A 60,948-nucleotide genomic window follows, 5' to 3' on the forward strand; every position below is an offset into this window, starting at 1 on the left:
AAATCCTGTGCCAATAAGTAAAATGACATACAAACCACCAAAAATGTAGTTATTCACAAAATGCTGGAGAAAACTCAGCAGGTCAGGCAGCATCTCAGGAGAGAAGGAATGGGTGATGTTTCGGGTCGAGACCCTTCTTCAGACTCGACCCGAAACATCACCCATTCCGTCTCCTGAGATGCTGCCTGACCTGCTGAGTTACTCCAGCATTTTGTGAATAAATACCTTCGATTTGTACCAGCATCTGCAGTTATTTTCTTACACCAAAAATGTAGTTACGCTTACAAATGGTTGAGTATACCCCAATAGTGGCTATTGCACAAATAAACATTGCATTCATTTTCACAAATGTTCCAAGTTTCAGTACATACTTGTTTATACCATATTTCTTTTCAGCAGCTTTGAGTTCTATTTCATCCTGGAATCCTTTGGCAGTCTGGTAAAATTGAATTTGAAAATCTACTGGGAAAGCGACTGGGAGGAACTCATTGCCATCTTCATCAAACCAGTATTTAATCTTCTGAAACTCAAAAGAGATGGTTTTCTGTTGATTCTTGTCCTGCAGAGAGGGAAAAGTGTTTAAGCCACAATGTGAAAACAATGAGACTGATATTTAAATATGAAAAGAGAAATAAAGAGGCCACCATCACACCAAAACCTGATGCTATTCAACAGACACCCACCTAACATCCAACCAGTCACCTACATGACACCCATCAAAATAGTCATCTTACGCGTGTTTGAAATCTCTTAACACAAAAATTTAAATTTCAGATTTCCAAAATATGTTTTCTCAATTCATCTAGTTTGATGGAGCTGCTGCATTTCAGACCTGACTATTTATATTTAAAAATAACTTGTTTCATATTTTTGTTCCACCAGCTTATCTTATTTTTAATACTGAATTCCTCTTACCATTTACTACTTCAATACTATTAACCACTGCTAACCTCTGCCAAACCTTTTCACTGAACCGTACTTGCTGTGGTGAATCTGTGGAGTTCATTGCCACAGATGGTTGTGGAGGACAAGTATTTGTGTATTTTTAAAGCAGAGATTAACAGGTTATTGATCAGCGAGGGTGTCAAAGATTATGGGGATGAGGCAGGAGAATGGGGTTGAGAGGGAAAGAGAGATCAGTCATGATTGAATGGTGGGGTAGATTTGATGGGCTGAATGGCCTAATTATGCTCTTCTGACTTATGAACTTGTTTTTCCGCCATTGATACCATTTTGAATTGCAAACATTAAGATTTAAGATACACTTAAGATTAAATTGCACTGTAAAGAATTATGTAACCTGTAGATTTATGCTCCCCTGTTCTGGTAATTTACAGAAAGAATGCAGAAAGGGGGAGATCAGAGCATCTATCTCTGTGCCATTTTCCCGCATTACTCCCAATTCACCTAAATAGGGTCACCTAAATTCAGATATCTGAATATCTGTCTTGAAAAGATCAACTATTAAGCCTCACCAACCGTAAGGTAGACAGCTCCAAAGATTCACCGGAGTTAAGTAATTTCTTATGTAGTTGTTAGATGGCTCATGCCTTTCATCAAACTTCGTCCACTAGAATCCTCAATTGGGGAAAATCTCTTTCCAGCACCAAACTGGTAATGGGTTGTTGAAGAAGGTTTCAATTTGAAATGAGAACTCCCCTCATTTTTCCAGTCTCGAGAACAATCCCAATTTACCAAATTTTCATTATACTTCCTCTATGCCAAGCATATTATTTCTTGTGTAAGGAGTCCAAAACTGCACATAACACTCGAGGTATTGTCCCTAAAGGCCAAATGCAATAAGGTTTGCAGAGGAGACAAGAGACTGCAGATGCTTGAATCTTGAGCAGAAAAAGTGCACTGGAGGAACTCGGCAGGTCAGGCGGCATTTGCAGAAGGAAATGGACAGGCAACAATTCAGGTCAGGACTCTTCCTTTGAGTCACAACCTGTTGGTCCGTTTCCCTCCTCAGATGCTGCCTGACCACAGAGTTCCTCAGAAACTATTTTGCTCAAGATTTGCCAAGTTCAGTAATCAACTCTCTTGCCACAAAAGGCATTTACACCATTTACCCTCCTAACCACTTCTCATGTCTGCACACTGACCACAAGTGAACTTGTGAAAATCAACATTACCCCAACCTCTCCAACAAATATTCTGCTTTTGTTTTGTGCATCCAATCAACTTCTCATTTTTCCCCACAAACTATTGCATACACCCCTCACTCAGATTGTCTAAATACCTCTGAATTTTCTTTATACCCTCCCCCTAACTCACAATCTGATTTTAATACTTTGAGCAAACTCTGAAATAAGAAATTGGATCTCAGCTAAATTATTGACATAGATTCACAGTAGCTGGGAATTTGAGGATCTCTCACTTTCAAATTTCCATTGAAATTTCCATTAGAATTGCAAGAAACTAAAAAAACCTTTCAGCCACATGCACCATCAGTTGCTTACCTGGTCATGTAGAAGCAGCACCAATTCAGGGGACCCATTGTTAGCGGTAGGAACAACCTTCGCATAAGTGGCCTTGAAAGGGTTTGGTTCCTGTAGCAAATGAAAGAACAGCTAATGGAGTTCTTGAACAGAGTTTTTTTTTGCTTGACATGTGATCTGTTTCTAGCAAACAGACACTTACTGGATTGGCAGCATTTCACGTCGGGGCCCTTAGTTTAGAGATACAGCGCGGAAACAGGCCCTTTGGCCAACCAAGTCCACACCAGCCAGCGATCCCCACACAAGCCAGCGATCCCCACACATTGACACTATCCTATACACACCAGGGACAATTTACACTTACACGGAGCCAATTAACCCACAAACCTGTACGTCTTGAGTGTGGGAGGAAACCGAAGATCTCCGTACAGACAGCACCCGTAGTCGGGATCGAACCCGGGTCTCCAGCGCTACAAGCACTGTAAGGCAGCAACTCTAACACTGCACCACCGTGCGGTTCCTTCTTCAGACTTCTTTCCGACGTGCTGAGTTACTCCAGCAATTTGTGTTTATCTTTGGTATAAACCAGCACCTGCAGTTCCTTATTTATTACACGATACCTACTGTTAGTCATGTCCTTAATTATCTGTTCCTTCAGAATACTAATTATTACTCCAGCACCTTGTGCCCTTTTCTGATATGGTTTTCTTTTCTGGTTCTCAGCCAAGAAAATGTCCCCAGCTGCATCCAGCCTGTTGAGTCGTGTAAGAGTTTAAGGTTCAATGAGATCTCTTATTCGTCTAAACTTAACAGAAGACAGCCCAGGTCTATTTATAAGAAAATAACTGCAGATGCTGGTACAAATCGATGGTATTTATTCACAAAATGCTGGAGTAACTCAGCAGGTCAGGCAGCATCTCAGGAGAGAAGGAATGGGTGACGTTTCGGATCGAGACCCTTCTTCAGACTGATGTCAGGGGGTCGGGACAAAGGAAGGATATAGGTGGAGACAGGAAGATAGAGGGAGATCTGGGAAGAGGGAGGGGAAGAGAGGGACAGAGGAACTATCTAAAGTTGGAGAAGTCGTTAAATAGCCCAGGTCTTCCATGTTAAACCTGCCAACTCGGGAATCATTGTAGTGAATCAATAATGCGCTCACTCTCCTGCAAGGATGTCCTTTCTCAGGCACTGAACACAATACTCAGGTGCTTTCTTACGGTGCTGTACTGTTTTAAGGCCCTGTGTAATTGCAACAAGAACATCAACAATAGCCAATCTCTTAACTTTTAACAAATACTCTTATTTTGTGTGCCAAAGTGAATAACTTAACAGTTTTAAACAATACATTGCATCGGAGCTTTGATTTAGTAAACTCATTTTCTGGCAAAATGCTTTTCACCACCTGCCCTGCCAGCTTCATCAGATCATCCACAATTCCATTCTTGTGCCCTTGCTTATTTTGCTCCTTCTCATTCCTCTTACCAAAATGTAACACTTCACATTTCTCAGCATTAAATGTCATCTGCCAATGATCCAATCATTCTATCAGCCTGAAGAAGTTCAGTCTGAAGAAGGGTCTCGACCCGAAATGTCACCCATTCCTTATCTCCTGAGATGCTGCCTGACCCGCTGAGTTACTCCAGCATTTTGTGAAGTAAATACCTTCGATTTGTACCAGCATCTGCAGTTATTTTCTTACACTATTCTATCAGCCCACATAAATGTCATGGAAGGCCATTGCTAAATCCGTCCCATGCATCTCACCTAACTTCCCGACTTTCAATGCCATTCTCAAAATTCCTCCACAGATGCTTTGAGGGCGTCCTTGTAACATTTCTTTTGACAGCTTTAGCATTGACCAAAGATAGACACAAAATGCTGCAGTAACTCAGCATCTCTGGAGAAAATGGATAGATGACGTTTCGGGTCAGGGCCCTTCTTCTGTGTCTATCATTGGTATAATGGCTCAATGGTTCCTTTATTATCACGTGCACCAAGGTTCAGTGTAATACTTTTTTTTGCATACAGGCCAGTAGAAATTATTGCCATGAGTACAGTAAGTACATAATACATAGAAACAGCCCACCGAGTCCTAATGCAAGAGTCGCCAGGTTTTGGCACCATTTCACAGTCTCAACTGCAGCTGGCATTAAAGGCCGCTGCAGGTGTCGTCTCCAGCCAGTCATCCCGAGAACCATCACGCCTCTCCTTGCCCAGCCATCTTCAACCATCGTGCCCCAGGGAGACTCCCGCAGCTGACCTTTTACATGGTGCCTTTCACCACCTTGGGACAACCGGAAGTATTTTACAGTCAATAAGTACCTTTGCTTTGGAGGCCAATGTATACAGGGGGAGGATTAAAAAGCAGCAGTGATAAAACAAGTGTAGATACAAATATTGGCAGGAACTCCGGTGATTACGGCTGTCTTCAAAGGTAAGATCCCAGGTTCCTTCTTACTGGACCTGGTTCAGTGTCCGGCATCATTGCCAACTATCTCCTCTCTGATTACCGGTCTTCGAAGACAAGCAGGGGCCAGTCTCGGCGGCCCTTTTCCGGTATAAACGTGCATCCGCAGACATTTTAAATAATATATTCCTTTATCCGTCCCACACCGGGGAAATTTACATTATATCACATTCCTTGATTCCCTTAATATTCAGAAGTCTATCAATCTAAGCTTTTCAATGAGCTCCATTGAGAAAAGGAATAGGTGACGTAACAGGTCGGAACCCTCCTTCAGACTGAAAGATAGAGGAGGGGGTGGGGTGGCTGGAGGCAAGAAAAGGCCAGTACAAATCAGGGCCAGCAACAGATTACCTCATAAAGAGTGGAATCCATAGTGGTCCATTTGGCATTAATCGAGTTGGGAATGGAGAACTTATAGAAACATAGAAAATAGGTGCAGGAGTAGGCCATTCGGCCCTTCGAGCCTGCACCGACATTCAATATGATCATGGCTGATCATCCAACTCAGTATCCTGTACCTGCCTTCTCTCCATACCCCCTGATCCCGTTAGCCACAAAGGCCACATCTAACTCCCTATTAAATATAGCCAATGAACTGGCCTCAACTACCTTCTGTGGCAGAGAATTCCACAGATTTACCACTGTGTGAAAAAAAACGTTCTCATCTCGGTCCTAAACGACTTCCCCCTTATCCTTAAACTGTGACCCCTTGTTCTGGACTTCCCCAACATCGGGAACAATCTTCCTGCATCTAGCCTGTCCAACCCCCTAAGAATTTTGTAAGTTTCTATAAGATCCCCCCTCAATCTTCTAAATTTCAGCGAGTACAAGCCGAGTCTATCCAGTCTTTCTTCATATGAAAGTCCTGCCATCCCAGGAATCAATCTGGTGAACCTTCTCTGTACTCCCTCTACGAGGTGGCACGTGTCAGACACACACGCACAATGAGCAGAGCAGCAGAATTGGGCTTAACAACCACATCCTGCTGGTGGCACATTAACATTGGACAAAACACTGACATTTGTGTGTGGTGATTGTCCCTCTTGTTTCTGAGAATTTGAAAGCAGCGTTCCTACGTTTTGAGCAAAACACAGATGAAGGAACTCAGCAGGACAACGCCTATAGATTTGTGGCTCAAAGACGGGAATCGTACCACCGTAGGGGCTACTAACTATTCTGATTCTGGAAGATAGCATCCACATTATCCATGAGTTTAACCAAGACAATATGAACAAACGATACAACAGTACAATACAATATATCTTTATTGTCATTGTACAGGGGTACAACGAGATTGGGAATGCGCCTCCCATACGATGCAATTAATTAGCTAATCTTTAGACAGTCCAGAGAAACAAAATTAGAAACAGTTAAAACAATATAAAGTGCAATTGTCACTGTGCGACGTGACCATTCGAAGGAGAGTTCATGGGGTGGGGGGGCACTCAGCCGGACAGGTTCAACGAAGCTATAGCCCTGGGGATGAAGCTGGTCCTAAGTCTGGAGGTGCTGGCGTAGAAGGCCTTGTAACGTCTTCTGGATGGTAGAAGTTCGAACAGACTATTGCAAGGGTGAGAGGAGTCTTTATGAATGCTGGTGGCTTTCCTGAGGCATTGTGTATTGTAGATGCCCTCCAAGGCTGGAAGCTGCGCCCCGATAATCTTGAGCTCTGCAGACTACCCGCTGAAGAGCTCTCCTCTCTGCCTCCGTGCAGCTGAGATACCACACAGAGATGCCATGCGTTAGGATGCTCTCTATGGTGCAGCGGTAGAAGGTCGTCAGCAGCTGTTGGGGCAGACCAGTCTTTATCAGTGTTCTTAGGAAAAACAGTCGTTGCTGTGCCTTCTTGACCAGCGCAGCAGTGTTAGTGGACCATGTGAGGTCCTCCGAAATGTGTGTGCCCAGAAACCTGAAGCTGGACACTCTCTCCACACTGTCCCCGTTGATAAAGATCGGAGCGTGTTCCCCATTATGTGACCTCCTGAAGTTGATGATCAGCTCCTTGGTCTTAGAGGTGTTTAAGGACAGGTGTTTAGGAACACATGCTGAATGAATATATGCAGTTAAAGCACTTTCAGTAGGTAGTATGACTGTGTCCAGCTCTCAGCTGTTTCCATGTTTTTCGATATATTTGATACAAATGGCAGTTTTCCAGCCATAAAGATTGTGTGACCACGGCATTGTACACAGAGTTTGATTGAAGTCCAGAAATCACAACTATTGAAAGCATGGCGATTTAACTTCCCACAGCTAGAACTTGCAAACCCGATCCGCATATCTTCTTGGAAACCTGCTCTTTATTGTCCGAAGAAGGGTCACGATGCGAAACGTCGCCCATTCACTCTCTCCAGAGATGCTGCCTGTTCCAGCATCTTGTGTCTATCTTCATTGATTCCTGCCAGTGATACCCACGGCATAGCAAAGTGATGGGAAACTTTTCAATCTTGCCATCCGGTGTGATACTCAAACTTGAGGATATCCAACATTTAAACTGAGTACACCAATATCTGGGTCACAGTAACACAGGCAAACCATCCCAAACATCTTTCCCAATGCAAATATTACTGAAACAAAGATGATGTATCAACTAGGTCCAAACAGCCCTACACAGGTACTAGAATAGAGGGTACTTTGTTCACTGCACATCTTGAAAGCAAGCTTTTACATGGTCTCATAGAAACTCTCAATTGTGAAATAGTGAGTTATTTTTTTCGGAAATTGGAATATATTTGGAAGATTAAATAATGGGGAAAAAAACAGCATATAAACATAGCACAAAAAGTAAGGAAATTTGTGTTTGGTAGATTATTTCTTTGTTGTAACAATGCTTCTTGGCAATAAATCTTATACCGTTGGAAAGCCTGTTTATTTCCCTTTTAAATGGTGCCACATTTGTAAGGAACATGCATTTGTGGGATGAGCAGCAGAGCTGAGTATATGGGATGCGCCCATGAAAATTTTTGCCAAATCTTCTCTGCCAATGCCAAACAGCTTATTCTGCTGTTGCTATTGACTCTTGTTTTGAGCTTCTGGTACCCCCAGCTGCTGACAAGAATGGGATGCCATCCCACAACAGTGTGTGACCAGGCTGGTGACCAGCATGAGGAGGAGGTGCCAGGCTGTTGTGGCTGTGTATGGTTCTTCCACACGCTACTGTGGCTCCTGTTTATTAAATGAATAAATTGTTAAATTGCCAATATGTCTTGTTTCTTCAGACCAATCATCCAATCCACCAAACAACACCGAACAAGAGTGAACAGCAGAATAAGCTGTTGGCATTGGCAGAGAAGATTTGGCAAATTTTTCATGGGCGCAACCCATATACTCAGCTCTGCTGCTCATCCCACAAATGCATGTTCCTTACAAATGTGGCACCATTTAAAAGGGAAATAAACAGGCTTTCCAACGGTATAAGATTTATTGCCAAGAAGCATTGTTACAACAAAGAAATAATCTACCAAACACAAATTTCCTTACTTTTTGTGCTATGTTTATTATGTATTATCTAAACCCTCACCTAAAGCAGTGCGACTATTAATATAGTCTGCTCTAAATTAGCAGCAAGGATGATATCGTTAAAGTTTTTATTCTATGTATAACAGCACTACATATTTCCTCATCTGTACTTCCATGCACCTAATGTTCATTTTCCTGTAGTGTAAGAAAATAACTGCAGATGCTGGTACAAATCAAAGGTATTTATTTCACAAAATGCTGGAGTAACTCAGCAGGTCAGGCAGCATCTCAGGAGAGAAGGAATGGGTGACGTTTCGGGTCGAGACCCTTCTTCAGACTGATGTCAGGGGGGCGGGACAAAGGAAGGATATAGGTGGAGACAGGAAGATAGAGGAAGAACTGGGAAGGGGAAGAGAGGGACAAAGGAACTATCTAAAGTTGGAGAAGTCAATGTTCATACCACTGGGCTGCAAGCTGCCCAAGCGAAATATGAGGTGCTGTTCCTCCAATTTCCGGTGGGCCTCACTATGGCACTGGAGGAGGCCCATGACAGAAAGGTCAGACTGGGAATGGGAGGGGGAGTTGAAGTGCTCAGCCACAGGGAGATCAGGTTGGTTAAGGCGGACTGAGCGAAGGTGTTGAGCGAAATGATCGCCGAGCCTGCGTTTGGTTTCGCCGATGTAAAGAAGTTGACATCTAGAACAGCGGAATACAATAGATGAGGTTGGAGGAGGTGCAGGTGAACCTCTGTCTCACCTGGAAAGACTGTTTGGGTCCTTGGATGGAGTTGAGGGGGGAGGTAATGGGACAGGTGTTGCATCTCCTCCTTATTCCTGTACCTCAGTGTACCATAGTGTTAAAAGTATTATAGCTGCACTGCACATTCCCTAAGTGTCTGAAGGAACTGCAGATGCTGGTTTACATAGAAGATAAACACAAAATGCTGGAGCAACTCAGCAGGTCAGGCAGCAACTCTAGAGAAAATGAATAGATGGTGTTTCGGTCCCTTCGTCAGACCGAGAGTCAGGGCAGGGCAAACTAGAGGTATGATAAAGTTCAGAACGATTCAGAGCCTGCACCGATGAACAAGGAAAGGTGGAGCCCACAATGGCCCATTGTTGGATGTGCAAATAGTGAATATGGCAGTACGACTAGGGTGGGGAAGGGGCGGATAGAGAGGGAATGCAGGCATTACTTGAAATTGGAGAAATAAACATTCATACCGCTGGATTGCAAGCTCAACATTCACACCGCTGGGTTGAAAGCTATTTCCCTTTCCCAGGTATACCTCCTCTGCACACATGTTCTTCATGCAGAGGGATCTGTTGGTCTATAGCTCGATTCACAGAAGGCAAACGTGCAGGTCATAATCAGCAATTATGTTGTTTATTTAAAGGAATTGAATACAAAGGGCGGTTATGCTTCAATATCCAAAAGGCATTGACAAAACCACATCAGGAAACAAAATGATCCATCACTTCTGCATCTGGTATCGAAGCATTCGTACCCATGTTCTTTTGCCATTGAACAGTCAAGAACCAGGATTTCCTCAAGTCAGTTGAAATATTTATATTTTAAAAGAATATGCTTTGAGAGTATCCTTGAATATTTCTCTCCAATTATCACTTAAAGGTTGAAACAGTGGGCCTGTTTCAGGAGTCTGAAGCAAACAAACCATGTGAACCCACAGTTGTAACTCCTCCATCCTTTTGTCTTACTCCTACCATTTAATTATATCTCTGGCATTTGGCCATCAGCCTATAAAAAAACCCCACCTCACCTGTATTCACCTATTACCTGCCCCTCCTCTCTTCCAGTTTTCTTTCTTCCCCCCCCCCCCCCCCTTACAATCAGTCTGAAGGTCCCACCCAAACCGTCACCGATCCATGTACTTCAGGGTGAAGAAGGGTCTCAACCCGAAACGTCACCCATTCCTTCTCTCCCGAGATGCTGCCTGACCTGCTGAGTTACTCCAGCATTTTGTGAATAAATACCTTCGATTTGTACCAGCATCTGCAGTTATTTTCTTACACTATGTACTTCAGGGATGTTGCCTGACCTGCTGAGTTACTTCAGCATGGTGTTTTTTTGTAAACCAACATTGAGCGTTCCTTGTTACTACTCAATGCTAGGAATATTGGCCAGGATGTTGGCTCACTTTCAGTGCCTGTTGATTTTTGCAGGCTAGTGGTACTCCCTGTCCAAAACTGTTACAACTGTTCGTTTCGTTGGGTTGCTGCTGTCTAAATTACCTAAATTAGTGCATCGTATGGGAGGCGCATTCCCAATCTCGTTGTAACCCTGGGTACAATGACAATAAAGATATATTGTATTGTATTGTATTGTATTGTACTGAGGTATCTAAAAAAGCAAGACCATGTACATTATGTAAGGCGAGGGGGGTTAATATGAAATAGTCTATTTCATTGCCACAGAAGGCTGTGGAGACCTATGGATATTTTTTAAGGCGGAAATTGACAGATTCTTGATTAAGTATGGGTGTCAGCGGTTATGGGGAGAAGGCAGGAGAATGGGGTTGAGAGGGAAAGATAGGTTGAATGGCAGAGTAGATTTGATGGGCCAATTTTGCTCCGAGAACATTTGAACATCTAGATCCCTTTGAAGCCACAGGAACCGCCGATGCTGGAACACCCCTTTCAATATCAATATCGTACAATCGCTCAATATATTTACAAATAGTTTGTACTACTGTAATGTCCAAAGTGGATGATCTCTTGTTTTTGCACATTATACTCCATCCACCATGCTTTCATTCATTCACTCAGCTTGTTTACATCCTTTTGAATCCACTTTACATCCTCCTCTCTGCTTACAATCCCATATTGTTCAGTAACAAAGAAGTTGGACATTTTACATTTTGTCCCTTCAACCTTATTATTCAGAAATCATATTTGGAATAAGCTGAGAAGACGTCAAACATGTGGTGTCGCAAACACCAATCATGTTCCAATGAACAAAGCCTGCAAAATTGACCCTTCTCAGCTTATTTCAACTCTGCCTTCTGAATAGTAACTAATTCTCCATCTATACCGACATGGTATCCCCAAATTTGTGCACTGTAACCTTGACCAATCCCCTTTTTAAGACCTTATCAAAAGGCACGGTGGCGCAGCGGTAGAGTTGCTGCCTTACAGCGAATGCAGCGCCGGAGACTCAGGTTCGATCCTGACTACGGGCGCCGTCTTTACGGAGTTTGTATGTTCTCCCCATGACCTGATTGGGTTTTCTCCGAGATCTTCGGTTTCCTCCCACACTCCAAAGACGTGCAGGTATGTAGGTTAATTAACTGGGTAAATGTAAAAATTGTCCCTAGTGTGTGTAGGATAGTGTTAATATGCGGGGATCGCTGGGCGGCGCGGACTCGGTGGGCCGAAGGGCCTGTTTCCGCGCTCTATATCTAAAAAAAATCTGTAAAAATCCAAGTACAGCACATCAGCTGGATTTTCCTTATCTATTCTATAACCACATCGGAAGAACTCCAGTTGATTAGGCAAACGTGACTTTCTTTCCATAAATTCATGCTGATTTTTCTCAATCTTACAATTCCTTTCAAAACCTTCTGATACTACATACTTCTTGATTCATACATACTACTACATTTTTCCCTACTATTGAGGTTGGGCTACTTGGTCAACACTTCCCCTTTTCTCTCATCCCCTTAAAATAGTTAAACATTTCTACCAAGCCACAAAATATTCCAGAATGTAAAATAATTTTGAAGATGAGAACCAAAGTATTGACTATTTTGAGCACATTGTGGGCACCAAATGTACAATGGAAGCAGATCACTGCTTCACTTGGAGAATAGTTTGGGCCCAGATCAGGATGAAAGTGAAAACAGGTGTAGCATCTTCTATTGTTGCGTCATAATGTACAAAGTAAGGGTGGTTATAGCTGGAATTATGAATCACAACAAGCAGGAAGTCCACAGACATAAAATGCTGGGGTAATTCAGCAGGTCGAAACCCTTCTTCTGGGGGAATGGAGATAGGAAAAGGGTCAACACAAAGCGCTGTAGTAACTCAGCAGGTCAGGCAGCATCTCTGGAGAAAAAGGGTGGGCAAAGTTTCGGGTCCGATCCTTTCTTCAGACTGAAAGGGGACTTGGGGGGACAGGAGGTAGGAAAAGCAGATAAGGAAGTACTGCCCCCTTGGGAGTATTAAAAACAAAGTTGGGGACATGGGTATTGTGGTGGTGACATCACATTGGAGGTGTCAATATGGAGGAAGATTGAATCTGGAGGTTTATGGATGTCTCTTTACCCAGGGTAGGGAATCGCAAGCTCTCCAAACTCATGATAGAGGGTAATAGTTTTTTTAAAGATATCAAAGGAATCAACAGATGTAAAGTTAGTACTGGAAAGTGCTGCCGAGCAAAAAGATGAACCCTGAACTAAATGAAGTCTCTTGCCCAGAGTAAGTGAACAGAGGACATAGGTTTACGGTGAAGGGAAAAGGGAATCTGAGGGGTGACTTTTTCCACACAAAGGGTGGTGAGTGTATGGAACAAGCTACCAGAGGTGGTAGTTGAGGCAGGGACCATACTAACGTTTAAGAATCAGTTAGACAGGTATATGGATAGGACAGGTTGAGGGACATGGGCCAAATGCTGGCAGGTGGACAAATTGGGCCAAATTGAAGGGCAAGGGATTTCCAGTTTAAATAAACACTTCAAGGGCATTGTCAAAATGTCTTTAAGAAAGAATGCAATAACCTCTTCAACCCCAAACCTGTGATGGCTAAAAATAGTGAAGCATCTACCCAGGAAAACACTATGTTGGGAGCAAGAAGGGTACACAAGCAAACAAAAGAACAGCCCAGCATTCCAAACATGCCACCTCCTCCCTCCTGAAATGCCAGCTGTGGTAGAGTCTGCAGATCTCATCCATCTCAAAACTCAGAGCTGCAATGGGAGTTAACAACTCCAGGGACTGTAAATGAAGATTATACCAGGCACAGGAAACTAAGTGCACCTGCACCACACTTTTCCTATCTTTGTACCAGGCACACCCAGAAAGCTGGAGTGACTCAGCAGGTCAGATAGCATCGCTGGAGAAAAGGAATCAATGACGTTTCGGGTCGAGACCCTTCAGACTCGGGTCTGAAGGGTCTCGACCCGAAACGTCACCAATTCCTTTTCTCCAGAGATACTGACAAACCCACTGAATTACTCCAGCTTTTTGTGTATCTTCAGTTTAAAGCAGCATCTACACTTCCTGCCTACACCCACAAAGTACCGCCTTAACCCTGCACTTCGCACTATTTATAGTTTATATTCCTAATCCTTGTACCCAGGTACACCAGCAGAAGGCTTCTTGCCCTGAATCCAGATATACCTGCACTTTCCCTTCCTACACCCATTCCTTCTTTGTAACTTAAAACATATAAATGTTCCCAATTCTCATTAAGGGCAACCTGAAACCTTAATTTCACTCCTCTCCACAGATTCCACTAGACCTTGAGTATCTGCAGTATCTTTCGATTTTACACCTGCGGAACTCCTCCAGTCCCTGGTGTGCACACACATAACAGTACAACCAGAGTCCCTGTGTCTGAAGGGTCTCGACCCGGAACGTCACCCGTTCCTTCTCTCCAGAGATGTTGCCTGACCCGCTGAGTTACTCCAGCATTTTGTGTCTATCTTTGATTTAAACCAGCATCTGCAGTTCTTTCCTACACACCTAGTCCCTGTACCCTGGAACACAAACACACTATACAGCCTCAGTCCCTGTATCCTGCAGACACACACTGTACAGCATCAGTCCCGATATCATGTAAAACACACAGAACAGCCCCAGTATCCTGCACACACACTGTACAGCACCAGTCCCCATAGCCTGGCACACACTCTAGAGTCCAAGTCTCTACAGCCTGGCATAGCCAACTGACCAGCCCCAATCCCTGTACCCTGGTGCACACACTGGGCACCCACAATCCCTGTGCCGTGGGATTGCCACACCAGACTCAACCAGTCACTGTACACAAAGAACTGCAGATGGTGGAATCTTGCATAGAACAAACTAGAGTAACTCAGCGTGTCAGGCATTATATCGAGGACATTTCATGTTGGGACCCTTATTCGGACACCAGACTCCCCAACTTATCCATGTCCTTGAGAGATGTTGCCTGACACACTGAGTTACTGCAGCACTTTGGGTTCTACATCTGTACTTTAGCATATCCACACTGCTCACTCCCCAGTCTCTCTACCCTGATACACCCACACTGCACAGCCCCAGTTCCTGAACCGTTACACACACACATTGTACACCTCTTCTCTGTACCCAAGCAAACTTGCAACGCACACATCCCTCCCAGAGTATAATCCTATCTCAATACTCCAACATGCCTCCATGCCTATCCAGCTGGGGGTAGCTCGGTATAGTTACAACGCCAGACTGAAGGGTCTCTACCCAAAATGTCACCCATTCCTTCTCTCCAGAGATGCTGTCTGACCCGCCGAGTTACTCCAGCATTTTGTGTCTTTCATCTGTGTAAACCAGCATCTGCAGTTCCGTTCCACACAGTTACAACATCCTCACCGTAGGTATCACAAAATGTTGGAGTAACTCAGCAGGTCAGGCAGTATCTAGGAGAGAGGGAACGGGTGACGTTTCAGGTCGAGACCCTTCTTCAAACTGAAAGGTCTCGACCCGAAACGTCACCCATTCCCTCTCTCCTAGATGCTGCCTGACCTGCTGAGTTACTCCAGCATTTCGTGATACCTTCGATTTGTACCAGCATCGGCAGTTATTTTTTGCTTGGGTACAGAGAAGAGGTGTGCAATGTGTGTGTGTAACGGTTCAGAAACTGGGGCTGTGCAGTGTGGGTGTATCAGGGTAGAGGGTCAGGGGAGTGAGCAGTGTGGATATGCTAGGGTACAGATGTAGAACCCAAAGTGTTGCAGTAACTCAGTGTGTCAGGCAACATCTCTCGAGGACATGGATACACATCCTCACCGTAAACCTGCATCGAGTAGTATGTGGTCTTAATTCCCTGGAATATTCGCTTGGAACCATGTCTGTACTGGACATGTCCATCACTGTACACCACCCATGCCAGTAGCTGGGTTTTCCTACAGTGGACATTCCCCTTCCTTGAGCAATACATTTGTGTTTGGCTGAAGATAGACACAAAATGCTGGAGTAACTCAGCAGAACAGGTAGCATCTCTGGAGAGAAGGAATGGGTGACTTTTCGGGTCGAGACCCTTCTTCAAACCCAAAATGTCACCCATTCCTTCTCTCCAGAGATGCTGCCTGTCATGCTGGGTTACTCCAGTATTTTGTGTCTATCTTCTGTACTGGACATGTCAATCACTGAACGTTACCCTCAACAGCCAGCTGGGTTTACCTTCAGTGGATAGCAATAATACATTTGTGTAGGGAGGAACTACAGATGCTGGTTTACACCGAAGATAGACACAAAATGCTGGAGTAACTCAGCATGACAGGCAGCATCCCTTCGGGTTGAGACCCTTCTTCTGACAGTCTAGCAGTCTGTCTATAATAATACATTTGTGTAGGAAGAAGGGTCTCGACCCGAAACGTCACCCATTCCTTCTCTCCTGAGATGCTGCCTGACCTGCTGAGTTATTCCAGCATTTTGTGAAATAAATACCTTCGATTTGTACCAGCATCTGCAGTTATTTTCTTACACTACTTTGTGTAGGAAGAAACGGCAGATGCTTCTTTAAACCGAAGATAATCACAAAATGCTGGAGTAACTCAGCATGACAGGCAGCATCCCTTTGGGTTGAGACCCTTCTTCTGACAGTCTAGCAGTCTGTCTATAATAATACATTTGTGTGGGAAGAAACGGCAGATGCTTGTTTAAACCAAAGATAAACACAAAAACAGCGGGTAGTCCATAGAGCTCAGAGGACCATCGGAACACAGCTACCAGCCTTGGAGGGCATCTGCAACACACGATGCCTCAGAAAAGCCACCAGCATCCACAAAGACTCTTCACACCTCTGCAACAGTCTGTTCGAACTTCTACCATCGGGCAGACGATACAAGGCCTTCTACGCCCGCACCTCCAGACTCAGGAACAGCTTCATCCCCAGGGCCATAGCTGCTATGAACCGGTCCTGCTGATGGTCACATCGCACAGTGAACCGGCACAGATCTACTTGCACTTTATTCTGTTTTAAAACTGTTCCAATTTGTTTCATTGGGTCGTTTAAATTAATACTGACTAGCTAATTCATTTATTGCATCGTATGGGAGGTGCATTCCCAATCTCGTTGTACCCCAGTACAATGACAATAAAGATATATTGTATTGTATTGTATTGTAAAAGCTGGAGTAACTTAGCGGGACAGACAGCATCTCAGCCTGGAGAGAAGGAATGGGTGACATTTCTGGTCTCCTTTTCTCCAGAGGTGCTGTCTGACCCGCTGTTGAGCTACTCCAGCTGTTTTGTGTTCATATAATTTCAGTCTGAAGGGTCTCGACCCGAAACATCACCCATTCCTTCTCTCCTGAGATGTTGCCTGACCTGCTGAGTTATTCCAGCATTTTGTGAATAAATACCTTCGATTTGTACCAGTATCTGCAGTTATTTTCTTATACTATATAATTTCATATGTTCATATGTTTTACATAGAAACATAGAAAATAGGTGCAGGAGTAGGCCATTCGGCCCTTTGAGCCTGCACCACCATTCAATATGATCATGGCTGATCATCCAACTCAGTATCCCGTACCTGCCTTCTCTCCATACCCCCTGATCCCTTTAGCCACAAGGGCCACATCTAACTCCCTCTTAAATATAGCCAATGAACTGGCCTCAACTACATTCTGTGGCAGAGAATTCCACAGATTCACCACTCCCTGTGTGAAAAAAAACTTTCTCATCTCGGTCCTAAAAGACTTCCCCCTTATCCTTAAATTGTGGCCCCTTGTTCTGGACTCCCCCAACATTGGGAACATGTTTCCTGCCTCTAACGTGTCCAACCCTTTAATAATCTTATACGTTTCGATAAGATCTCCTCTCATCCTTCTAAATTCCAGTGTATACAAGCCTAGCCTCTCTCTCTCTCTGTGTCTGTCTCTTCTCTCCCGCTCTCTCCCGCTCTCTGTCTGTCTCTGTCTGTCTCTCTCTCTGTCTCTCTCTCTGTCTCTCTCTCTGTCTCTCTCTCTGTCTCTCTCTGTCTGTCTCTCTGTCTGTCTCTCTCTCTGTCTCTCTCTCTGTCTCTCTCACTCTCTCTCTCCCTGTCTCTGTATCTCTCTGTGCCTCTCTCTGTGTCTGACAGTGAAATACCGTTCCTTCAACATACGACAGTCCCGCCATTCCGGGGATTAACCAAAGATAAACACAAAAAGCTGGAGTAGATCAGTGGGACAGACAGCATCTCAGCCTGGAGAGAAGGAATGGGTGACACTTCGGGTCTCCTTTCCTCCAGAGATGCTGTTGAGCTACTCCAGACATATAATTTCATATGTTCATATGTTTTGATTTTGGGCCGGTGCGTGTTCTTACCGCGGTGCAAGTGAGCAGGCAGTGTGCGTGCACAGACCAGTGCCCCGACAGCACGGTGAGGATGTGCAGGATGGCGAGCGCGGCCAGGGCGATGAGGCCCGCCTCCGGGTACTGGCTGACCCCGTAGTGGCCGACCCACAGGTAGAGCCAGACGGCGTAGAGAGCAGCGAAGGGCCCCAGCGTGCCGTACAGCGGCAGGGGCCGGCGGCGGTACAGCGACACGCTCTCCACCAGCTCCTCGTGGAGGCCGCCCGCCGCACCCCTCGGGCTCTGGGCCGGCAGCAGCGGCGGCTCCGTGTCCTCCTGCACCGCCTTCATGGCCGGACTCGGAGCAGCAGGCCCGCCGCGGTGACGCTGCACAGCAACCGGCATCCCGCCCACGTGACCCGCTCACTGGCGACCGCCACTTCCGGCGCACGTCACACGTGACCTCCATAGCAACCGGCACTTCCGCACTGCCTGTTCCCTCCCCTCATGTCAAGTCAAGTTTATTTGTATACAATATACAATACAAAATATAATACAATATACAATACAATATACAATACAATACAATACAATATACAATACAATACAATACAATATACAATACAATACAATATACAATACAATACAATATACAATACAATATACAATACAGTCTGAAGAAGGGTCTCGACCCGAAACGTCACCCATTCCTTCTCTCCTGAGATGCTGCCTGACCTGCTGAGTTACTCCAGCATTTTGTGAATAAATACCTTCGATTTGTACCAGCATCTGCAGTTATTTTCTTATACAATATACAATACAAAATACAATGCAATATACAATACAATATACAATACACTACAATACAATACAATATACAATACAATACAATATACAATACAATACAAAATACAATACAATACAATATGCAATACAATACAATATACAATACAATACAATATACAATACAATACAATATACAATACAAGACAATACAAAATACAATACAATACAATATACAATACAATACAATATACAATACAATGCAATACAATATACAATACAATATACAATACAATGCAATACAATATACAATACAATACAATACAATATACAATACAACATACGATACAATATACAATACAATACACAATACAAAATACAACACAATATACAATACAATACAATATACAATACAATACAATACACAATACACAATACAATACAATACAATATACAATACAATACACAATACAAAATACAATACAATACAATACAATATACAATACAATACAATATACAATACAATACAATATGCAATACAACATGCAATACAATACAATACAATATACAATACAATACAATACAATACAATATACAATACAATACAATACAATATACAATACAATACAATACAATACAATATATCTTTATTGTCATTGTACAGGGGTACAACGAGATTGGGAATGCGCCTCCCATACGATGCAATAAATCAATTAGCTAGTCAGTATTAATTTAAATAACCTAATGAAACAAATTAGAACAGTTTTAAAACAGAATAAAGTGCAAGTAGATCTGTGCCGGTTCACTGTGCGATGTGACCATCCGGCTCAGCAGGACTGGTTCATAGCAGCTATGGCCCTGGGTCTGTTCCTGAGTCTGGAGGTGCGGGCGTAGAAGGCCTTCTATCGTCTGCCCGATGGTAGAAGTTCAAACAGACTGTTGCAGGGGTGTGAAGAGTCTATGTGGATGCTGGTGGCTTTTCTGAGGCATCGTGTGTTGTAGATGACCACTAAGGCTGGTAGCGGTGTTCCGATGGTCCTTTGAGCTCTATGGACCATCCCGCTGAAAGATGAAATATTACCCACAGTCCAACAATAAGACCAAAAAAAATAGGCAATACAAAATAGGCAATAACACACACAATCATAAACCAACACCAAACAAAAAGAAACATCCATCATAGTGAACAAGAAAATAACTGCAGATGCAGTGAGTCTCCTCCAGTCACCTCCTCACTGTGATGGAAGGCCAGAATGTCTTTTCTCTTCCCCTGCCGTCCTCTTCCCCAAGTCGTCAATTTTATTTGTATAGCACATTTAAACACAACCCACGTTGACCAAAGTGCTGTACATCAGTTCAGGTACTAAGAAACAAACATACAATGGCATACAAACATAACAGCACATACATTAAACAGTTCATAGCGCCCCCTAAGAGGGCCTCAAACGCTAGGGAGTAGAAATAGGTTTTGAGCCTGGACGTAAAGGAGTCGATGGAGGGGGCAGTTCTGATGGGGAGAGGGATCCTGTTCCACAGTCTCGGAGCTGCAACCGCATAAGTGCAGTCACCCTTGAGCTTACGCTTAGACTGCGGGATAGTCAGTAGCCCCAAGTCGGCCGACCTGAGGGACCTGGAGATAGAGTGGTGGGATAGAAGTTTTTTGATATGGGGGGGGGGGGGGGGGGCAAGCCCGTTTAGGGCTTTGTATGTGAATAGGAGGAGCTTGAAGTTGATTCTGTACTGTACTGGGAGCCAGTGGAGAGAGGCCAGAATCGGGGTGATGTGGTCCCTTTTACGGGTACCCGTCAGGAGTCTCGCTGCGGCTTTTTGGACCAATTGCAGGCGGGACAGGGATGATTGGCTGATCCCAGTGTATAGGGAGTTGCAGTAGTCTGGGCGGGAGGAAATGAATGCGTGGATGATTTTTTCAATGTCGTCAAATTGGAGGAATGGTTTGATTTTAGCTATGGTACGAAGCTGGCTTTTCCACAGCGTTAATTTGCTTGTCAAACTTTAATGCAGAGTCAAATATCACGCCAAGATTTTTGACATGTGGTTTGACTAGGGAGGATAGATAGGCTTCCAAGGCTGCCTGTTATCGTTTTGATGGAGTCGGGGGGGCGGAATAGGATGACCTCAGACTTGCTCTCGTTTAGTTGAAGGAAGTTCTGCGCCATCCAACATTTTATGTCCTCATGAGGACCGCCTATACCGTGCACCTGGCACTATGTAGGAGCACATCATCTTATCTCCGACAGTCCAGTCTTTAGTTGTGTTACGTGAAGTGATCGATTCGCCCAGAGTGGCCTCAAATGTCGCCCAATATCCAATCAGAAGTGGGAAGAAATGACGGACAGGCGGATGCACCAATCAGCGGTCGGTGGGCGGTCCTGTTGGACATCCCGCCCCCATTGTCCAATCAAGTGATGACGGGCAGGCGGCCGGTCCAATGGGCGGACGTCAGTGGGCGGTGCCAACGGATGTCCAATCAGCGGGGCGTTACGGTTGATCGGCAGGCTGATGGTCCAATCAGCGGCGGTAGATGGGCGGAGTCTTCGGATACCCCGCCCTCATTGTCCAATCAGAAGAGTGTTGGCCGTGATCGGCAGGCTGATGGTCCAATCGGCGGGGGGTCGGTGGGCGGTGCCGGTGGGCTTCCCGCCCAGTTGCCTGCGGCGTGTGGAGGTTGCCGGCGCCATGTGAGTGAAGTTGGGGCTGGGGCGGAGGAGGAGCGGGCCCCTAGAGGGATGGTAGGGGGTGAGGAATGGGCCGAGTGGAGCACGGTGTCCTGCTGGGGAATACGTGGGGAGGGGAGATTATCGGGCAACCACCACAACGAAGAGTGCAAGGGAAGGCTTGGACAGAGTGGATGTGGAGAGCATGTTTCCACCAGTGGGAGAGTCTAGGACCAGAGGTCACAGGCTCAGAATTAAAGGACGTTCCTTTAGGAAGGCAATTTCTTTAGTGCAAGGGTGGAATTCTTTGCCACAGACAGCTGTGGATGTCAAGTCAATGGATATTATTAAGGCAGAGATAAATTCTTGATTAGTACGGGTGTCAGGGGATATGGGGAGAATAGAAGGCGAATGGACAATAGACAATAGGTGCAGGAGTAGGCCATTCGGCCCTTCGAGCCAGCACCGCCATTCAATGTGATCATGGCTGATCGTTCTCAATCAGTACCCCGTTCCTGCCTTCTCCCCATACCCCTTGACTCCGCTATCCTTAAAAGCTCTATCCAGCTCTCTCGTGAATGCATTCAGCGAATTGGCCTCCACTGCCTTCGGAGGCAGAGAATTCCACAGATTTACAACTCTCTGACTGAAAAAGGTTTTCCTTATCTCCGTTCTAAATGGCCTACCCCTTATTCTTAAACTGTGGCCCCTGGTTCTGGACTCCCCCAACATTGGGAACACGTTTCCTGCCTATAATGTGTCCAATTCCTTAATAATCTTATATATTTCAATAAGATCCCCTCTCATCCTTCTAAATTCCAGCGTATACAAGCCCAGTCGCTCCAGTCTTTCAACATACGAAGTGCTGGAATAGAAACATAGAAACATAGAAACATAGAAAATAGGTGCAGGAGTAGGCCATTCGGCCCTTCGAGCCTGCACCGCCATTCAATATGATCATGGCTGATCATCCAGCTCAGTAGCCTGTACCTGCCTTCTCTCCATACCCCCTGATCCCTTTAGCAAAAAGGGCCACATCTAACTCCCTCTTAAATATAGCCCATGAACTGGCCTCAACTACCTTCTGTGGCAGACAAATTCCACAGACTCTCCACTCTCTGTGTGAAGAAATGTTTTCTCATCTCGGTCCTAAAAGACTTCCCCCTTATCCTTAAGCTGTGACCCCTGGTTCTGGACTTCCCCAACATCGGGAACAATCTTCCCGCATCTAGCCTCTCCAACCCCTTAAGAATTTTACATGTTTCTATAAGATCCCCCCTCAATCTTGTACTGTTTGCTTCATCATGGATGTTTTAAACCTGATAAGCATTCCAGCGATGGAACAGTATGCATAAACAGGGTTCCCTGCCATTTGAATTTTGATCAGGTCATTCTTAATTCATCTTGACACGTAAAAATTGACGTTATAGACTAGTACAGAACACAAATGGGCCCAGTTGCTGCCTTACAGCGTCAGAGACCTGGGTTTGATCCTGACTAAGGGTGTTTTTTTAAAGTTTTTTTTTTAGAGATACAGCGCGGAAACAGGCCCTTCGGCCCACCGGGTCCGCGCCGCCCAGCGAACCCCGCACATTAACACTATCCTACACACACTAGGGACAATGTTTTTTTTTTTTTTCATTTGCCCAGCCAACTAACCTACATACCTGTACGTCTTTGGAGTGTGGGAGGAAACCGAAGATCTCGGAGAAAACCCACGCAAGTCACGGGGAGAACGTACAAACTCCGTACAGACGGCGCCCGTAGTCAGGATCGAACCTGAGTCTCCGGCGCTGCATTCGCTGTAAGGCAGCAACTCTACCGCCGTGCCACCGTGTTGTCTCTGCGGAGTTTGTACGTTCTCCCCATGATCACGTGGGCTTTCTCCGGGTGCTCCGGTTTCCTCCCACACTCCAAAGGCCTACAGATTTGTAGGTTAATTGGCTTTGGTAAGATTGTAAATTGTCCCAAGTGTGTAAGATAGTCCTGGTGTATGGCGATTGCTTGTCAGCATGGTGGGCCAAAGAGCCTGTTTCCACACTGTATCTCTATACTAAACTAAACACTGGCTGACCACATCCACACTGACCTTATTGCTCATTACATTAATCCCATAAGGGGATCTCCTGAGATGCTGCCTGACCTGCTGAGTTACTCCAGCATTTTGTGAATAAATACCTCCACTTTGAAGAAGTTCTCCTCCTCTCTTCGACGAGAGTTTAGCAACATGCTCTCTCGCTGCTCCCCCTCTGTGATATACCTTTGACAGGTATATTGTTTTGTACTGTATATATGTACATATAACTTGTATATGTCGAAGTTTATCAAGTGAATTTTTTATATGTTACGTTGACAATGTTTGTTTAGAGTCAGGTCATATATGACTGGTCACATGTATGACCTCACATGGCCACACACATGACTAAGAATGGCCCATTTGCAGACATTAAAACCCTGTACGTGCCTATTTAGATATCCGTATTAATGCCTCTTAAATATAGCAATTGTATTTAATTCCATTACCTTCCCTGGCAGTGTGTTACTGATATCAACCATTCATTATGTGAAAAAACAACTTTCTCCTCAGATCGCCTTTTAGTGTAGTTGAATTTATTATTGGCACGTGAACTGAGATACAGTGAGAAGCTTTTATTTGCATGCTATCCAGTCAAAGAGATGATTACAAGATGATCATAATAGGGATAGTAGGGGAAGAGGAATGGGCCGAGTGGAGGACGGGTGTCGTGCCGGGGAAATACAATCAAGCCGTCCACCGTGTACAGATAAAAAGTACAACATTTAGTGCAAGATCAATTCCGATTGAAGATATTTCAAAGGTCTGGAATGAGTTAGCTCGGAGGTCAGGACCACACTCTAGTTGATGACCGTTCAGTGCCTCATGCTTTAAACTTAACGCACTCTTGTTTTTCGATAGACACAAAATGCTGGAGTAACTCAGCTGGACAGGCAGCATCTCTGGAGAGAAGGAATGGGTCGAGACCCGAAACATCACCCATTCCTTCTCTCCAGAGATGCTGCCTGTCCCGCTGAGTTACTCCAGCATTTTGTGTCTATCTTCGGTGTAAACCAGCATCTGCAGTTTCTTCCTGCACTCTTATTTTTTTGATACCATGTCTTTCTCTCTCCTCCCCCTGCCCGCCAGTACACATTAATTTCTCTCACCATCTCCCACCATCTCAGTTACTGTGCTCTTTCCCCCCCTTCGCATTCCATTCCACCTGCCCGATTATGACCAATACAACAGCAATCAAGTGCAAAGCCAGAAAATATGCCACTCAGCTGAAAGATGGCTGACTGTTGTAATTGTGCCTTCACTACTATCTACTTCTGCAGTTGTACAGGGCCCTAGTGAGACCGCACCTGGAGTACTGTGTGCAGTTTTGGTCTCCATATTTGAGGAAGGATATTCTTGCTATTGAGGGCGTGCAGCGTATGTTTACTAGGTTAATTCCCGGAATGGCGGGACTATCATATGTTGAAAGACTGGAGCGACTAGGCTTGTATACACTGGAATTTAGAAGGATGAGAGGAGATCTTGTCGAAACGTATAAGATTATTAAGGGGTTGGACACGTTAGAGGCAGGAAACATGTTCCCAATGTTGGGGGAGTCCAGAACAAGGGGCCACAGTTTAAGAATAAGGGGTAGGCCATTTAGAACTGAGATGAGGAAAAACTTTTTCAGTCAGAGAGTTGTGAATCTGTGGAATTCTCTGCCTCAGAAGGCAGTGGAGGCCAATTCTCAGAATGCATTCAAGAGAGAGCTAGATAGAGCTCTTAAGGATAGCGGAGTCAGGGGGTATGGGGAGAAGGCAGGAACCGGGTACTGATTGAGAATGATCAGCCATGATCACATTGAATGGCGGTGCTGGCTCGAAGGGCCGAATGGCCTCCTCCTGCACCTATTGTCTATTGTCTGACTAATTTGCACCAGCTCCAGGGTGCTCTGCATCTGAAAGTCTGGTTGAAATTTGACAATATACGAAGAGCCTTAAATGCCATGACAAAAATGACATCGACGTAGTGGTAGTATAATGCACAGAAATGAATTGGCAGAGAGAAAATTAGAGAAGTGCAAGTTTAATGTACTTGAGTTTCAAGCTCAAGCTGAAAGGTTGTGGTGTTTTAAACCATTCCCCTGAATGTTGCTTAACTCTTATATAAAGGTCTATACCTAGTTGCTAAAAATTATGTTCTTAATTTAAATCTTGCATGTTTCAATTATATTCCTTTCTCAATAAGTTTTAATTTCGTTAATATTGACATTTCATTTCATGTCAATATAACATGAGAGGAATAGATTGGGTGGACACACAGAGTCTCTTGCCCAGAGTAGGTGAATCGAGAACCAGATGACACAGGTTGAAGGTGAGGGGGAAAAGATTTAATAGGAACCTGAGGGGTAACTTTTTCACACAAAGGGTGGTGGGTGTATGGAACGAGCTGCCGGAGAAGGTTGTTGACGCTGGGACTATCACAACATTTAAGAAACATTTGGACAGGTATATGGATAGGACGGGTTTAGAGGCATATAGGATTACACAAAGGTAGACACAAAATGCTGGAGCAACTCAGCGGGTCGGGCAGCATCTCCGGAGAGAAGGAATGGGTGAAGTTTCGGGTCGAGACCCTTCTTCAGAATCTTGACCCGAATCGTCACCCATTCTTTCTCTCCCGAGATGCTGCCTGGCCCACTGAGTTACTCCAGCATTTTGTGTCCACCTTCGATTTAAACCAGCATCTGCATTTTTTTCCCCTACATATAGGATAACGCAGGCAGGTGGGACTAATGTAGATGAGACATGTTGGTCGGTGTGGGCAAGTTAGGCTGAAGGGCCGGTTTCCACAGTATGACTCTATTTGCTCTTCCAAAAAAAAAAGTTTTCCTGTAACTAAGTGCTGTTCATCCTGAGTGTGTCTGATCCTTGCTTTGTTTTAACGACAGGCAAGCAGCTTTTGAAATAACGGCACGGTACTGCTCAAAGGAGATGGAGGCATATGGGGAGTGTGTCGCATTGAACCCATCCACATGGCAAAAGGACTGTGATCAACTTAAAACCACAGTTGCCCAGTGCACATCATCACAGTGAGTTTGTTTGAGCATTGTCAAGTTAAGTCAAGTTTATTTGTCACATGCACATACACGATGTGCAATGAAATGAAAGTGGCAATGCCTGCGGATTGTGCACAAAAAAGAATTACAGTTACAGCATATAAATAAAGTTAATACAGAGTAGACAAAATTTAGTCCCTGGAGTTATAAAAGTTAACAGTCCTGATGGCCTGTGGGAAGAAACTCCGTCTCATCCTCTCCATTTTCACAGCGTGACAGCGGAGGCGTTTGCCTGACCGTAGCAGCTGGAACAGTCCGTTGCTGGGGTGGCAGGGGTCCCCCATAATGTTGCTGGCTCTGGATCTGCACCTCCTGATGTATAGGTCCTGCAGAGGGGCGAGTGTTGTTCCCATGGTGCTTTCAGCCGAACGCACTACTCTCTGCAGGGCCTTCCTGTCCTGGGCAGAGCTGTTCCCAAACCAGACTGTAATGTTGCCGGACAGGATGCTCTCTACAGCCCCAGAGTAGAAGCACTGAAGGATCCTCAGAGACACTCTGAATTTCCTTAGCTGTCTAAGGTGGTAAAGGCGCTGCTTTGCCTTGCCCACCAGTGCGGCAATGTGCGTTGCCCATGTCAGATCCTCTGTGATGTGGACTCCCAAGTATTTAAAACTGCTCACCCTATCCACAGTAGACCCATTTATTTCCAGTGGCGTGTACGTCCTTGGATGTTGAGCCCTTCTAAAGTCCACAATCAGCTCCTTAGTTTTTTTGACATTCAAGAGGAGGCTGTTGTCCTGACACCAGAGTGCCAGATCAGCCACCTGGTAGGCCTTCTCATCGTTGTCGGAGATCCGGCCCACCACCACAGTGTCATCAGCAAACTTGATGATGGAGTTTGAGCTGAACCTGGCCACACAGTCATGTGTGTACAGGGAATACAGTAGGGGGCTAAGGACGCAACCCTGGGGGGATCCTATGTTCAGGGTGAGGGAGCTAGATGTGTGTTCCCCCATCCTGACCACTCGGGACCACTAGCTTGCAGCAGTTTTTGAAAGGTGCGCAGTGAATGTTTGGGTGGGTGTCCGGGGAGTGATCGGCTAAGCATGGAGGGTGGCCTCAAGGATTAAGTGGTCATGCCTGAGTCAGAATGGTGAGCAGTCAACAGCATAACATTTAGGCAACGACTATTCTATCAGAAATATTGACTTTTTCACTGTCTTCGCCGCATCCTGGGGGTTTCTTGGCAGGACAATCTACGAAGAGCCTTAAATGACATGACAAAAATGGCATTGAGGTAGTGGCAGTACAATGCACAGAAATAAATTGGCAGAGAGAAAATTAGAGATGTGCTTGGAGCGGCACGGTGGCGCAGTGGTAGAGTTGCTGCCTTACAGCGAATGCAGCGCCGGAGACTCAGGTTCGATCCTGACTATGGGTGCTGTCTGTATGGAGTTTGTACGTTCTCCCCGTGACCTGCGTGGGCTTTCTCCGAGATTTAGATTTTAGATTTTAGATTTAGATACAGCGCGGAAGCAGGCCCTTCGGCCCACCGGGTCCGCGCCGCCCAGCGATCCCCGCACACTAACACTATCCTACACCCACTAGGGACAATTTTTACAATTGCCCAGCCAATTAACCTACATACCTGCACGTCTTTGGAGTGTGGGAGGAAACCGAAGATCTTGGAGAAAACCCTCGCAGGTCACGGGTAGAACGTACAAACTCCGTACAGACGGCGCCCGTAGTCGGGATTGAACCTGAGTCTCCGGCGCTGCATTCGCTGTAAGGCAGCAACTCTACCGCTGCACCACTGTGTGACAGGAAACCAAGATCTTCGGTTTCCTCCCACACTCCAAAGACACCCAGGTTTGTAGGTTAATTGGCTGGGCAAATGTAAAAATTGTCCCTAGTGGGTGTATGATTGTGTTAGTGTGCGGGGATCGCTGGGCGGTGCGGACCCGGTGGGCCGAAGGGCCTGTTTCTGCACTGTATTTCTCTCTCTAAAATCACCAGCGAATCTGTCCTCTCTCGTACCAACATGCCTAGGATCCCTGCTATCCTCAGGCAGAAGTGCCTCCGCTGGCTTGGACGTGTACACAGGATGGACAGGATGAGTAGGAAAAAAAACTGCAGATGCTGGTTTAAATCGAAGGTAGACACAAAATGCTGGAGTAACTCAGCGGGTCAGGCAGCATCTCGGGAGACAAGACAATAGACAATAGGTGCAGGAGTAGGCCATTCGGCCCTTCGAGCCATCGCCACCATTCAATGTGATCATGGCTGATCATTCTCAATCAGTACCCCGTTCCTGCCTTCTCCCCATACCCCCTGACTCCGCTATCCTTAAGAGCTCTATTTAGCTCTCTCTTGAATGCATTCAGAGAATTGGCCTCCACAGCCTTCTGAGGCAGAGAATTCCACAGATTTACAACTCTCTGACTGAAAAAGTTTTCCTCATCTCCGTTCTAAATGGCCTACCCCTTATTCTTAAACTGTGGCCCCTGGTTCTGGACTCCCCCAACATTGGGAACATGTTTCCTGCCACTAACGTGTCCAATTCCTTAATAATCTTACACATTTCGATAATTCGATACATTTCGGCACGGTAGCGCAGCGGTAGAGTTGCTGCTTTACTGCTTTACAGCGAATGCAGCGCCGGAGACTCAGGTTCGATCCTGACTACGGGTGCTGTACTGTAAGGAGTTTGTACGTTCTCCCCGTGACCTGCGTGGGTTTTCTCCGAGATCTTCGGTTTCCTCCCACACTCCAAAGACGTACAGGTATGTAGGTTAATTGGCTGGGTAAATGTAAAAATTGTCCCTAGTGGGTGTAGGATAGTGTTAATGTACGGGGATCGCTGGGCGGCACGGACTTGGAGGGCCGAAAAGGCCTGTTTCCGGCTGTATATATATGATATGATATATGATGATAAGATCCTCTCTCATCCTTTTAAATTCCAGTGTATACAAGCCTAGTCGCTCCAGTCTTTCAACATATGACAGTCCCGCCATTCAGGGAATTAACCTAGTAAACCTACGCTGCACGCCCTCAATAGCAAGAATATCCTTCCTCAAATTTGGAGACCAAAACTGCACACAGTACTCCAGGTGCAGTCTCACTAGGGATGGGTGACGTTTTGGGTCCAGACGTTTCGGGTCTGAAGATGGGTCTCGACCCGGAACGTCACCCATTCCTTCTCTCCCAAGATGCTGCCTGCCCCACTGAGTTACGCCAGCATCTTGCGTCTACACAGGATGGACAATGGGCGTATCCCCAAAGATGTGCTTTATGGGGAGGTTGCCAATGCTCGGGGGCCAAGAGGAAGACCAAAGCTCCGCTGCAAGGACACAAAAGGATGTGACAAGCTTCAATATCCACACTGGGAAGCGGCTGCTGAGGACCGTGGCAGATGGAGGATGGGCCTCCAGGCAGGGATGAAACATCACCACAGCAAGTGGTCCAAGATCCAGGAGCACAGGCGCCAACGCCTCAATATGGTCAACGACGGCAGCCATGGACTCCCCAGAACAGCGACCAGAGACCACCTCACCTGTGGACACTGTGGAAGGATCTGCCTGTCATGGATAGGCCTAGTCAGTCACACAAGGAAATGCAACCACAGGTGAAAAATCCCCCTCTCCAAGGAGGACAACGCCAAGCCACACCATCATCTCCCGCAGATGGACGGATATCAGAAATAATGTCTTTTGGGTGAATTGTTAAACTGAATGTGCATCACTCGACTAGACAATGTGCATCACTCTACGAGAAGAGTGAGGAACAACTTGCCTAGTATCCAGGCCACTACTTATCCCTCAATTACCAACTCTTTATGTAGTGTAGTAAAAATGTGACCACATTTTCTGGAGAATCAGTCACTGAAAGCACTTCCTCTGGTTCACGAGGCTTAATGGTAAGAGGGTGGTGGTGGAAGGTTTTTCCAGACTGGAGGCCTGTGATTAGTAGTGTGCCTCGGGGATTGGTGCTGGGCCCAATGCTGTTTGTCATCTCTATCAATGATTCAGGGCATATTCCCCTCTTGGTGCCGTTTCTAGACCTAAGAGACATAGTTCCAAAGAAAGGTGTCACCTGTTTCAGAGAGAGTTATGAATCTTTGGAATGCGCCACCCCAAACTCCTCATTGTATGTTCTCCCCGGGGCCGCGTGGGTTTTCTCCGGGTGCTCTGGTTTCCTCCCACACTCCAAAGACGTACAGGCTTGTAGGTTCACTGGCTTTGGTAAAATTGTAAATTGTCCCTAGTGTGTGGGATAGTTCTAGTGTACAGGGATCGCTTGTCGATGTGGACTTGGTGGGCCGAAGGGCCTGTTTCCACAATGTATCTCTAAATTAAACTAAACATCGCCACACGGAGTGGTTGGTGGATACATTTAGACAATAGACAATAGGTGCAGGAGGAGGCCATTCGGCCCTTCGAGCCAGCACCGCCATTCAATGTGATCATGGCTGATCATTAAGGAAAAGCTAGATAATTGTGCAATGTAGAAAAGATGAGGAGGCCATTTATTGAAACATATAAGATTATTAAGGGATTGGACACGCTAGAGGCAGGAAACATGTTCTCAATGTTGGGGGAGTCCAGAACCAGGGGCCACAGTTTAAGAATAAGGGGTAGGCCATTTAGAACGGAGATGAGGAAAAGCTTTTTCACTCCGAGAGTTGTAAATCTGTGGAATTCTCTGCCTCAGAAGGCAGTGGAGGCCAATTCTCTGGATGCTTTCAAGAGAGAGTTAGATAGAGCTGTTAAGGATAGCGGAGTCAGGGGGTATGGAGAGAGGGCAGGAACGGGGTACTGATTGTGGATGATCGGTCATGATCACATTGAATGGCGGTGCTGGCTCGAAGGGCCGAATGGCTTACTCCTGCACCTATTGTCTATTGTTAGATGGAACAAGCTGAAATAAGGTGTGAGAAGATTAAACACTAGTTTGTATGAATGCCTTGTTCCCAGCAATTTAATTCATGAGGCTTTCTAATCCTAGTTTACCCCTTCCTATTTGTGCTGTGGAATTAAATGTTCATCGTCTTGCCCCTAAAAGTTCTTATCTTGCCCTACTGATTTGTTTTTAAATCTGTTTTTAAATGTTCCTGAAGATGTTGTTAGCACATTTCCCTATAGATTTTCCGTACATTGTTTTTCTTCACCTAATCTGGTACAGCTTGTTTATTACACATTCATCGTGCCCAGTCACCGTCTGTCGTAGCACTGTTGCTCTCGATGTAAGAATTTAACGTCTCATTGGTTTTAATTTAAAAAAAATGATTATAGCTAGGATTGGTGCAGTTGTCCATTTATAAAGAACTGTTGTCCATTTATCAATGAGACTCAAAATAACAGAGAATACTGGAAAGAGTCCACAGGTCAGGCCACATCTGTGGAAAGGGGAACAGAATTAGCATTTTACCTATCAGGTCAACAGCAGAATAATATAAGAAGATAACTGCAGATGCTGGTACAAATCGAAGGTATTTATTCACAAAATGCTGGAGTAACTCAGCAGGTCAGGCAGCATCTCGGGAGAGAAGGAATGGGTGACGTTTCCTCAGTCTGAGGAAGGGTCTCGACCCGAAACGTCACCCATTCCTTCTCTCCCGAGATGCTGCCTGACCTGCTGAGTTACTCCAGCATTTTGTGAATAAAGGTCAACAGCAGATGCTATCTCACTGGCTCTCCACTCTGCACTAAAGCGTCTCACTGTAAAGCAATGTACAGCTGAATGTAAAACACATTCATGGTCTTCAAACATCACCCATCTCCAAGATCCTCCCTTTGCAAACGGATCCCTGACTTTCTCATCAGCAGACCTCAATCATGGCAGATCAGTTACAACGTCTCCGAAGCATCGTCAGGGAGAACTGTGTCAGGGCAAGCGCTCAGTAGGAGGACAGAAGAAATGGTTTAAGGGCTGCCTCAAAGTGTCCCTCAAAGACTTGGACATCAACCTCAGCACTTGGGAGTCTCTTGCTCTGGACCGTCCAACCTGGCGTAGCAAGCTCACCACAGGAGCCCGTGCAGCAGAGAACAGACGCACTGCAGAGGCCCAGAGGAAACGCACCGCGCGCAAGGCCCGGGCTACCTCCACTTCCACTGCAGCACCCATCCACTTGTGTCCTACGTGTGGGCGTGCCTTCCGGGCCCGGATTGGCCTCACCAGTCACTTCCGGACCCACAGTCACCAATCCTCCAACTGAAAGTGAAGTCATGGTCATCTTCCAACCCGAAGGCCGAACAACAACAACAACAACAACGTCTCCTCCTCATTGACCATCAACACATGTTCAAGTTGTCATGGGCATGGGGACGGTAAGGAAAAGATGCAATGAAAATCTTGCTTGCAGCAAGTATCACAGACACATTGACTCAGACAAACACACACAAATACATTATACATAAATCATAGAGTGATACAGCTTGGAAACAGGTCCTTCGGCCCAACTTGCCCACACCGGCCAACATGTCCCAGCTGCACTAGTCCCACCTGCCCCCGTTTGGCCCATATCGCTCCAAACCTGCCCATATCCTTCCAAAACAACATCCATGAATGTTATGGAACATAAATGTTATGGAATCAAGAGATATGGGGAGAAAGCAGGAACGGGGTGCTGATTTTGGACAATCAGCCAAGTCAAGCCAAGTTTATTTGTCACATACACATACACGATGTGCAGTGAAATGAAAGTGGCAATGCCTGCGGATTGTGCAAAAAAATTACAATTACAGCATATAAATTAAAATTAATACATAAAAGAAAATTTAGTCCCTGGAGTTATAATAGTTAACAGTCCTGATGGCCTGTGGGAAGAAACTCCGTCTCATCCTCTCTGTTTTCACAGCGTGACAACGGAGGCGTTTGCCTGACCGTAGCAGCTGGAACAGTCCGTTGCTGGGGTGGTAGGGGTCCCCCATAATGTTGCTGGCTCTGGATCTGCACCTCCTGATGTATAGGTCCTGCAGGGGGGCGAGTGTAGTTCCCATGGTGCGTTCTGCCGAACGCACTACTCTCTGCAGGTCCTTCCTGTCCTGGGCAGAGCTGTTCCCAAACCAGACTGTGATGTTGCCGGACAGGATGCTCTCTACAGCCCCAGAGTAGAAGCATTGAAGGATCCTCAGAGACATTCTGAATTCCCTCAGCTGTCTGAGGTGGTGAAGGCGCTGCCATGTCTTGCCATGATCATATTGAAGGGCAGTGCTGCCTCGAAGGGCCGAATGGCCTACTCCTGCACCTATTTTCTATGTTATATAAAATTCTAGAAGACTGCAGAAAACACTTTGATGCAACATCATAATGAGGGAAAGTCCATAGTAGTGCAAGAAGTTGCAATGGTGTTCCAATGCCAAAGTAGAATTAGGGTGTGCCACTCAAAGTAGAATTAGGGCGGCACGGTGGCGCAGCGGTAGAGTTGCTGCCTTACAGCGAATGCAGCGCCGGAGACTCAGGTTCGATCCTGACTACGGGCGCAGTCTGTACGGAGTTTGTACGTTCTCCCCATGTCCTGCTCGGGTTTTCTCTGAGATCTTCGGTTTCCTCCCACACTCCGAAGACGTACAGGTATGTAGGTTAATTGACTGGGTAAATGTAAAAATTGTCCCTAGTGTGTGTAGGATAGTGTTAATGTGCGGGGAGCGCTGGGCGGCGCGGACGCGGTGGGCCGAAGGGCCTGTTTCCGCGCTGTATCTCTAAATCTAAAATCTAAAAAATCAAGGCTACGTATTTTGCCCTTGGCTTCACTCTCCTTACACAGCCGTAACAGGAGCAGAGCAAAACTCCAGTGCCATCCATAAATTCACCAACAACACCATTGTTGTTGGCCAAATCACAGGTGATGAATCAACATACAGGAAAGAGATGGAACAGCTGCTTGTATGGTGCCACAACAACAACCTCCCTCTCAATGACAACAAAACCAAGGAACTAATCATTGATTTAAAAGGAGATCACTTGCTTGTTTTCGTGGATTGAGTTATCAGCTTGATATTTCTGGGCATAACATCTTGGGGATGATCTGTACTGGGCCCTGGGCATAGATGTAAGCACAAAGAAGGTGCATCTGCACACTTCTTTCTTAAAAGTGCAAAGAGTTTCAGCATGTCACCAAATACTCCAACAAACTTCCACAAATACCTTGAAGAAAGGGCAGCATAGTGACGCAGCGGTAGAGTTTCTGCCTTACAGCACCAGACCCGGGTTCCTGACTACGGGCGCTGTCTGTGCTGTGTTTGTACATTCTTCCTGTGACTGCATCTACTTTCTCTGGGTGCTCTGGTTTATCCCACACTCCAAAGACGTACAGGTTTGTAGGTTAATTGGCTTCGGTAACAACCTAATTTGTCCCTAGTGTGTCGGATAGTGTTAGTGTACAGGGTGATCGCTGAACTCTGTGGGCCGAAGGGCCTGTTTCAGGGTTGCATCTCTTAAGTCTAAAGTCTAAAAGTATCCTGACTGGCTGTATCGTTGCCTGGTATGGCGATTCAATACTCAGAAATTCAAGAGGCGACAGAGAGTGGTGGATTCAGCCCAGTCCATCACAGGCACAGCCCTTCCCACCATCTTCATGTCTCCTCAAGAAAACGTTATCTGTCATTGAGGATCCCCCATGTTCACCGCTATGCTTTCTTGCCCTCAGGCTCCCAGCAAAAGTCTGAAACCCCACACAATTAGTCAAGTCAAGTCAATTTTATTTGTATAGCACATTTAAAAACAACCCACGTTGACCAAAGTGCTGTACATCAGTTCAGGTACCAAGAACGAACATACAATGGCACACAAACATAACAGCACATACATAAACAGTTCACAGCGCCCCCTCAGAGGGCCTCAAACACTACTGAGTAGAGGTAGGTTTTGAGCCTGGACTTAAAGGAGTCGATGGAGGGGGCAGTTCTGATGGGGAGAGGGATGCTGTTCCACAGTCTAGGAGCTGCAACCGCAAAACCGCGGTCACCCCTGCGCTTAAGCCTAGACCGCGGGATAGTCAGTAGCCCCAAGTCGGCCGACCTGAGGGACCTGGAGATAGAGTGGTGGGTTAGAAGATTTTTGATATGGGGGGGCAAGCCCGTTTAGGGCTTTGTATGTGAATAGGAGGAGCTTGAAGTTGATTCTGTATTGTACTGGGAGCCAGTGGAGAGAGGCCAGAATCGGAGTGATGTGGTCCCTTTTACGGGTACCCGTCAGGAGTCTCGCTGCGGCGTTTTGGACCAATTGCAGGCGGGACAGGGATGAATGGCTGATCCCAGTGTATAGGGAGTTGCAGTAGTCTGGGCGGGAGGAAATTAATGCGTGAATGATTTAGGTACAGGAACAACTACTACACTATAACTATCAGGCTCTGCACAACCCTAATCCTGCTCAACAAGGGAACATTACAGACCGCCACTTGCACTACCATAGACTTGTTTTCTAATTGTGTTTTGAACCGATAAACTCAAAGATCTCCTTTTACTAAGTTACTCCAGTTTACTTTCCCTGTGTAGTTAGGATTTTAAGAATACTGCATTATCGTTGGGTGAAATCTGTCCTCACAAGGAGTTTAAATTATCGGAAAAAAATCGTCCAGGCTCAAGTGGATCAGCATTTCTACCAGTGGCTGCACTATCTGCAGAATAGTCTGACCACCAATAACAGCCAGAACCATCTACTTACAACCCTGGAATTCTCTGCCACAGAGGGCAGTGAAGGCCAAATCACTGGATGAATTTAAGAGAGAGTTAGATAGAGCACTGGAGGCTAGTGGAATCAAGGGATATGGGGAGAAGGCAGGTACGGGTTACTGATTGTGGATGATCAGCCATGATCACGATGAATGGCGGTGCTGGCTCGAAGGGCCGAATGGCCGCCTCCTGCACCTATTTTCTATGTTTCTATGTTTCATCTATAAAGACCTGTAGCATTGTTTTAGGAAACAACTGAGTTGTGTTTTGTAGGACTGATTGAGCTAGATACTCTTAAAGATAGTGGAGTCAGGGGGTATGGGGAGAGGGCAGGAACGGGGTACTGATTGTGGATGATCAGCCATGATCACATTGAATGGCGGTGCTGGCTCGAAGGGCCAAATGGCCTACTCCTGCACCTATTGTCTATTGACAGCAAACATTTCAGTCCATTCCAACATAGGTCTGCTTATAATGTTTCTTTCCCCGCAATCTTGCATCAGATTGAATCCTCCTGTTTTAAAATCTGATCACTGTCTTTTTCCAGCCCAGTTATTCAAAGGATCCGTGCAGAATGTGCAGAGCCCTTCATGGCTTTCGAGCAGTGCCTGAGGCAGAACCCGTCATCCGTAATGAACTGCGCCGACCATGTCAACAATTTCCTGGCCTGCGCAGAGAAAGTCAAAGTGCCAAGCCCAGGTAAAACATTTCTGTGAGATTCACAGTTCTTTTAAAAATCGCAATAGTGCAAATTTAACTACACGGCACGGTGGCGCAGCGGTAGAGTTGCTGCCTTACAGCGAATGCAGCGCCGGAGACCCGGGTTTCATCCCCACTGCGGGGGCTGCCTGCACTAGTACAACGACTAGGCTGGGGGAGGGACGGAGAGAGGGGGGGATGTGTATGGATTTACAATATCATCTCTCTTCCAACTTTCTTTCCCTTCCCTCCCACCCTGTCCCTGACCTTCATAACAAGGGAAGTAGAGTATAGGAGCAAAGAGGTCCTTCTGCAGTTGTACAGGGCCCTGGTGAGACCACACCTGGAGTACTGTGTGCAGTTTTGGTCTCCAAATTCGAGGAAGGATATTCTTGCTATTGAGGGCGTGCAGCGTAGGTTTACTAGGTTAATTCCCGGAATGGCGGGACTGTCATATGTTGAAAGACTGGAGCGACTAGGCTTGTATACACTGGAATTTAGAAGGATGAGAGGAGATCTTATCGAAACGTATAAGATTATTAAGGGGTTGGACACGTTAGAGGCAGGAAACATGTTCCCAATGTTGGGGGAGTCCAGAACCAGGGGCCACAGTTTAAGAGTAAGGGATAGGCCATTTAGAACCGAGATGAGGAAAAACTTTTTCAGTCTGAGAGTTGTGAATCTGTGGAATTCTCCGCCTCAGAAGGCAGTGGAGGACAATTCTCTGAATGCATTCAAGAGAGAGCTAGATAGAGCTCTTTTGGATAGCGGAGTCAGGGGTATAGGGAGAAGGCAGGAACGGGGTACTGATTAAGTATGATCAGCCATGATCACATTGAATGGTGGTGCTGGCTCGAAGGGCCGAATGGCCTACTCCTGCACCTATTGTCTATTGTCTATTGACCCAGAATGTCACCTATCCATGTTCTACAGAGATGCCTGACCTGCTGAGTTACTCCAGTACTTTGTGTCATTTTTGTAAACCAGCATCTGTAGGTTCTTGTCTCCCTTTAATCGTTTTTCCCGAGACCAACAGAAGAAGCATCTTTAGCGGGCGGTCACGGTGGCGCAGCGGTATAGTTGCTGCCTTACAGCGAATGCAGCGCCGGAGACCCGGGTTCCATCCCGACTACGGGTGCCGTCTGTACGGAGTTTGTACATTCTCCCCGTGACCTGCGTGGGTTTTCTCCGAGATCTTCCGTTTCCTCCCACACTCCAAAGACGTGCAGGTTTGTAGGTAAATTGGCTGGGCAAATGTAAAAATTGTCCCTAGTGGGTGTAGGATAGTGTTAATGTGCGGGGATCGCTGGTCAGCGCGGACCCGGTGGGCCGAAAGGACCTGTTTCTCTAAACTAAACCCAAGTCATGTCTGGGTGCAAAGAGAGCTTTATTAACACACACAGCTAATCATGCAATACTGAAAGGTCTAACACTGTCCAAGTCCCAAATCGCTATCCATTGTCTTTGGGGCTGGTCACGAGCATCTTCGCTGGGCTCCCAGAATCTACGATTGTCTGCTCTTCATGAAGGTTGGTCTTGGGTGGTGAGATCTTCATTCCCTTGATACGATACGATACGATACGGTAGAACTTTATTTACCCCAAGAGGGAAATTGATCTGCCAACAGTTATAAAACACAAAATACATGAAACGTGAAAGTAAAGTGACGAGTGGAAAGGATTGGGGATGAGCAAAGATTGGGGAGGGGTGGGGTAGAGGAGTCAGTCTACCCCACGACAGAAGGGGGAGGAGTTGTACAGTTTGATAGCCACAGGGAAGAAGGATCTCCTGTGGCGTTCTGTGCTGCATCTTGGTGGGACCAGTCTGTTGCTGAAGGTGCTCCTCAGGTTGACCAGTGTGTCACGGAGGGGGTGAGCTGTATTGTCCAGAACGCTCCGCAGTTTGAGGAGCATCCTCCCCTCCAAGACCAAGTCCAACTCCAACTCCACCCCCAGGACAGAGCCAGCCTTCCTGATGAGTTTGTTGATCCTGTTGGCGTCCGCGGCCTTCGCCCTGCTGCCCCGGCACACGGCAGCAAAGAAGATGGCACTGGCTACCACTAATTGGTAGAACATCTGCAGCATGAAGCCCTCAGAGTTTGCATCTGCTGGCTGTGGTCCAAGCTGGTTATTGCCACGTTTTCTTCGGTGCTTGCCACCATGGTGGTGATATCGATGCCCTGGCTTACTTGTGTGGTTTAGTTATACCCTGTGGTAGCCTTCCAGAAACTCCTCTTGACCTGGGCAATTGGATGACAAGCTGGGAAAGCCACTGGATAATATGTTTGAGGGATGCTTTGTATGCAGCCCCCCTGATTAGGTAGAGGCAAGAAACCGAGGCTCAATTGGGCCTCTGAAACCATCCTATCAGTTGGTGGTTATCCTATGAATGCCTATGAATGCATATTCTGTTATCAGGCAACTGAACCACCTAAAGAGGTTCACTAACTAGAGAGAGTCTTCACCATCTATCACCAACTAGAGAGCAGTCCTGACCTACCATCTACCTCATTGAAGACCCTCGGACTATCTTTAATCGGACTTTACTGGACTTTATCTTGCACTAAACGTTATTCCCTTTATCCTGTATCTGTTCACTGCGGGTGGCTTGATTGTAATCATGTATAATCTTTCCGATGGCACAAAACAAAAAAAGCTTTCACTTTACCTTGGTACACATGACAATAAACTAAACTAAACAATTGAGTTTCTTCCTTCAGATGAAAGATTTAGCACATGCTGATAAAGGGATACCTATTTAAAGTTTAATTGGGAAATTTCTTTATGCATAGAGTTATAAATCTCTACTTCTGAGGGCCAAGATACTCAACCACTGAATAGACTTAAACCTTTGATCAGAGGAGGAAAGGAAAGTGGACATTTGCAAGATTGGCTATGGTCTGATTAAATACAGAGGGTCTCTTTGGTTCGACTACTACTGTTTCTTATGTTAGTAAACTCTTAGACAACTCCACACTCATTTGCCTTTTAAATTTTGTTCTTAGGTGAAACTGCAATAGGTTTATAATGGCTTGATGGGCCTGGGATCATCACTGCCACGGATTCTACACCTCAGGAGCTGCTTTTATGAAGAATCTACCCAAGGAAGACGATGTGTGACCGAGTGTGACCAGCTATCAATAAGGGAAATGTATCAAAATGAAATGCCTGTGTTGACAATGAAGAGCTTGACATCATGTTTGTTCATAAAGGGAAGAACTATAGACAATAGACAATAGGTGCAGGAGGAGGCCATTCGGCCCTTCGAGCCAGCACCGCCATTCAATGTGATCATGGCTGATCATTCTCAATCAGTACCCCGTTCCTGCCTTCTCCCCATATACCCTGACTCCGCTATCCTTAAGAGCTCTATCTAGCTCTCTCTTGAATGCATTCAGAGAATTGGCCTCCACTGCCTTCTGAGGCAGAGAATTCCACAGATTTACAACTCTCTGACAGAAAAAGTTTTTCCTCATCTACCCCTTATTCTTAAACTGTGGCTCCTTGTTCTGGACTCCCCCAACATTGGGAACATGTTTCCTGCCTCTAACGTGTCCAACCCCTTAATAATCTTATACGTTTCGATAAGATCTCCTCTCATCCTTCTAAATTCCAGTGTATACAAGCCTAGTCTTTCTAGTCTTTCAACACAACTAAGCCAATATAAATAGCTTAAAGACATACGGTATTGCCATGAGAATCAGAATCTTAGGAAATATCTGCGCATTTTCTGTTCAGGTTAAGTGAAAGTGGGAAATAGGTAAGGATTATTCGGCAAGATATTCTTTCTCATCCTTTGCATCTTATTGAGCGAGGCTTGATTTGTGGTCCAGGAATGGAAATTCTGCTTCACCTTTTAACCAAGAGTGGGGTTTATAATGGGACTGAATGCTGTTATCTAGTTAATCCATCTTTCAGTATCTCCACTCTCGCTGGGAAACACCTCCCTATTTCCACTCTCCTGATCGAACCCAGGTTTAAATCTCATTCAATCTCATGTCTAAATGTCTCATGTGGGCGGCACGGTGGCGCTGCGGTAGAGTTGCTGCCTTACAGCGAATGCAGCGCCGGAGACTCAGGTTCGATCCCGACTACGGGTGCCGTCTGTACGGAGTTTGTACGTTCTCCCCGTGACCTGCGTGGGTTTTCTCCGAGATCTTCGGTTTCCTCCCACACTCCAAAGACGTGCAGGTTTGTAGGTTAATTGGCTGGGCAAAAATGTAAGAAATTGGCCCTAGTGTGTGTAGGATAGTGTTAATGTGCGGGGATCGCTGGGCGGTGCGGACTCGGTGGGCCGAAGGGCCTGTTTCCGCGCTGTATCTCTAAATCTAAATCTAAACAAATCTAAAGAAGGTTCCCAACCCAAATCGCCACCCATCCCTTTTTCTCCAGAGATGCTGCCTGACCCGCTGAGTTACTCCAGCACTTTGTGTCTTTTTATTCATATAAACCAGCATCTGCAGTTCTTTGTTTCTACATTGAATCTAATGTTACTGATTAATGTTACTGATTAATGTTACCAGGAGATCAGCAGATTAAATCAACAGACTGATCATCCGCAATCAGTACCCCGTTCCTGCCTTCTCCCCATATCCCTTGACTCCGCTATCATTAAGAGCTCTATCTAACTCTCTCTTGAAAGCATCCAGGGAATTGGCCTCCACTGCCTCTGAGGCAGAGAGTTCCGCAGATTCACAACTCTGTGAGTGAAAAAGCTTTTCCTCATCTCCATTCTAAATGGCCTACCCCTTATTCTTAAACTGTGGCCCCTGGTTCGGGACTCCCCCAACATAGGTAAAATGTCTATACTACTCCCTTCATTGTATCTTTGTTTAGCTAAGATTTGGAGAGGAATTGAAGTTATACTTTTCTCTGAATAAAGACATTTTGAAGTACAAAAACTAATTCCCAAGCATTTTTTTATGCATTGATGTAAATTTGCAGGAGGCCTGATCAATAAATGGCCTGTGTTTTCCAAACACAGATATATTTTTCGGAATCTACTAAAGCCTTAGTATGAAATTAGAATGTTTTGAAAGTAATGTCTAGTATCTTGGACAGTTATAGTACCTGGTAGATACAAAATGCTGGAGTTTTTATCGTGTCCACACACGCTAAATATTGTATTTCAGCCAAAACTGGACACAACTCTTAGCAATATCATTGTTCTCTGCGAGGTCCTCAGCTTTGCATTGGTGCTCCAATAGAGGACATCTCAATAGGTGCTCCATAGTTTGTGGTTCAGTGCCACATGTGCAGATGACGTCTTCAGTATCTATATATATAAACATAGCACAAAAAGTAAGGAAATTTGTGTTTGGTAGATTATTTCTTTGTTGTAACAATGCTTCTTGGCAATAAATCTTATACCGTTGGAAAGCCTGTTTATTTCCCTTTTAAATGGTGCCACATTTGTAAGGAACATGCATTTGTGGGATGAGCAGCAGAGCTGAGTATATGGGTTGCGCCCATGAAAAATTTGCCAAATCTTCTCTGCCAATGCCAAACAGCTTATTCTGCTGTTGCTATTGACTCTTGTTTTGAGCTTCTGGTACCCCCAGGTGCTGACAAGAATGGGATGCCATCCCACAACAGTGTGTGACCAGGCTGGTGACCAGCATGAGGAGGAGGTGCCAGGCTGTTATGGCTGTGTATGATTCTTACACACGCTACTGTGGCTCCTGTTTATTAAATTAATAAATTGTTAAATTGCCAATATGTCTTGTTTCTTCAGACTTCAATCATCCAATCCACCAAACAACACCAAACAATGGCAGAATAAGCTGTTTGGCATTGGCAGAGAAGATTTGGCAAATTTTTCATGGGCGCAACCCATATACTCAGCTCTGCTGCTCATCCCACAAATGCATGTTCCTTACAAATGTGGCACCATTTAAAAGGGAAATAAACAGGCTTTCCAACGGTATAAGATTTATTGCCAAGAAGCATTGTTACAACAAAGAAATAATCTACCAAACACAAATTTCCTTACTTTTTGTGCTATGTTTATATAACCCCACTTCTTGAGAGTGGCTTTACAACGACCAGTACCAGCTCTCAGTCTGTTGAGGCATTTCCGTTCAGCCCAGCTTGATTCGGGCCCAGGAGGAAGTTCTTCTTGGGCACTTATGGACATGGACGTCGTTGATGGGAGATTGGCTCGTCTCGCTTCCCATAATGCAACTCTAGTACCTTCGGCTTCAGCATTTGGTTCAGCTCCGTTGCGGAAGCTTTTCCTGGACTTTAGCCGACTCTTTGCGGGTTCCTGGCTGGATAGGGGATGTCGTCCATTTGTGATCTGGCGATGGCCTTCTCTACTGCTTGCTGGAGTAACTCAGCGGGTCAGGCAGCATCTCTGGAGCGAAGGAATGGGTGACGTTTCGGGTCGAGACCCTTCTTCAGACTGATCTTTTTTGATCAGTTTTAGTCCCTGTACATACTTACCGTTTGCAGTTTAGTTTAGTTCTGATTTTTCATTGAAATATTTAAAAATAAAAGAATCTTTATTCACTTATGCCTTGAAGTCTGCCCACTCACAGAAGAGTTTAAGGGGAAGTGAGATTTTTGATGTTTATTACAACACTTTATATTACTTTTTTTTCTGTGGTAACACATGGTCTTGTGCATAATAACAAAGGTGGACCTTTCTCTTATCCCATATTTAACAAGTGCGTGCTTTTCCTGGAATACAGTAACTTGTGGCTGCGTGTTCAGATCACGTCGGGGTCACCAATGTGGCGCGTCGAAAGAGGCCCGAAATAAAGGCGAGGAGCCGGGTATTTCGGGACGTTCGGTTTTATTTCACAGTTATCAGACCGGTCAAGTCTGCTGGAATGACTTTGCGCCCAAAACCTCGTCCTTATATACGTAGCAAAGGACCGCCCCCCTGGACTGGTCCATTCCCATGCCGAGGGGTCGGTAGTGGTATGGCCCGACCCTTGGGAGCCGCCACAAACTTTTGTTTTCTTCTGTTGTTGCAAAGATGTCTTTTGGAACTGGAATTTGGAAACCAGCATTTTCATTTTGGTTTCATTTCTCCGGAGCAACTCTGACCTGCATTCCACAGCTTTTACATATCCCTTTGTGTGCTCTCTCTCTCTCTCTCTCACTCTCTCTCTCCTTCTCTTTAAACCTAACTACCTACATACCCACATACATGGCATTGTAAATAACATCACCCTATTCGAGCGAACACCTATCCGTTCCTACAGGTATTTATTTCACAAAATGCTGGAGTAACTCAGCAGGTCAGGCAGCATCTCAGGAGAGAAGGAATGGGTGACGTTTCGGGTCGAGACCCTTCTTCAGACTGATGTCAGGGGGGCGGGACAAAGGAAGGATACAGGTGGAGACAGGAAGATAGAGGGAGAACTGGGAAGGGGGAGGGGAAGAGAGGGACAGGAACTATCTAAAGTTGGAGAAGTCAATGTTCATACAGCTGGGCTGCAAGCTGCCCAAGCGAAATATGGGGTGCTGTTCCTCCAATTTCCGGTGGGCCTCACTATAGCACTGGAGGAGGCCCATGACAGAAAGGTCAGACTGGGAGGGGGAGTTGAAGTGCTCAGCCACCGGGAGATCAGGTTGGTTAAGGCGGACTGAGGCGCAGGTGTTGAGCGAAACGATCGCCGAGCCTGCGTTTGGTTTCGCCGAGGTAAAGGAGTTGACATCTAGAGCAGCGGATACAATAGATGAGGTTGGAGGAGGTGCAGGTGAACCTCTGTCTCACCTGGAAAGACTGTTTGGGTCCTTGGATGGAGTTGAGGGGGGGAGGTAAAGGGACAGGTGTTGCATCTCCTGCGGTTGCAGGGGAAAGTGCCCGGGGATTGGGTGGTTTGGGTAGGAAGGGACGAGTGGACCAGGGAGTTACGGAGGGAACGGTCTCTGCGGAACGCAGAAAGGGGAGGGGATGGGAAGATGTGGCCAGTAGTGGGGTCCTGTTGTAGGTGGGGTCCTGTTGTAGGCTGTAGGAAATGTTGGCGGATGATTTGTTGGATACGCTGGCTGGTGGGGTGGAAGGTGAGAACGAGGGGGATTCTGTCCTTGTTACGAATGGGGGGAGGGGGAGCAAGAGCGGAGCTGCGGGATGTAGAGGAGGCCCTAGTGAGAGCCTCATCTATAATGGAAGAGAACACCTATCCATCCCTTCTCACCCACTCCAACTTATTTCCCCACTTTCAGGCCAAAAATGAAAAATCTGCCTACTTTCCACAGATGTTGTCTGGGATAATGTGTCCTACCACTCGTTTCTGTTTTTATTTTAAGCTGCCGGCATCTGCAGTTTTTAAAAAACTTTTTTATTTGTTTTTGTCAGTGTTCAATAACACACCTGACTGAGTGAAAAGGTCACAGATTGGAGTCCCACTCCAGGGATTACAGCACTGAATCCCCATTGACACAATACATAGCCCCATGGGATTGCTAGATTGTTCCATAAGAGGTGAGCTATCAGATCAAATGTCAAATTAAACCTCCATCCTCTCTTTCACGTACATAAAATAGTCCCGTGGAACTACTTGAAATGTAGCGGAGAAAACCTGGAATAGTGGTTTATGTTATCACGCAGTTAACATCTGAAACAGATCATCAGATTATTGTATAAGAAGATAACTGCAGATGCTGGTACAAGTCGAAGGTATTTATTCACAAAATGCTGGAGTAACTCAGCGGGTCAGGCAGCATCTCGGGAGAGAAGGAATGGGCGACGTTTCGGGTCGAGACCCTTCTTCAGACTGATGTCAGGGGGGCGGGACAAAGGAAGGATATAGGTGGAGACAGGAAGATAGAGGGAGATCTGGGAAGGAGGAGGGGAAGAGAGGGACAGAGGAACTATCTAAAGTTGGAGAAGTCGATGTTCATACCACTGGGCTGCAAGCTGCCCAAGTGAAATATGAGGTGCTGTTCCTCCAATTTCCAGTGGTACTCACTATGGCACTGGAGGAGGCCCATGACAGAAAGGTCAGACTGGGAATGGGAGGGGGAGTTGAAGTGCTCGGCCACCGGGAGACCAGATCATCAGATTATTGTCTCATTACTTTGTATAAGAGTTTATAATGTGAAATTTCATTGTCTCATTTCCTACACAAAGGGTCTACCCACTTAGGCGATTTTTTTAGGCGACTGCAAAAGTCATAGCAGGTCGCCGAGGACCCGGTGGCTGGACTCCCACCCCCCCCCCCCCCCCCCCCCCCCACGACAATGTCTACAACAAGCCACAACAACCTACCACCTAGTTGACAAGCTACCGACAACCGGCGACTCAATCGTCGCGACTTAGGACGTCCACCTACGACCGCATCTACGACAACCTACGACCACACAGGCGGCAACCTACGACAACTGAAGTCAACGTACGTCAACCCGCGACAAGCTACGACCCTGTTGGCAACAACTGAAGTCAATTCACTTCATTTTTGCCTCCGCTCTTGACTACATAGAAACATAGAAAATAGGTGCAGGAGTAGGCCATTCGGCCCTTCGAGCCTGTACCGCCATTCAATATGATCATGGCTGATCATCCAACTCAGTATGCTGTACCTGCCTTCTCTCCATACCCCCTGATCCCTTTAGCCACAAGGGCCACATCTAACTCCCTCTTAAATATAGCCAATGAACTGGCCTCAACTACTTTCTGTGGCAGAGAATTCCACAGATTCACCACTCTCTGTGTGAAAAAATACTTTCTCATCTTGGTCCTAAAAGACTTCCCTCTTATCCTTAAACGGTGACCCCTTGTTCTGGACTTCCCCAACATCGGGAACAATCTTCCTGCATCTAGCCTGTCCAACCCCTTAAGAATTTTGTAAGTTTCTATAAGATCCCCCCTCATTCTTCTAAATTCCAGCGAGTACAAGCCGAGTCTATCCAGTCTTTCTTCATATGAAAGTCCTGCCATCCCAGGAATCAATCTGGTGAACCTTCTCTGTACTCCCTCTATGGCCAAATCTCTGAATGCATTCAAGAGAGAGCTAGATATGTAATCCCACTCTTTGCAGGAGAAGTGTTTAGCGTGCTTAGAGCATCAATAGCTCAAAGCATCATGAGTTACTCCAGCTTTTTGTGTCTTATCTTCGACATGAGGAGGACAAAGGGCTTAATTAGGAAAGGGAAAATAGATTATGAGGGAAAACTGGCAAGGAACATAAAAACAGACTGCAAAAGATTAGTTAAGGCAAATGTAGGTCCCTTGCAGTCGGAAACAGGTGAATTGATCATAGGGAACAAGGAGATGGCAGACCAATTGAACAAATACTTTGGTTCTGTCTTCACTAAGGAAGACATAAACCGTCTGCTGGAAATAGCGGGGGACCGGTGGTCTAATGAGATGGAGGAACTGAGGGAAATCCAGGTTAGTCGGGAAGTGGTGTTAGGTAAATTAAATGGATTAAAGGCAGATAAATCCCCAGGGCCAGATAGGCTGCATCCCAGAGTGCTTAAGGAAGTAGCCTCAGAAATAGTGGATGCATTAGTGATAATTTTTCAAAACTCTTTAGATTCTGGAGTAGTTCCTGAGGACTGGAGGGTAGCTAATGTAACCCCACTTTTTAAAAAGGGAGGGAGAGAGAAAACGGGGAATTATAGACCAGTTAGCCTAACATCGGTAGTGGGGAAAATGCTAGAGTCAGTTATTAAAGATGTGATAGCATCACATTTGGAAAGTGGTGAAATCATCGGACAAAGTCAGCATGGATTTACCAAAGGCAAATCATGTCTGACGAATCTTATAGAATTTTTCGAGGATGTAACTAGTAGAGTGGATAAGGGAGAACCAGTCGATGTGTTATATCTGGACTTTCAGAAGGCCTTCGACAAGGTCCCACATAGGAGATTGGTGTACAAACTTAAAGCACACGGTATTGAGGGTTCAGTTTTGAGGTGGATAGAAAATTGGTTGGCGGACAGGAAGCAAAGAGTAGGAATAAACGGGTCCTTTTCGGAATGGCAGGCAGTGACTAGTGGGGTACCGCAAGGCTCAGTTCTGGGACCCCAGTTATTTACTGTGTATATTAATGATTTGGACGAGGGAATTGAATGCACCATCTCTAAGTTTGCGGATGACACGAAGCTGGGTGGCAGTGTTAGCTGCGAGGAGGATGCTAGGAGGCTGCAGAGTGACTTGGATAGATTAGGCGAGTGGGCAAATGCATGGCAGATGCAATATAATGTGGATAAATGTGAGGTTATCCACTTTGGCGGCAAGAACAGGAAAGCAGACTATTACCTGAATGGTGACCGATTGGGAGAAGGGGAGATGCAACGTGACCTGGGTGTCATGGTGCACCAGTCATTGAAAGCAAGCATGCAGGTGCAGCAGGCAGTGAAGAAAGCGAATGGTATGTTGGCATTCATAGCAAGAGGATTTGAGTTTAGGAGCAGGGAGGTTCTGCTGCAGTTGTACAGGGCCTTGGTAAGACCGCACCTGGAGTATTGTGTGCAGTTTTGGTCTCCTAACCTGAGGAAAGACGTTCTTGCCTTAGAGGGAGTACAGAGAAGGTTCACCAGATTAATCCCTGGGATGGCGGGACTTGCATATGAGGAAAGACTGGATAGACTGGGCTTGTACTCGCTGGAATTTAGAAGACTGAGGGGGGATCTTATAGAAACATATAAAATTCTTAAGGGGTTGGAGAGGCTAGATGCAGGAAGATTGTTCCCTATGTTGGGGGAGTCCAGAACCAGTGGTCACAGCTTAAGGATAAGGGGGAAGTCTTTTAGGACCGAGATGAGAAAACATTTCTTCACACAGAGAGTGGCGAGTCTGTGGAATTCTCTGCCACAGAAGGTAGTTGAGGCCAGTTCATTGGCTATATTTAAGAGGGAGTTAGATGTGGCCCTTTTTGCTAAAGGGATCAGGGGGTATGGAGAGAAGGCAGGTACAGGCTACTGAGCTGGATGATCAGCCATGATCATATTGAATGGCGGTGCAGGCTCGAAGGGCCGAATGGCCTACTCCTGCACCTATTTTCTATGTTTCTATGTTTCTATGACACAAACCATCCTCCCTTCCAATGACTCCATCATGACTTCACGTCTCAGCAAGGCTTGCCAGTATAATCAAGGACCACTCTCTACCCAGTCACTCCCTCTTCTCCCCTCTCCCATCAGGCAAGAGGTACAGACGTTTGAAAATGCACACCTCCAGATTTAGGAACAGTTTCTTCCCATCTGTTATCAGGCAACTGAACCGTCCTCTCATCAGCTAGAGTGTGGTCCTGACCTCCCATCTAACTCATTGGAGGCCTTTGAACAATCTTTAATTGGACTTCAATGTTATCTCTCGCCCTAAATGTTGAACCCTTTATCCTTTATCTGTACACTGTGGACGGTTTGATGGCATTCATGTATGGTTTTTGACAGGATAGCACACAAACAAAAATTGTACCTCAGAACACGTGACAATAATTAGGGCGGCACGATGGCGCAGCGGTAGAGTTGCTGCCTTACAGTGAATGCAGCGCCGGAGACTCAGTTTCGATCCTGACTACGGGTGCTGGACTCTACGGAGTTTGTACGTTCTCCCCGTGACCTGCGTGGGTTTTCTCCGAGATCTTCGGTTTCCTCCCACACTCCAAAGACGTACAGGTTTGTAGGTTAATTGGCTGGGCAAAAATGTAAGAAATTGTCCCTAGTGGGTGTGAGATAGTGTTAGTGTGCGGGGATCGCTGGGCCTAAGGGCCTGTTTCTGCGCTGTATCTCTAAGTCTAAATCTAAATCTAAAAAAAAATCTAATAATAAACTAACCCATTATAAACCTTGGAATATTTTCCCATGTCAATATTACAAAATAAATGCTATTTTTTTATTACAGTAATAATGGAACAAGAGACTGTGGACAGAGGTAGAAGTGTTACACCGATATTCAACAGGGGCCAAAATGGGAAAAGATTTGCATTCAGCGGCACGGCATTTATCATTAACCTTCAATGAACATTGCCCATCTCAGCGGGTCAGGCAACATCTTTGGTGGAAAAGAAAAGGTGACGTTTCGGGTCGGAACCCTTCTTCAGACTGAATTTGGAGGGGGGGAGGGAGAGGGAATAAACTGGAGGTGAGCAAAGGCCAGAACAAAATTAGCCGCTCCCCAACTCAATGCTTATGCATTGCATCACTCTGCTAGAGATAATGCCAAGATAAACTAATCTCATCTGGCTACACATAGACAATAGACAATAGACAATAGGTGCAGGAGTAGGCCATTCGGCCCTTCGAGCCAGCACCACCATTCAATGTGATCATGGCTGATCATTCTCAATCAGTACCCCGTTCCTGCCTTCTCTCCAAACCCCCTGACTCCGCCATCCTTAAGAGCTCTATCTAGCTCTCTCTTGAATGCATTCTGAGAATTGGCCTCCACTGCCTTCTGAGGCAGAGAATTCCACAGATTCACAACTCTCTGACTGAAAAGGTTTTTCCTCATCTCAGTTCTAAATGGCCTACCCCTTATTCTTAAACTGTGGCCCCTTGTTCTGGACTCCCCCAACATTGGGAACATGTTTCCTGCCTCTAACGTGTCCAACCCCTTAATAATCTTATACGTTTCGATAAGATCTCCTCTCATCCTTCTAAATTCCAGTGTATACAAGCCCAGTCGCTCCAGTCTTTCAACATATGATAGTCCCGCCATTCCGGGAATTAACCTGGTAAACCTACGCTGCACACCCTCAATAGCAAGAATATCCTTCCTCAAATTTGGAGACCAAAACTGCACACAGTACTCCAGGTGCGGTCTGGTCTATATCCCTACATTACTTGCAAATCCAAGTACCTATCTAAAAAACGGAACTGCCTACACTACTACCCCTGGCAATGCGTTCCAGATACCCATCACACTCTGTAAAAAAAAGCAACTTTCCCTGCACATCTATCTATATACTAAAACTCTTGTTTGTTTGTTTGTTTGTTTGTTCCTGAACTACAGCCAAATCGGTACACGATAGCGCGACAATTTTAGGCCCACCTTACTCAACGTCGTCCCTTTGGTGCTAATGGAAGAAGTTTCATTGAAATCACAATGTTTAAGAAACAATAGACAATAGGTGCAGGAGTAGGCCATTCGGCCCCTCGAGCCAGCACCGCCATTCATTGTGATCATGGCTGATCATCCACAATCAGTACCCCGTTCCTGCCTTCTCCCCATATTCCTTGACTCCGTTATCTTTAAGAGCTCTATCTAACTCTTGAAATTAGACAGGTGCATGGATAGGACAGGTTTGGAAGGATATGGGCCAAATGCAGGCGGATGGGACTAGTATAGTTGCGGCACGGTGGCGCAGCGGTAGAGATGCTGCCTTACAGCGAATGCAGCGCCGGAGACTCGGGTTCGATCCTGACTACGGGCGCCGTCTGTACGGAGTTTGTACGTTCTCCCCGTGACCTGCGTGGGTTTTCTCCGAGATCTTCGGTTTCCTCCCACACTCCAAAGACGTACAGGTTTGTAGGTTAATTGGCTTGGTGAATGTAAAAATTGTCCCTAGTGTGTGTAGGATAGTGTTAATGTGCGGGGATCGCTGGGCGGCGCGGACCTGGTGGGCCGAAGGGCCTGTTTCCGCGCTGTATCTCTAAATCTAAATCTAAATCTATAGGCTGGTGTGGGCAAGTTGGGCCGAAGAACCAGTTTCAACGCTGTAAGATTCTATAACTCTATGAAAGGATGCTTGTACATTAAATAGATGCTGGAAGAAAATAAGTAGAAGAACTTGGGTAGAAAAACATTTCTGCTGTTGACTGTGTGTCCTCAGGGTGCCGAGGTTTCTCAATATCCCCAAGGCTGTCTCTGAGGTGGCGGCGTTATGAATGCACAATAATCCCACCTGAATGAAATTCATACACCTGCAGCTTCTATTGAAACGTCAAGTTGACACAAAGAAGTGGATTTTTATTAGCTGTGATCTGAGCTGCGCTCTCTGGGGCTCTGACACCAAGTCCCCTTTCCACATGTTGCCTTTATATCACGGGAGCTGGATGTGATTAAACTCAGAGTTTCATGAAATTAAACCGCAGTCTGCCATTGCAAAGACTGGCTTCTGGCATTAATGCGCTCCTGATTGCAAATGGCTTTCTACCTGCATGAGAGGGTGACTGTGTGTTTGTGATGTGATTACTGAAGGATCAGTAGAGCTGCTGCCTCACAGCGCCACAGAGGCCCGCGTTCGATCCTGACTACAGACTGTAATCCTGACTAGAATCATATTCCCATTGCTGCCTGTGTGATCAGGCTTTGCACATATTAGTTGCTGACTCCTTTACACCATTGCCAACAGAACTCCCAAGGGAATTTTTAAACGCACTTAAATACTCTCAGCCACCCATTTCAGTCACTCACACAAATAACTCCAATTAGCAACTCCCCATACAAACTGCGTCTCACACACACACACACACACACACACACACACACGCACGCACGCACGCACGCACGCACGCACACACACACACACACACACGCAACAAAAGAGTGCATTCATCCAGCATAATTAATTCCCAATAGGCAATAGACAATAGGTGCAGGAGGAGGCCATTCGGCCCTTCGAGCCAGCACCGCCATTCAATGTGATCATGGCTGATCATTCTCAATCAGTACCCCGTTCCTGCCTTCTCCCCACACCCCCTGACTCCGCTATCCTTAAGAGCTCTATCTAGCTCTCTCTTGAATGCATTCAGAGAATTGGCCTCCACTGCCTTCTGAGGCAGAGAATTCCACAGATTTACAACTCTCTGACTGAAAAAGTTTTTTCTCATCTCAGTTCTAAATGGCCTACCCCTTATTCTTAAACTGTGACCCCTTGTTCTGGACTCCCCCAACATTGGGAACATGTTTCCTGCCTCTAACGTGTCCAACCCCTTAATAATCTTATACGTTTCAATAAGATCTCCTCTCATCCTTCTAAATTCCAGAGTATACAAGCCTAGTCGCTCCAGTCTTTCAACACATTTTCACAAGGGCATATTAAATTAGTAGCAAGCATGTGCTCTGGAAAGGGATCCCAGAGTTTAACTGGCTGCAGTATGTGTTAGGATGTCCGCGGTGGTGAATGGTACTTGGTTCCTAAATAAGTGAGGAGGAATTTCTTTAGCCAGTGGGCAATGAATCTGTCTGGGCAATGTTTGCACGTTCATACTGAGGCCATGTGGGTTTCTCCGGGTGTTCTGCTTTCCACCCACATTCCAATGGCGTGCAGGTTTGTAGGTTAATGGGATCTGTAAATTGCCCCTAGTGTGTACAATACAATACAATATATCTTTATTGTCATTGTACAGGGGTACAACGAGATTGGGAATGCGCCTCCCATACGATGCAATAAATCAATTAGCTAGTCAGTATTAATTTAAACAACCCAATGAAACCAATTAGAACAGTTTTAAAACAGAATAAAGTGCAAGTAGATCTGTGCCGGTTCACTGTGCGATGTGACCATCCGGCTCAGCAGGACCGGTTCATAGCAGCTATGGCCCTGGGGATGAAGCTGTTCCTGAGTCTGGAGGTGCGGGCGTAGAAGGCCTCGTATCGTCTGCCCGATGGTAGAAGTTCGAACAGACTGTTGCAGGGGTGTGAAGAGTCTTTGTGGATGCTGGTGGCTTTTCTGAGGCATCGCGTGTTGTAGATGCCCTCCAAGGCTGGTAGCTGTGTTCCGATGGTCCTCTGAGCTCTATGGACTACCCGCTGAAGAGCTCTCCTCTCTGCCTCCGTGCAGCTGAGGTACCACACAGGGATGCCATGTGTTAGGATGCTCTCTATGGTGCAGCGGCAGAAGGTCGTCAGCAGCTGTTGGGGTAGACCAGACTTCTTCAGTGTTCTTAGGTAGAACAGTCGTTGCTGTGCCTTCTTGACCAGTGCAGCAGTGTTAGTGGACCATGTTAGGTCCTCCGAAATGTGAGTGCCCAGAAACAAAGAACTAGTGTGAATGGGTGATCAATGGTTGATGTGGACTCGGTGGGCTATAGGGCCTGTTTCCACACTGTACATCCAAACTGAATTATATATAGGACGGAACTGGAGATGCTGGTTTAAACTGCAGATATACACAAAAACGGATCGTTCGCACAGCTGAGAAGGTTGTTGGCTGCAACCTTCCCCCCATTGACGAACTGTACACTGCAAGGGCCAGGAAGCGAGCGGGCAAGATCATCTCTGACCCCTCTCACCCTGGCCACAAACTCTTTGAAGCACTTCCCTCTGGAAGGTGACTCCGGACTGTCAAAGCAGCCACAGCCGGACATAAAAACAGCTTTTTTCCACGAGTAGCAGTTCTACTCAATAACCAAAGTCTGTAGTCTCTTTTTTGCTCTGGTCTATTTTCACCCACATGTTTAGACCGTAATGTTGTATCCTTATTGTTTTGATAACATAACATAACAAAACAACACTTTATTGTCACTCGGCACAACACCGAGCGAAATTTCAGCAGTCACACAAAATACAGCAAAAAGAAAAGAACACAGGACACCCGACCCCAACACAAACATCCATCACAGTGACTCCAAACACCCCCTCACTGTGATGGAGGCAACAAAACTTCCCCTCTCTTCCCCCCGCACCCACGGACAGGCAGCTCGACCCCTACCGAGGCAAACGACACGCACAGCCCCCGCAAGGGGATGGAAGGCCCCCCGGTTATCAAAACAATAAGTTGAGGCCAGTTCATTGGCTATATTTAAGAGGGAGTTAGATGTGGCCCTTGTGGCTAAAGGGATCAGGGGGTATGGAGAGAAGGCAGGTACAGGTTACTGAGTTGGATGATCAGCCATGATCATATTGAATGGCGGTGCAGGCTCGAAGGGCCGAATGGCCTACTCCTGCACCTATTTTCTATGTTTCTATGTTTCTATGTTACGCTTTATTCTTAATTGTTAACTGTATGTTTGTGTTGTCATTTGTGAGCGGAGCACCAAGGCGCATTCCTTGTATATGCACATACTTGGCCAATAAACTTATTCATTCATTCATTTATTCATTTATTCATTCATTCATTTATTCATTTATTCATTCATTCATTTATTCATTCATTCATTTATTCATTCATTCATTCATTCATTCATTCATTCAGAAAGCTGGAGTAACTCAACGGGACAGGTAGCATCTTTGGAGAGAAGGAACGGGTGAATCCAGCTGTCTCTATACAGCAGTAAGTTACTCCAGCTTTTTGTGTCATTTCGACATGTAATACTGCCTTGGAAAAGCAGCTAACACAGTCAAAGACTTGTCCCAACCCGATCATTCCTTCTTCTCCCTGCTGCTGTCCAACAGAAGATGTAAAAGCTTGAAGGCTTGCACCGCCAGACTCAGAAACAGCTTCTTCCCCTCTGTTATCAGGCTTCTGAACGCCCTTCCATAAGCTAGGGTACTGTCCGATTCACTTCAACCCCATTGTGGACATTGGACACTGTCTCTGGAACTGATGCTGCAATGCTCAGAACTATATTCTGCACTCTGTATCTTCCTCTTTTCTTTATCTATTATTCTGGAGTTTGAACTAATTGTATCAATGTATGGTATTTCTGATCTGTTTGGATAGCATGCAAAAGACTTTCACTATACCTCGGTACTTAAGACCTTAAGACCATAAGGCTTAGGAGCAGAATTAGGCCATTCCGCCCATCGAGTCATCGAGTCTACTCTGCCATTTTATCATGGCTAATCTATTTTTCCCTCTCAACCCCATTCTCCTGCCTTCTCCCCGTAATCATTGACACCCGTACTAATCAAGAACACATCAGTCTCTACTTTAGAGGCACCCAATATATTGGCCTCAACAGCTGTCTGTGGCAATGAATTCTATACATTGACCACCCTCTGGCTAAAGAAATTCCTCCTCATCTCCATTGTAAAGGTGCGTCTTTTTGTTCTGAGTCTGTGCCCTTTGGTTCTAGACTCTCCCACTACTGGAAACATCCTCTCCACATCCACTCTATCTAGCCCTTTCATTATATGTTAGGTTTCAATTAGAACCCCCCTCATCCTTCTAAACATCAGGCCAGTTCATTGGCTATATTTAAGAGGGAGTTAGATGTGGCCCTTGTGGCTAAAGTAATCAGGGGGTATGGAGAAAAGGCAGGTACAGGATACTGAGTTGGATGATCAGCCATGATCATATTGAATGGCGGTGCAGGCTCGAAGGGCCGAATGGCCTACTCCTGCACCTATTTTCTATGTTTCTATGTTTCTATGTAAAGACCCAGAATGTTCAAACGTTCTTCAAACATTAACCCAATCATTCCCTGGATCATTCTTGTTGAAATGTGACAATCTTATCGAAACATATAAGATTATTAAGGGGTTGGACACGTTAGAGGCAGGAAACATGTTCCCAATGTTGGGGGAGTCCAGAACCAGGGGCCACAGTTTGAGAATAAGGGGTAGGCCATTTAGAACGGAGATGAGGAAAAACTTTTTCAGTCGGAGAGTTGTAAATCTGTGGAATTCACTGCCTCGGAAGGCAGTGGAGGCCAATTCTCTGAATGCATTCAAGAGAGAACTAGATAGAGCTGTTAAGTATAGTGGAGTCAGGGGGTATGGGGAGAAGGCAGGAACGGGGTACTGATTGAGAATGATCAGCCATGATCACATTGAATGGTGGTGCTGGCTCAAAGGGCCGAATGGCCTACTCCTGCACCTATTCTCTATTGTCTATAATACTAAACAGAAACCTAAACGGATAATATTCAATGCATAGGTTCGAGTTTATTTAACAAATATGAAATGCTGACTTTGGGTACTTTGAAGCCTGTTCTTTTATTTCAAGTCTGGTCTGCTCTCTCTCATTTCATAGTGTGTCAACACTATCGTGTATGGAGCCTTCCTTTATTGTGAGTGGATGTGTGTGAATGATTGTCTGTTAATCCACCTTGCACCAACCTATAACCTTGATGCAGTAATTCCCATTGAACGTTGCCCACTCAATGCAATAGAGACACTGATCCATTCGCTGTTTGCAAAACCATTGTACTCTAAGCCTAAGTGGATGGAGTATCTGTGCATTAGTTAACATGCCACCCTGAAAGCATTGTTGAGTTAAACTGCGCTGTCAGCGAGAGGGTTGAAGTTTCAGCCATGAGCCAAGTTGTGGTCCTGGTATTGAGGTAGAGGGATCATTCCTTTAGCAGTAAGACTGGTAGAGAAAGGGAAATAATAGCCCTCTCCATATTTGTGAATGCTGGTCATATAACCCCCACCTTGTTTCCTTTAGGGCAGCACAGTAGTACAGCGGTAGAATTGTGGCCTTACAGCACGGGACTGTCATATGTTGAAAGACTGGAGCGACTAGGCTTGTATACACTGGAATTTAGAAGGATGAGAGGGGATCTTATCGAAACGTATAAGATTATTAAGGGGTTGGACACATTAGAGGCAGGAAACATGTTCCCAATGTTGGGGGAGTCCAGAACCAGGGGCCACAGTTTAAGAATAAGGGGTAGGCCATTTAGAATGGAGATGAAGAAAAACTTTTTCAGTCAGAGAGTTGTGAATCTGTGGAATTCTCTGCCTCAGAGGGCAGTGGAGGCCAATTCTCTGAATACATTCAAGAGAGAGCTAGATAGAGCTCTTAAGGATAGCGGAGTCAGGGGGTATGGGGAGAAGGCAGGAACGGGGTACTGATTGAGAATGATCAGCCATGATCGCATTGAATGGCGGTGCTGGCTCAAAGGGCCGAATGGCCTACTCCTGCACCTATTGTCTATTGTCTATTGTCTATTGTCTATTGTCTATACCGGGTTCGATCTTTCCGCTCTGTATCTCTAAACTAAACTAAACTAAACACCATAGTCCAGGTAGAGAGCGGTCCTGACCTCTTACAATACAATACAATACAATATATCTTTATTATCATTGTACCCAGGGGTACAACGAGATTGGGAATGCGCCTCCCATACGATGCAATAATTTAAGTAATATAGACAACAGCAACCCAACGAAACAATTGTAACAGTTTTAGACAGGGTAAAATGCAAGTTGATCTATGCGTTGTGACCATCCGGTTCAGCAGGACCGGTTCATAGCAGCTATGGCCTTGGGGATGAAGTTGTTCCTGAGTCTGGAGGTGCGGGCGTAGAAGGCCTTGTATCGTCTGCCCGATGAAAGGAGTTCGAACAGACTGTTGCAGGGGTGTGAAGAGTCTTTGTGGATGCTGGTGGGTTTTCTGAGGCATCGTGTGTTGTAGATGCCCTCCAAGTCTATTTGCTGTGTTCCGATGGCCCTCTGAGCTCTATGGACTACCCGCTGAAGAGCTTTCCTTTCTGCCTCCGTGCAGCTGAGGTACCACACAGGGATGCCATGCGTTAGGATGCTCTCTATGGTGCAGCGGTAGAAGGTCGTCAGCAGCTGTTGGGGTAGACCAGACTTTTTCCAGTGTTCTTAGGTAGAACAGTCTTTGCTGGGCCTTCTTGACCAGCGCAGCAGTGTTATTGGACCCTGTTAGGTCCTCCGAAATGTGAGTGCCCAGAAACTTGAAGCTGGACACTCTCTCCACACTGTCCCCGTTGATAAAGATCGGGGTGTATTCCCCGTTGTGACCTATGGAAGTTGATGATCAGCTCCTTGGTCTTGGTGGTATTTAGGGACAGGTTGTTATCCGAGCACCAGTCCGCCAGGTTCTGCACCTCCGCTCTATAGTTTGTTTCATCCTCTTATCCATCTCACTGAAGACCCTCGCACTATCTATTAATCAGACTTTACTGGCGTTTATCTTGTACTAAACATTACTTCCTTTGTCCTGTATCTGTACACTGTGGACAGCTTGACTGTAATCATGTACTATCTTTCTGCTGACTGGGCAGCACGCAACAACAAAGCTTTTCACTGCAGAAACAAAGAACTGCAGATGTTGGTTTATACCAAAGAAAGGCACAAAGTGCTGGAGTGACTAAGCGGGTCAGGCAGAATCCCTGGAGACAAAAGGTGGGTGACATTTCAGGTCAGGACCCTTCTTCAGACTGCCGAAGAAGGGTCCCAACCTGAAACGTCACCCATCCTTTTTCTCCAGAGATGCTGCCTGACCCGCTGAGTTACTCCAGGACTGGAGCGACTAGGCTCGTATACACTGGAATTTAGAAGGATGAGAGGGGATCAATATAGTCAATAGTCAATAGTCGTTTATTTGTCACATACACATAAATGTGTAGTGAAATGAAACATTACCCGCAGTTAAACAATAAGACCAATAAGAATAATCAATAAAAATGCAATAACACATACAATCACAACTAACACCAAACAAAAAGAAACATCCATCACAGTGAGTCTCCTCCAGTCCCTCCTCACTGTGATGGAAGGCCAAAAATGTCTTTTTCTCTTCCCTGCCGTCTTCTCCCGCGGTCAGGCTGTTGGATTTGCCACGTCGGGGCGGTCGGGGCTCCCGATATTGAAGCCGCCGCTGGGCGGTGAAAGGTCAACGGCCTATTTCAGGCCGCGCCGGACGGTGAAAGGTCCGCGGCGGGCCGACCCAAGCCCCGCGATTCGGGGCGGGCGAACACGCTGCCTCTGCCGCTGCCGGAGCTCCCGATGTCGGCCCCCATCCAGGGGCCTGCGGGCTTCCGACGTCCACGCGGCCCCCGCCGGTGCCTCCGGAGACGAGTCGCAGCCGCTCCCGCAGCATCCGCAGGCAGCCAGCGCCGCAGGTGGTGAGTCCGGGCCGCGGGCTCTGCGAACCAGAGCCCCAGGTGGTCCCAGGTGCATGGCCGGTGGTAGGCCGCAACGGGAACGGAGACACGACACAGAAACAAAGGTCGCGTCTCCGTTCGGGAGAGAGAATTTTACAGTTCCCGTTCCCCCCCAAACATAACATACAAACACCACCATATTAAAACTACAATTCATACAAAAACAACAAAAAACACAAAAGACAGACGGACTGCAGGCAAGCCGCAGCTGCGACGGCAGCGCTAAACATATAAGATTATTAAGGGGTTGGACACGTTAGAGGCAGGAAACATGTTCCCAATGTTGGGGGAGTCCAGAACCAGGGGCCACAGTTTAAGAATAAGGGATAGGCCATTTAGAATTGAGATGAGGAAAAACTTTTTCAGTCAGAGAGTTGTAAATCTGTGGAATTCTCTGCCTCAGAAGGCAGTGGAGGCCAATTCTCTGAATGCATTCAAGAGAGAGCTAGATAGAGCTCTTAAGGATAGCGGAGTCAGGGGGTATGGGGAGAAGGCAGGAACAGGGTACTGATTGGGAATGATCAGCCATGATCACATTGAATGGCGGTGCTGGCTCGAAGGGCCGAATGGCCTCCTCCTGCACCTATTGTCTATTGTCTATTGACTCTGTGCCTAGTTTTTCACTGTGTGGCAATACATGTGGCAATAATAAGCGAAACTAAAAATCTGTAGGTTGTGTCATTGAATTACATAGCACAGGAAAAGGCCCTTCATCCCATTCAGTCGGTGCTGACCAACAATCCCATCTCTACTAATCTTAAACGATTAAAGTCATGATAACATCCGCGCTGAGCTGGAAACACAGCTTTCCAAACAACCAACAGTACTTTTAGGAACCCACTAGTAAACCATTATCTTAATTCATGGTGAGGCCCATGTTATCCATGTTTCCTTGTGAACCTATAACTCCCTGGGAAGTGGACCTACCTTTGCTAAAATGTCAAAGCATCCTGAAGGAATTCAAGATAAAAAGAAACTCTGCACTTCTTTTTTTTTGCGTGATATATTTTAGAAGTCATCATCGGGTAACAAAACAGTGAAACACACATTTGTACAATCATTATTGACAAAAATAATTAAATATCTTCAGCAGAGCCAATTACACACAGTAAACATATCAGGTCGACAGGTATGATTCTAGTGTAAGAGGGGTTGCAGTGTCCAGCAGTCTGGCTTCCACACCCACACTGACTCCTCAGTGAAAAGCCCTCACTGGAGGTGAACCAGTCCGTGCTCTCCAGAGGGTAGACACAAAATGCTGGAGTAACTCAGCGGGTCAGGCAGCATCTCGGGAGAGAAGGAACGGGTGACGTTTCGGGTCGAGACCCTTCTTCAGACTGATGTCAGGGGAGGGGGCGGGACAAAGATAGGATGTAGTCGGAGGCAGGAAGAACTGGGAAGGGGGAGGGGATAGAGAGGGAAAGCAGGGACGATCGGAAGTGGGAGAAGTCAATGTTCATACCGCTGGGGTGAAAGCTGCCCAAGCGAAATATGAGGTGCTGTTCCTCCAATTTGCGCTGGGCCTCACTCTGACAATGGAGGAGGCCCAGGACAGAAAGGTCA

At 46.0% G+C, this 60,948-nt stretch overlaps 2 protein-coding genes across 3 annotated transcripts in view; one reads left to right on the forward strand and one right to left on the reverse strand.

The window, feature by feature from the left end:
* Positions 1 to 18,258, reverse strand: part of atp13a1 (ATPase 13A1) — an 82,990-nt gene extending 64,732 nt beyond the window's left edge. Inside the window, exons 1-3 of the mRNA XM_078429527.1 lie at positions 17,870 to 18,258; positions 2,463 to 2,552; positions 372 to 559 (exon numbers count right to left, since the gene is read on the reverse strand). Of these exons, the coding sequence (XP_078285653.1) occupies positions 372 to 559; positions 2,463 to 2,552; positions 17,870 to 18,241 (650 nt within the window). The 5' untranslated portion in view covers positions 18,242 to 18,258. The remainder of the gene's footprint in view (positions 1 to 371; positions 560 to 2,462; positions 2,553 to 17,869) is intronic.
* A 3,023-nt stretch (positions 18,259 to 21,281) lies between these two features.
* chchd5 (coiled-coil-helix-coiled-coil-helix domain containing 5) lies at positions 21,282 to 41,821 on the forward strand. 2 transcript variants are annotated; one of them, XM_078429418.1, is made up of 4 exons: positions 21,282 to 21,318; positions 26,259 to 26,399; positions 36,585 to 36,736; positions 39,741 to 41,821. In XM_078429418.1, coding segments are annotated over exons 1-4 (318 nt in total). In that variant the 5' UTR covers positions 21,282 to 21,316; the 3' UTR covers positions 39,764 to 41,821. The 2 variants fall into 2 exon arrangements, with proteins under 2 accessions (XP_078285544.1, XP_078285545.1); XM_078429419.1 differs by lacking the exon at positions 21,282 to 21,318 and adding an exon at positions 23,359 to 23,563.
* Positions 41,822 to 60,948: the final 19,127 nt, after the last annotated feature.

Source organism: Rhinoraja longicauda, chromosome 37 (assembly GCF_053455715.1).
Source record: "Rhinoraja longicauda isolate Sanriku21f chromosome 37, sRhiLon1.1, whole genome shotgun sequence".
NCBI classification, from domain to species: Eukaryota; Metazoa; Chordata; class Chondrichthyes; order Rajiformes; family Arhynchobatidae; genus Rhinoraja; species Rhinoraja longicauda.

Bases quoted from the DNA above. Each gene is read 5' to 3' on its own strand.
- chchd5 (XM_078429418.1), top strand. The intron at 26,400-36,584 runs GTGAGTTTGTTT...GTCTTTTTCCAG, and splicing joins GCCCAGTGCACATCATCACA to CCCAGTTATTCAAAGGATCC. The intron at 36,737-39,740 runs GTAAAACATTTC...TTTTGTTCTTAG, and splicing joins AGTCAAAGTGCCAAGCCCAG to GTGAAACTGCAATAGGTTTA.